This window comes from Cervus canadensis, chromosome 1 (genome assembly GCF_019320065.1).
Source record: "Cervus canadensis isolate Bull #8, Minnesota chromosome 1, ASM1932006v1, whole genome shotgun sequence".
NCBI lineage: Eukaryota > Metazoa > Chordata > Mammalia > Artiodactyla > Cervidae > Cervus > Cervus canadensis.
The window spans coordinates 4,300,240-4,371,346 of NC_057386.1; the positions used below are offsets into that span (position 1 = coordinate 4,300,240).

General features: G+C 49.4%; 1 protein-coding gene and 2 long non-coding RNA genes across 3 annotated transcripts; 2 read left to right on the forward strand and 1 right to left on the reverse strand.

Moving 5' to 3' along the window:
* Window positions 1–7,137: 7,137 nt before the first annotated feature.
* Window positions 7,138–42,675, reverse strand: LOC122430874. Its single transcript, XR_006266402.1, has 3 exons — window positions 42,603–42,675; window positions 27,660–27,801; window positions 7,138–8,352 (listed from the first exon to the last, which is right to left on the reverse strand). It is a non-coding gene; the product is annotated as an uncharacterized LOC122430874 (long non-coding RNA).
* Window positions 16,100–28,090, forward strand: LOC122430923. The gene is made up of 3 exons (XR_006266413.1): window positions 16,100–16,221; window positions 16,266–16,274; window positions 28,079–28,090. It is a non-coding gene; the product is annotated as an uncharacterized LOC122430923 (long non-coding RNA).
* A 138-nt stretch (window positions 42,676–42,813) lies between the features above and the next one.
* Window positions 42,814–48,398, forward strand: SOX9 (SRY-box transcription factor 9). The gene is made up of 3 exons (XM_043451713.1): window positions 42,814–43,640; window positions 44,580–44,833; window positions 45,410–48,398. Exons 1-3 carry the CDS (start codon window positions 43,210–43,212, stop codon window positions 46,291–46,293), a joined length of 1,569 nt encoding a protein of 522 aa, XP_043307648.1. The 5' UTR covers window positions 42,814–43,209; the 3' UTR covers window positions 46,294–48,398.
* Window positions 48,399–71,107: the final 22,709 nt, after the last annotated feature.

Sequence of the window (71,107 nt, forward strand, 5' to 3'; positions counted from 1 at the left end):
GTGACCAGCTCATAGTTTCAAGCAGAGCAGACCCAGCAGACTTGACCTCTTTCCTACTCAAGCTCATAAAGAGGCCAGAGATCTTCAGAGGGCTGGGCGTGTGTGCATTTCCCCGTGCAGAAGAGCAGATGAACCAGAGGTAATGTGCATTAGTGAAGTCTCTGGGCGCATTAGGAACTGGGACCATTCCGTTCCTGTGAGCAGGTTCTGACTTCTCTGCACCTGGAAGTTTCTGTGTGTAAAGCAGATTTAGCAAAGGCGACTTCTGAGCTGGGGAGGTGATGTGGCTAGAGGTGAACCCCAATAAGGATGAGCCTTGCACTCCCCCTGGTCATTTTTTACCCTAGCTGGTCGCAGTACCCCCTGCCTTCCTCCCCGTCCACTTACGCATCCCCCCTTATACACAGCATTGTGTGTGTGTGTGCATGCGTGCTCTGTTGTGTCCCGCTCTTTGTGACCTCATGGACTGTAGCCCGCCAGGCTCCTCTGTCCATCGGATTTCCCAGGGAAGAATACTGCAGTAAGTTGTCATTTCCTCCTCCAAGGGATCTCCCTGACCCAGGGATCGAACCCACGTCTCTTGCGTCTCCTGCATTGGCAGGCAGATTCTTACCACTGTGCCACCTGTGAAGCCCTCACACATAGCAAAATTTTGAAGTCACTCAGTCCTGTCTGACTCTTTGCGACCCCATGGACTGCACAGCCTACCAGGCTCCTCTGTCCATTGGATTTTCCAGGCAATGGTACTGGAGCGGGTTGCCATTTCCTTCTCCAGGGGAATCTTCCTGACCCAGGGATCGAACCCAGGTCTCCTGCATTGCACACAGATGCTTTACTAACTAACTAAATATTAGTTAGTATTATTTAGATGCTTTACTTTATGAACTAACTATTGGAGCAAGGAGCTGTACAGATCCTGGCTCTGGGCTATCCGGGATCCTTCATCAGTTTTTATTTATAAAACATGGTAAAACAGTCAATGCCTGGAAACTCCAGCATACCAACCTCAAGAAAGGGTCGTGTTTGCGTGGGCACACACACGTGCGTGTACACATGCTTTCCAAATTGCTTTCTTCTTAGGTGAGGGCTACTAGAGCTACAAGAAGTGCAGTCAGGACTTCTCTGGTAGTTCCGTGGTTAAGAATCCACCGGCCAGGACAGGAGACACAGGTTCCATCCCTGGTCCGGGGAGACCGCACATGACCAGCTAAGCCCGTCAGCACAGCCACTGCGCCTGTGCTCCAGAGCCCGTGAGCTGCAGCGGGAGGAGCCGCCACGGGAGAAGCTTGTGCCCGAGACTAGGGCGCCGTGCCCGCCGGCCGCCACAGGAGAAAGCGTCGCACAGCCGGGAAGCCCAGGGAGACCGAAAATAAATAAGTTTGTTTAAAAAGTGCAGTAAGTTTTCTGTCCACTACTTTACCTTTCACCAGTGACCAAAAAAAAAAAAAAGATATAAAGACTAAATCTCACCCATGTTTATTTTTCTTCTTACTTAATAGGGCACCATGTATCAATGGATTGGTTTTAGCTGCAAGGAACAAAACTCCTCATTAAAAGCAGTTTAAGTGGTAAGGACACATCAGAAGGTAATGGGGCAGGGTGTCTCCAGAAGGGGTTAATTTAAGTCAGTCACTCAATAACTGGTCTCTTTCAGAGGGTTTTGGCTTTCCCTAATAATTGCAACTGATAGCAGCTTCAAGCATTACTTTTTTAAAAAAATATATTTTTTATTATTTATTTACTTATTTAGGTCAAGACTTACACGACAACCTTTGCAGCAAAAAGAATGAATCTTCTGACGAATCTTTTCGTACACTGTTTTCCCAGAACCTCCAGCAGATTGCCGTCAGCTTTCATATGCCGAGTTTAGAATGCCCACCTCTAAGTCAATCACTAGCATAGGGAAATTTAAGAATCCCATGACTGGTTAAGATCCATGAAGCTGTCTCCCTTATCATCCTCCTAGTCCACCCTCCCTGACACATGGTTTCCCTAAACTTCAGCCAAATTGGGGTCCTATTGGGAAGATACAGCAGGAAATGGCTACCGACCCATTGTGGTAACCAACCGATGCCTAGACACAATATTTCTTTCATTGCTCAAATCTATTTGAACACAAGCCATAGAAACTTTCATAACTGAATCACAGATGACATAGTTATCTGTATTTGGAACAGAAATCAATTATCTACATGACAGGTATGTGGAAATCTTTTATTATAACTTCACACCACACAGCTCAGTGGTAAAGAATCTGCCTGTCAAAGCAGGAGATGCAAGAGATGCAGGTTTGATCCCTGGGTCAGGAAGATCCCCTGGAGAAGGAAATGGCAACTCGTTCCAATATTTTTCTTTGAAAAACTCCATGCACAGAGAAGCCTGGTGGGCTACAGTCCATGGGGGTCACGAAAGGGTCTGACTCGACTGAGCACAAACGTAACGCAATTAGTATCTCAACCTTCCTTCCTCCAAACTTATCCATCCAGCAGCTTGTTCCAAGGTGACCTGCTTGAGGAAGTGTGAGTTTCCCCTTAAAGATGAAATAAAACGATAGTGTGTGTTCATGGCAGGTGATGGCTTTGTTCTGCAGTGGGACAGCTGATGACACTTCATTCCTGAAACGGACAACTCTCCCAGCAGCTTGGAGGCATTTCAGCGTGGGAGGCAGGGAGCTCTATGTGGGACGGAAGACTGGACCAGGTGACGACCTCCCACCCAGCTGAGGCTTCTAGCCAGTGCCAGTCGTGAGGATGGAGGTCCGGTCACCGGGCAGTCCTGGGCCCATGGTCTCTCCACTTTTAAAATAGACCAGCGATCTGGCCCCGGAACCTGAAATGCGAAGGCTCAGAGTTAAACCCAGACTCTGCAATTCCCTCTTCCCCACAGGCCAAACAGGGACTAATTTTAAACAAACCACCATGACCGAGCCCGGGGGAAGAGCCCGCTTCGCGCAGCGATGGAGCGGCGCCGCAGCGCGCCCCACCCGGACTGTTTACTTCTGCGGAGCCTCTCGGGGACGGAACACCGGCCTGGGGTTTGGGACGTGTCCATCCCTCCCTGAAATTCCCTTTTCAGGTTAAGATTAGGAAATCCTTCCCCACACCGGTCCCCACCGAGCCAGAAGCTTCTGCCTTCCTCCCTTTGGCTGTTTTCATTAAGAACTCACGTCTGGATTCCTATAATAGACTAACCGGAAAAAGAGTCCTGCTAAAAACTGTCTACAGACTTGTTGAAGTCACAGGTTTTTATGTCAGTCAGTGTTCCAGAGAAATAGAAGGAATAGGACATTATATATACATGTGTGTGTGTTTATGTATATATCATCTGTATTTATTATAGATTATTCTATATAATGTAATATATGTGTAAATATATGTATGTGTTGTATATATTTATTATTATATTATATATTATATTCCTTATTTATGTTTACATATTTCTATACATACTTAATATATATTGTATATAGTTAAATATATGTTTTATGTATTATATATAAGAGATATTCAGGTGGCTCAATGCTAAAGAATCTGCCTGCGAGGCACAGGTTTGTTCCCTGGGTCAGGAAGATCCCCTGGAGATGGAAATGGCAACCCACTCCAGTATTCTTGCCTGGAAGATCCCATGGACAGAGGAGCCTGGCTGGCTACAGTCCATTGGGTTTACAAAAAGTCAGACATGACTGAAGTGACTCAGCGTATATATACATAGATATATAAAGTCATTCACTTGTGCCTGACTCTTTGTGACCCCATGAACGTACAGTCCATGGAGTTCTCCAGGCCAGAATCCTGGAGTGGGTAGCCTTTCCCTTCTCCAGGGTACCTTCCCAATGCAGGGATTGAACCCAGGTCTTCCCTCGTTGCTGGTGGTTCTTTACCAGCTGAGCCACAAGGGAAGCCCAAGTACATATACAGAAATATGTATTTATACACATTTACTGATATATATTGGAGTAGAAAATGACAGCCCACTCCAGTATTCTTGCCTGGAGAATCCCATGGACAGAGGAGCCTGGCGGGCTACAGTCCATGGGGTCACAAAGAGTTGGACACAACTGGATAACTCAGTACTTCAGATATATATGAAGACATTTGTTTCAGGGATTAGCTCATGTAATTATGAGGACTACAAAGCCCGGAATGCATAGGGCAGGGCAGCAAACTAGAAGCTCGGGTGTGGATGAATTCTGCCTTCTGGAAGCAGACTTTCTTCTCTAGGAGAGAATTTTCGCTCCAAAGTCCCCTTTGACGACCTGAATGAGATCCACCCACATTACTGAGGCAATCTCCCTTCCTTAAAGCCAACAGGTCGTGAGTGTTAAACACACCTACACGATACCTCCTCAGCAATATTTAGATGAGCGTCTGATTAAGCAGCTCAGCACTGCGGCTTCGCCAAGCCAACACGCAGAACTAACCATCACATCTTCTGGCGGCTTTGCTGGCCGCTGAACCTGTCTGAAGTTCTTGTATCGTAAGAAGCTTTGGGGATGTTCAAACCTCTTAGCTATGGAAAGACAAAGAATGTGTGGACCTGGGATTCACAGCTGTAATTCTATCCCTGGCCAGGCAGCGCCACCCCCTGAAGACGCCCCTGACACGGGGGGTCTCCACGTCTCAATCGAGTCATAATACAATAACTCTCAAGCTGCCTGTTTATTATGTGTTAGGCAGCTTGCTAAGTAGTTTAACAGCATCGTTTGGCTAAAGTTGTTCCACTGAAATGAATCCTCACATTTTCCTCTGCAAATGAGAAAAACCCAAAGCTCAGAGAGGGGCAGACACTTGTCTGAGGTCACACGGTGCTTACAGCGGAGGGTCGAGATTTGAACTGAACTCTTCTAACGCCTGCTCCTTGCGTGTCCCGTGGAGCAGGACCTAAAGACCAGAACCGGATGGATGGGGGGTTTCTTCTTTCTTCCTTCCCTTCTGTCTGTCCCTGCTTTCTCCCACCTTCCTACAATTGTCTGTTCCGGGCACCGCCCTCTTGGCAGTTTGCGGTTGTCAGGGAGGGTGGGAAGTCAAGGGAGGGGTAGGCAGAGCTGAGGTGCTGAGAGTTTTCAACTAGCAACAATCAGGGTAGAGCAGGAAGAGATGTTTTGAGATATGAAACATGTTTTTGCCAAAACTCAAAATCTGGCTCCGAACAGAGTTAAAATATTACCTCCGACCAAAGACGTCCCGGGAGCCTCCACCTTGGTCCAATCAGGCGTCCCCAGATCACGTGTGTTTGTAGTTGCTCCACAGTCTTGCAGAAGTGCCTTTTGTGCAGCGAGAGGAACCAGCCAGGCAGAGCCGGGCACCCCGTCCCTTTTGCCTCCCCTTCCCGCTCACGTCCCCACAGAGCAGAGGCCCCTGTGCTGCACGGCCTGCCCTCATGAGTCGTCTGTTCTACACACGGCATCAACAGTGTCTCTGGGTCAGTCCCAACCTCCCAGGTCCCGCCGTCCCTCCTTTCCCCCCTGTGGCACTTACATGTTGCTGTGGTTTAGTCATTAAGTCGTGTCTGCCTCTCTCGTGACCTCATGGACTGTAGCCTGCCAGGCTCCTCTGTTCACAGCGTTTTCCAGGTGAGAATACTGGAGTGGGTTGTCATTTCCCTCTCCGGGGGACCTTCCCAACTCAGGGACTGAACCCACACCTCCTACATTGACAGGCAGATTCTTTACTGCTAAGCCACCAGGGATGCCCTGGTACATATATACAGTGGAATATCACTCAGCCATAAAAAAGGAATGAAATTGGGTCATTTGTAGAGAAGTAGATGGGCCTAGAGAGTGTCATATAGAGTGAAATAAGGAAGAAAAAAACTGTCATAAATTAGCATATATATTTGGAATCTAGAAAAATGATACAAAGAAAGTGAAAGGATTCGTTGCTCAGTCATGCCGACTCTGCATCCCCATCAACTGTAGCCCACCGGGCTCCTCTGTCCATGGGATTGTCCAGGCAAGAATACTGGAGTGAGTAGCCACTCCCTCCTCCATTGGATCTTCCCAACCCAAGGATTGAACCCAGGTTTCCCACTTTGCAGGCAGATTCTTTACTGTCTGAGCCAGCAGGGAAGTCCAGAAAAATTATAAAGGTGATCCTATTTGCAAAGCAGAAATAGAGACACAAATGCAGAGCACAGACCACAATTTTGGTATCACCTTCCTCCTAGTCCCAGGCCAGAAGATGTCGAAAGATACTGCCCAAGCCAGCCTCTGTCTGCAAGCAAATGCAGTCATCCTGTTCAAGATCTTCATGGAGGAAGAGGCCAGGCCCTGCCTGACCTATTGTCCTGCCCCATAAGTTACATTTAAGATGATCTTTGCAACTTCTGTCCTCACCCAGCCGCAGCGGGGGTTACACATGCCCTATAGGAGCGCTGCTGTCTCCTGCGATGTTCAAAGTCAGAGACCGAAAAACATGGCCTCCAGGAAAGACAGATGGAAACCGAGCCTGCAGCAATCAACCAAGAACAGTTTCATTTCACACGCGACCGGCGGTTTCTGCCACAACTTTTTCCTTCGAGTGAATCAACACCAGTGAAAACTGGCTGATATTCTGGCTCACCAGAGACTGCAGAACAAAACCGCGAAATGGAGCCTGCCCGATTCTAATTCAGTTCAGAAGAACAGGCGGGGAATCACTCAGCAGTCAGAAAATGACGTCAGATCCCCAGTCAGAAAATGATGTCCATGGAGCCGGTCGTTTCATGAACCATCAACCCTGCCTACTCCCTGTTGCTAGGCAAGGAGATTAAAATAGTTCACCCAGCCTTGCTGCGGTGAGTGATGTTTTCGTCAGCCCATCGGCGACCCTCTCTGTGTTTTCATGTAAAGTCGAAGGTGCAGTAGGAAGAATTTATTTTACAAAACGACTTCAGCACTTCTACCGTGTGAGGCGTGTCTCTGCCTCTCTCCTACACGTCACTCAAGCTTCTGCTCAAATGCCACTTTCTGAGACAGAGAGGCCCTGGTGACCTTCTACCACCCAACCCTGGGATCCCCTGGAGGCTCAGCAGTAAAGAACCTGCCTGCAATGCAGGAGTCACAGGGGACACAGGTTCGATCCCTGGGTCAGGAAGATGCCCTGGAGGAGGGCATGGCAACCCACTCCAGTACTCTTGCCCGGAGAATCCCATGGACAGAGGAGCCCGGTGGCCGGTAGTCCATAGGTTGCAAAGAGTCGGACACGACTGAAGGGACTTATCCCCCCCCACACACACACCACCTAACACACCACACCCTCTAGGTCTAGATTTTAATTCCTGGCATCTTATCCATTATATATATCTGTTTCTTCATGATCTATCTGCCCTGCTAGAATGTATGCTCTATGAGCACTGAGTCATTGATTAATTTAATCATAGCTCTATTTTCGGCATCTAGAACTGCATTCAGCACACAAGAGATACAGGGGCTGGATAAATATCTGTGGAATGAATTGATCAATGAATCCGTCACTTAAAAGGCCTTGCTGAGGGTTTCCCTGCAGGTCCGGTGGTTAAGAGTCCACCTGCCAATGCAGAGAACACAGGTCCAATACCTGGGCCAGGGAGATGCCACATGCCCTAAGGCAGCTGAGCCCATGTGCCACAACCACTGACATCTGCTCTCTAGAGCCCATGCTCTGCTGCGAGAGAAGCCACTGTGAAGGGACGCCTGCGGCCGAAACAGACACCGCAGCTGGAGAAAGTCCTCACGGCAACCAAGACCCAGCAGGCCCAGCACGCAAATAACAACGTTTTAACTGCATGAAATTTTAAAAAGACCACTCTGAGAATGAGCAGTCTTGGAGCTTGATATTTGAAATTCTCCCGTTGGACAGCTACCCTGAAAATTCTTGACCTCTGCTGACTCATAGTTTCAGATTCCATGGGCTATGATTAGGCTGAAGCTAGGGAGTCTCTGATGTAGCTGGTAGGAAAACCAGCTGTGAACTTTTTTTATGAGTCATATGGACAGAATTGCCTTTGAAGAAGTATCCAATTGAAATGTAGACACCAATAGTTGAGAATCAGATCACCCCGGCAGGTCCAACTCCAGGATCTGGCATTTCCTAGATGAGACATCTTGGGATATTTATTTTAGCATCTCCATGTTTTTTGTTTCCTTGTATATAAAACAGGAATGATGATACTTCATAGGGTTTTGTGCAGGGAAAAATAAGCAAGTACATGTAAGTTATATTTCCTACACAGGGAACACTCAACAGGGACTAATCAACATTCATTTTGTTATTTGAAAAATTAATAGAAACAGTGTCATGTAGAGCCAGAGCTTGGGCGAGGCTGTGGAGCACCAGGGACATGGAATGTCAAGGAGACGTCGCTGTCAGATGTCAGCCGTGCATAGTCCTGGATCTGCAAGGAGTGGACAAGCAAGACATAAAACCAGCGTGAGAAGAATGGCAGATGCAGTGTGTCTCGTGGTATTATGATGCTTTATGACGGGCTTCCCTGATAGCTTAGGTGGTAAAGAGTCTGCCTGCAATGCAGGAGACCCTGGTTCGATTTCTGGGTTGGGAAGATCCCCTAGGGAAGGGATAGGCTACCCACTCCAGTATTCTTGGGCTTCCCTGGTGGCTCAGCTGGTAAAGAATCCGCCTGCAATGCGGGAGACCTGGGTACGATCCCTGGGTTGGGAAGATCCCCTGGAGAAGGGAAAGGCTACCCACTCCAGTCTTCTGGCCTGGAGAATCCCATGGACTGTATAGAACATAGGGTTGCAAAGAGTCGGACACGATTGAGCAACTTTCACTTTCATTGTGATGCTTACAGAACATGCATAACCTTCAAAGGAAATGCCATTCAAGAGAAGAACGAGATCCATACAACAGCAGGACCAAGACTCATGTTTTAGCAAATGTAGAGGTTCCCTGAGGATGCTGGACAAAATCCCCCTTGACAAGGAGACCAGTGGTTCTCAAGCTGATCTTCAGACTTCCTTGAGTTCCCGTGGGCTTCCACCTGGTAGAGCTACAGGCTTGCCCATACAAAAAAGAAGTCTTTTATTTTTTTACTTCTTTAATTTATGTTTTAGTTAGAGTGTAGTTGCTTTACTGCTGCTGTTATCGTTACTTTAGAGTTGCTATTGTCTTGGTCTCTGCTGCACAACGACGTGAATCAGCCATAAAGTGAAGTGACTCAGTCGTGTCCGACTCTTTGCAACCCCATGGACTGTAGCCTGCCAGGCTCCTCCCTCCATGGGCTCTTCTAGGCAAGAATACCGGAGTGGGTTGCCATTTCCTTCTCCAGTCAGCCATACACCCCCTCCTTCTTGACCCTGCTTCCCAGTCCCCCCATCACACCCCTCGAGGTGATCACAGAGCACTGGGCTGAGCGCCCTGTGTTATACCTCAGCTTCCCACTAGCTCTCTGCTTTACACACAGGATTGCACATATGCCAACGCTACTCAAAGAAAGGTCTTTTAGATATACCTGTAAAGATCAAATGTGACCATGAGAAGAAAATGCATTGGCAAACGGCATGCCATTGACTGGCAGTCCAAGACTGAGGACAAGATGAGAACTGTATGAGGGGTGATTTCAGGAGGAGCCCCGAGTCAGCAGATGTCCAAGCTACCTGTCATGATATGATGTAGGCCCTGCCATGTTCAGTTCAGTTCAGTTCAGTTGCTCAGTCCTGTCCGACCCTTTGCAACCCCATGAAATGCAGCACGCCAGGCCTCCCTGTCCGTCACCAACTCCCAGAGTTTACCCAAACTCATCTCCATTGAGTCAGTGATGCCATCCAACTATCTCATCCTCTGTTGTCCCCTTCTCCTCCTGCCCTCAATCTTTCCCAGCATCAAGGTCTTTTCAAACGAGTCAGCTCTTTGCATCAAGTGGCCAAAGTATTGGAGTTTCAGCTTCAACATCAGTCAGACCAATGAACACCCAGGACTGATTTCCTTTAGGATGGACTGGTTGGATCTCCTTGCAGTCCAAGGGACTCTCAAGAGTCTACTCCAACACAGTTCAAAAGCAACAGTTTCGGGGGGCGGAGGCACGGTTGTAGCCAGTGGTGAAGCAGAAGCCTCTGAGTCACTCACTTGTCAGGAAACATCAGGTTGGATGTGTCCAGTTTATTGAAAAACAGTGCCCAAAATTACCTGAGTCTTGTTTCTGATAAATAAACAGCCCCTGCTGAAAAAAAAAAAAAAAAAGCAACAGTTCTTCAGCGCTCAGCTTTCTTCACAGTCCAACTCTCACATCCATACATCACCACTGGAAAAACCATAGTCTCGACTAGATGGACCTTTATTGACAATGTAATGTCTCTGCTTTTCAATATGCTGTCTAGGTTGGTCATAACTTTCCTTCCAAGGAGTAAGTGTCTTTTAATTTCATGGCTGCAGTCACCATCCGCAGTGATTTTGGAGCCCAGAAAAATAAAGTCAGCCACTGTTTCCACTATTTCCCCATCTATTTCCCATGAAGTGATGGGACCAGATGCCATGATCTTAGTTTTCTGAATGTTGAGCTTTAAGCCAAGTTTTTCATTCTCCTCTTTCACTTTCATAAAGAGGCTCTTTAGTTCTTCTTCATTCTCTGCCATAATGGTGGTGTCATCTGCATATCTGAGGTTATTGATATTTCTCCCGGCAATCTTGATTCCATCTTGTGCTTCTTCCAGCCCAGCATTTCTCATGATGTCCTCTGCATATAAGTTAAATAAGCAGGGTGAAAATATACAGCGTTGACGTACTCCTTTTCCTATTTGGAACCAGTCTGTTGTTCCATGTCCAGTTCTAACTGTTGCTTCCTTCTATGCTGTGTGGGTAAACCAACTCTCCTCTCTAACCATATCTGATCACTCCAGGGAATGGTCAGTAAGTCAAAGGCAGCCACATAGGTCCTGGACATGAAGTCTAATTGTCTCTGGAGGACATTGTTTCCCAGTTCTGCCCCAAGAGATCGTCTAAGTAGGATGATGGCATATGAGCCCATGCAAATCCTTTCTCTCAGGAGGTATGACTATTAGACAAACTAAGAAAAGACTAGTCTCCTAAACACAGTTCTCTGGGAGAGTGGACATGCCTCACCGTTCTGTGTCTACTAAGATTCAGGCTGACACCATGATGGAAGACAGGTTATCTCTTTCTTGCAATTCATCCCCCTTCCTGGGGGTAACCACTGGGGCCCTCCCATACCTGGACACAGAGCCTCACACATAATATCCAAGTGTTTTCATAAATTTTAGTAATGATACAACTATCCAAGGGAAGGACGAAGAAGGCCAAAACACCAAGAATAAAAATATCTGTCTGCCTTCATGTCCTTCCAAACAGAGGACTGGCTTTTAAGACTTTGGTGTAAGTATATCATCCATGATATTCACAATGCCTCCATATTTTCAATTATTTCTCCATTATGTTTGTAAGAGAATTGGAGCTCAGAGTTATCTAGTAAATTTGTTGCTACAAAACTGGAACTTCATAAGTTTGCTTAACCACACTACATTCCTCTTACCCTATTTAGATCTTGAAATAAATTCAAAGTGAGAAAATTAAAGAGAAACCTGTAATTATGATCTATCTTTTAGTGAAACTGAATATTAGTCCCTCAGTCATGTTTAACTCTTTGTGACCCTATGGGCCGTAGCCAGCCAGACTCCTCTGTCCTTGAAATTCTCCAGGCAAGAATACTGCAGAGGGTTGCCATTCCCTTCTCTAGAAGATCTTCCCAGCTCAGGGATTGAACCCTGCTCTCTTGCATCGCAGGCGGATTCTTTACCAACTGAGCCATCCGGGAAGCCCCCATCTTTTAGTGACCAGCTTTCAAATATGCCGCTGGGACTGTGAAGCCATTTAATAAAATTAAAGGCAACACAACACATTCTGCCATCTTTATTCCTTCCTCCTCTTCATTTTGGGGGTTTCCCTGGTGGCTCATATGCTAAAGAATCCACTTGCAATGCAGGAGCCCAGGGTTCTATCCCGGGGTTGGGAAAATCCCCTGGAGAAGAGAATGGCAACCCACTCCCGTCTTCTTGCCTGGAGAATCCCATGGACAGAGGAGCCTGGTAGGCTGCAGTCCCTGGGGTCGCAAAGAGTCGGACACGACTGAGCAACTAACATTGTTCACTGTTCCTCTTCTTTTGGCCAGAAGGTGGTGGTGGGTAGTTATGAACTGTCCCCTCAAACAGGAATGTCAAAATAGTCACTCTCAGATTCCCGCTGTCCCAGACACACAGCTGACAGTGGACTCTGAGTCTCATGGGGAGGGTGTGGGACACAGTCTAGTCATTGGCCTCCACTGTTTGCTCTGACTTCTGACAGGCCAGCTCGAACTGGAGCTGTGAAGTTTCCCAAGCTCCATGCAGGTGACAAAGGTCCACCCTGCAAACAGGAGTCTTTCACCTTCTGAAGACCTGACCCCTGTGAAGCAGCAAGGAAGGAATTTTCTGGCTCCACTTCCTGGCACAGTCCTGACCTAGGATTGCTTATTCTGACTCGTGAGTCTTCACAGCTGAGCCTCTAGAAATTTGTAGTTAATGAGCTGAGTGAAATGGACAACTGAATCAGAGAATGGGAAAAGCACACCTCTCTTTCCGCCTCCACCCAGACCAGGCAAAGAGGAGCTGGTAAGACTGACCTCTGGGAAGAGCAAAGTCAAGACTTCACACAGGGCATTCTGCAGGGTCTGGCCAACTATATAACTAAAGACAGAGGCATCCCCCTTTTGCAGTTCCAAAAAAGTGTGTGGTTCAGTCGCTCAGTCGTGTCTGACTCTGTGACTTCACGGACTGCAGCACGCCAGTCTTCCCTGTCCTTCACCATCTCCCAGAGTTTGCTCAAACTCATGCCCATCAAATCGCTGATGCCATCCAGCCATCTCGTCCCCTGTTACCCCCTTCTCTTCCTGCCCTCAGTCTTTCCCAGCATCAGGGTCTTTTCCAACGAGTCGTGTTGCCTTTTCCTAAAGCTGCCCTCATTCCTATGTCCAAGCCAAGGGAGGCAGGACAGGTATCACTCTTCTCATAACTTCATTTTAATTTTTTAAAATCTTTTGGCCACACTGCTCAGCACGTGGGATCTCAGTTCCCCAGCCAGGGATCAAACCCACACCCCCTGCAGTGGAAGCTTGAAGTCTTAACTGCTTGATCTCCAGGGAAGCCCCTCTTCTCATGATGTGAAGTGAGCAAGCGGAGTCCTTTAAGGCGAGCTGCCCCAGCTCCCAGAAGTAATCTGTTCCCCATCCCATCCTCACGGCCACACGCCCCTGGGCAGCAGCCCCTAAACTCAACCTCCCCCGCCCTTCCCGGCGGCGCCACCGAGCTCCTTGCCACGGTTTCGCTTTCCTGCCCCTGACAACGGCCGTCTGTCAGAGGCCCTCGGCGCCTGGAATTCGAAATTGTTTTTCTTCCCTCCCTTCCTCAGGACCAGATTGTTCCTGAGCTCCGGGTGCGTGGCCAGCGCGGGCCTGACCGGCTGGCAGGAGTGCTGCGTGGAGCATCGGGGTTTGTTTGTTCAGGGTCGCTCATGAGCGATGGAGTGCTGGCCTTGGCTTCCCCGCGCGAGGGGCAAGGCAGCTAGGCATGTATTTGCAGGGAAGCAGACTTCAAGAGCAAACAGAAAACACACACGCTCCACATCCTGCCGGCCAAGCCCAGGTCTCCCAGCCCTGACAGGTGATCCATTCCGGCTTCCTCGCCGAGACGCACGCCGTGAAGCAGGGCGCAGGCTTGGGTTCCCCCACTTTCCAGCCGGGTGGGCCCGGGAAGGCGACCTCCTCTCCCCGCCACAGGCGCCGCCTCTGCAAGCTCCTCAGCGTTCTTTCAGCTCACCCGAGGCTTCCCCACCCCAGGGCCTTTGAGGGGACGCCTGTCCCGGCCTGGCGGGCTCCTCCTGCGGCCCCTGCTCTCAGGAACGGAGTCTCTAAGGCCGCAGGCTTCAGCTTAAACCCCGTCTTCTCAAAGAGCCCTTTTCCGGCTATACCGTGCAGGGAAGGGCATCGCCCACCCCCACCTCAATGATTCTCTGTCTCGGGCACCCGTTTGCTTCCCTCAGATATTTGTCCCAGTCTCTAATACGCCTTATTTGCTCTTTCTTCCTGTTCAAACTTGAAGGCCCTGGGGAGTTGCTCTCAGCCAGGTCGGTGCAGTACCTGGGCTCCGATGAGGACTCAATCAATATCTGTTTAAATCATAATAAATGTCCTTGCTTTGTCCAGGCTTAATGAGTTCAAGACAAAAATCAATAATGGCCACCAGAACCCAGAATCTCCGCTCCTGAGGGCCATTTTATCTCCCACTGAGCTCATGCGAATGATAAATATCAGTGACAGAAAGATATGTAGCCCAAAAGGTCAAGGGAACTAATGATTTTAATGCCAAACAAACAAACAAAGAAATGCCCAGCTCTTTGGTGTGCATTCTATCAGTTGGGCTCTATACCAGTTGTATAACATTTTCCCCCATGTCAGCCTGAAAACCTTCTCTACCTGCGTAAGTATGGAGTGTGTTTATAAAAATATCCCAATTTAATAGTCTGGATGAAGTAATATTATCAGTGATGAGCTAATACTCAGAATTTACAATTAATATATGTGTACTTACAGCTGACTCATGTTATTGTACAGCAAAAATAACACAACATTGTAAAGCAATTATCCTCCTCTTAAAATATACTGTGATAAACCATGATGGAAAAGAATATTTAAAAAAGAATGTATACATATGTATAGCCAAATCAACTTTGCTGTATAACAGGAATTACCAGCATTGTAAATCAACTATACTTCAATAAAATTAAATAGGGGGAAAATTCTATTTATATAATATAGTTTGTCAAGTACCTGAGATTATAAATAAATGAATAATGCAATTCTACACTCAAGAGCCAATAGTCTTGCTCAGAACCCAAAATATATACTTATTAAACTGCTCTAAGAGCCTATGAAAAACGCTTAAAATAGTATAATGAAATGATTTTAGATAAATGCTTTGATCTAGAATTCATTAGGAAAAAATTAAAAGAAAAGAGTTTTGGTTAAAGTCTTGAAGAGAGTGATGGAATAGAGATTAGCACAGAACAATTATAAAGTTTTAGAACTGGAAGAAGTTTATTATTAAATAGAATCCCCTTATTACAAGTGTGCTTTTGAGGGGGAGAAAAATTATCTCCATTTAGTTTCATATACATCCATAGTTGAATTTTAATACAAAAAGAAAAAAATAGAATCTGACAAATGTTTACAAACAAGATACTTTCAAATAGATTTTGCTCATGTTAGCCTGGAGCAGAGTATAAATGACAAATTGTACTGTTATATTCAAGGCTACAAAGTCTGTAGTACAGGACCACTTAGCCCAACCCTTATGCAAGTTTAATTTTTATCTACTAGGAACAATAAACTCATTGTTGATTCCCAGTTGTGTGTTTTAGAGTTTTAAAGTTAGTTGTGTGTATTAGAGTTTCACAGAAAACTTTCTATTGTATTTATTTATTTTTGCAAAAAAAGACGCTTTGGTATTGCTGCCCTCATTTGTCAGCTAATTATTTTTTTCTTATAAAATCCAGCCCTGGTTACATGTAATCCATTCTGTATCTTCTTATGTGTCCTGCAGGTAAGAATACAAGATGACCTCTAGATGTCTTTGTTCTGTGAAAGGAGCTGCTATGTACGCATGTGCACACAAGTGTTATTTAAGTGAAATATATCTGACAATAACACTGTGTAAATTTCAGAGGCAGAACATGCTGATCTGACACATTTATATGTGGTAACAGGACTGCCGTTGTAGCCATAGCACTTCTCTCACAGCACATAATTATCATTTCTTTTTCTTGTTGGGAATAATTAAGATCTGGTCTCAAGCCAGTCTGGTGCTTATAATACAATGTTGTCATGTATACTCACTATGCCCTGCATCACATCTCCAGGACTTAATTTATCTGCTACTTACAAATTGGCAACCTTAAAAACCATCTCTCTTATCACCCCACCTCCCAGGCTTCAGTAAACCACCCCTTTACTCTGCGTTTGCAAATTTGGCTTCTTTATTGTTTTTCAAAATTATTTCGTTTTAATTGGATGATTATTGCTTTCCAATATTCTGTTGGTTTCTGCCATATGTCAACATGAATCAATCACAGGTATATATATTTATGTCCCCTCCATCTTGAAACTCCCTCCCACCTCTCACCCCATCCCACCCATCTAGGTTATCACAGAGCACGTAATCTGAGCTCCCCGCATCACACAGCAAATTACCACTGGCTATCTGTTCTGCACATGGTAATGTATATATTTCAATATGGCTTCTTCAGATTTAACATGTAAGTGATATCAAACAGGATGGGTCCTTCTCTGCCTAGCTTATCTCACTTAGCATAATGTCTTTGAGGTCCAACCATGTAGCCACAAATGGCAGGGTTTTCTTCTTTCTCATGGCTGAATGATATTCCATTGTGTGTGTGTGTGTGTGTATATGTGCACGCGCGCTTAGTCGCTCAGTCGTGCCTGACTCTTAGCCCGCCAGGCTCCTCTGTCCATGGGATTCTCCAGGCAAGGATACTGGAGTGGGTTGCCATTTCCTTCTCCAGGGGATCTTCCCAACCCAGGAATCAAACCCAGGTCTCCTGCACTGCAGGCAGACTCTTTACCAACTGAGCTTCGAGACTGAAGCTCAGCTACAAGGGAAGCTCATATATTGTACACATCAATATATGGGTACCATTCTCTTCCCCAGGGGATCTTCCTGACCCAGGGACTGAACCCGGGTCTCCCGCATTGTACGCAGGTTATTTGCCATCTGAGCCACCAGGGAAGTATAATCGCACCTCTCCTGCATCTGTTCAGTTACCGACTTGATGGGTGACGGGCTCCGAGATTGGTTTCCTGTCTTGGCTGTTATGAATAAGGCTGCACATGTCCTTTCAACGTCCTATTTTCACTTCCTTTGGGGGAACCCCTCATTTACAAACGCTGAGCATGAGGTACATGTGATATTTTCCCCACCTGGTCCCTGTAGCAGAGGAGGGTGAGGGAGTGAGGAGCCCAGGTGCCAGTCTTTCCACTACATCATTCAGGCTGTTTTAGGAGGAGGTGGGGCACAACCTCGGCCATGGCACCAAGCTGAGTGAGCAGGATGTGGCCGTGGCCATGGCAACAGGACCAGGCTCGGAATGGAGAGACGTGACAGGAAAGGCTTGGAGGTGAACCATGGGGTGGCAAGTGGCTCCTTCCCTCATAGAACATCCTTATTTTGGGCATGTTGACTTGCTAAGTGGCTCCTGAGTCATCCCTCTCGAGGCTAGGAACCAACTCAAATAGAGGAGCTCACACATCACGCCTTTCACCCTGGGCATCGTGGGTACCCACCAAATATTTGTTGATTTGCTTTGACTATGATGCTAGACCTATGAGCGTGCCACGGAGGAGTCTGTGTGCACCATGACCATAGAGACTTCTATTTATGTTGGGAAGGTTCAGAGCAGGAAAAAAGTAAGTCATCTCATTTACAGATAGCAGGCATCACTCCTGTTGAATCAAAGTGCCCTTGTTGACTTGAAACAACAAACAGTTGAGCTGGAAGAATGTTGCAGAGAGTGGCAATGTAGCAGGAAGGTACCATTTTCACCTCCCTCTGCTGGTGAGAGCTACACCCAAGCTCGGTCCCACGGGTGTGGTCCCCTTTCTCCAGCTGCAGGAGGAACCTCCCCAGAGAACCGTGGACTCAAGCTTTCCTATTTAACAGCTCCTGTGAAATCTGGGGCATGACGGTCACCTCTTTGAGCCACAGTCCCCTCACTTGCTAACACAGGTGAGGCACACAGCATGATGCATGGCAAAGAGCAGGTGTCCAGGAGATATTAGTGCTTCTTTCCCTACCATCAAAGTGGTCCAGGAAGAGAGGGCGGGCTGCACAGGGAAAGAGAATAACCGCGTGTGACCTGGTGGAGAGACTACGGAGGGTCGCAGAAGCGGGGATACTGAGGACTTGTCAAATCACTAGGCAAGTCTTGAACCTTCCAGAAAAAAGGAAGGAAGAGAGACAAAACGTGGACTTCCCTGGTGGCCCAGTGGTCAAGAATCCGCCTGCCAACGCAGGAGTCACGAGTTCAATCCCTAGGTCAAGAAGATCCCCTTGAGAAGGGAATGGCTACCCACTCCAGGATTCTTGTCTGGGCAATACCATGGACAGAGGAGCCTGGCGGACTATAATCCATGGGGTCACAAGACAGTTGGACGTGACTTAGCAACTAAACAACAACAACAGAGAGACACGGTGTGAAACGGAGAGAAAGGTCCAGAATACGAGGATATGAAGTCCACTTAGAGGCACGAGAACCTTGGGCAAGTTTGACTCCCTCTTTGGAACTCAGCTTCTCAAGTTTTAAAAAAAAAAAAGAAGCTCTAATATTGATCTCTGAGGGTCCTTCAAGTTCTGTGGTTCAATGGTTTTAAACACTGAGATGGCAAAAAAAAAAAAAAAAAAGCAAGGGCCCGGGGAACAGAAACCTCCGTCCCATCACAGCATAGACGCTAAATAAACTAAGAAAAACATCAGGGCTCAGTGGGAAAGAATCCTCCTGCCAATGCAGGAGACGCAGGTTCGATCCCTGTTCCGGGAAGATCCCACATGCCCTGGCGCAACTAAACCTGTGGGCCAAAATCACTGAGCCTGTGCCCTGGAGCCTACGTTCCACGATAAGAGAAGGCACCGCAAGGAGAAACCGGCACATCCCGACTGGAGAGGAACCCCTGCGCGCCGCAGAGAGGGAAAAGCCTTTGCAACGACGAAGACGCAGCACGGTTTATTTTATACACACATAAATAAAATGATACATCTATAAAAGGAACACATCAGCGCCTTACGGATTCTCAGGATAGTAACCGGGAGATGAAAGTGAAATACACTCACTATTTTCTGCCTAGACAGTCTCCACTTCCCCCTGCATCCCAGTTAGCTTTGGGGGCAGCTGCAGAGCGGGAATGCGGAAGGGAACACTCTGCTCTATTTCAAAGGGTGGTACAACTGGCCTAGCAGGTGAAAAAAAGTCCATTAAAACCCTCTGCGTCTTTAACCACCCTTGATTAGAAAGTGAGCCCCGATGCTGAATGTTTTTCTCTTGGCTGTGCTTCCGGGGTGAAGGGAGTCACGAGGGTGAAGGAGAGATTCGGAGTGGAAGTCCATCCTTCCATACGGCGATCGCGACTGTATCCTGACCCCTGTTAGCAACGTGGCCTGAGGCTGGCTTTGAGTTGTTTCAGTTCCCTGAAACTCAAACATCCCCAAGATATGCCGGGCACTCCGGAGACGTCAGTCATCCCGGACCAAGAACCTCCCACTTCCCAAGCTGGAAAATCAAAGGATGTTCTTTGTTCTTTGCCTTGGGGAGGCTGACGCTGCCATTCCCGTCCAAGTATCTGGATCTGTAGAAGCTGGGTGCATCCGTTTCCTTGGCCTGCCCAAATGAAGTGCCACAAACTGGGTGGATTAAAACAACAGAAACGTACCGTCTCATAGTTCCAGAGGCTGAAAGTCCAAGTTCATGGTCTCAGTAGGGCCACGGCCCCTCTGAATACAACAAGAAAGGCCCTGCTAGTCTATGTCACTCTCCACGTCTGGAGCCTCCGGTGTTCCCTGGCTGACAGACTCACGGACCCAACCCTCTGCCTTCTCACGGTGCCCCCTGTAACTTACTTCCACATGCGTCCAGATCGTCCCTTTTTAAAAGGATTCCGATCCTATAGGACCTCAGGCCCCTCTTCATCATGACCTCGCCTTAACGAATTACATCTCAATGACCCTATTTCCAAATAAGGTCAGATTCTGGGGTACTTGGGATTAGTGGTGTCAGCATCTTTTAGGAGAAGCCAGTTCCGTTCTTACCACTACTAGCCTGCTGTCACTTATGATCAAGAGGTCAAGAATGGAAAGTAACGTTCCCCAAAGATTAAAGACCATGAACACTGACCCTTTGTCCCCCATACTCCTTCACGAGAAATGATACATTAAAATGGACACCGATGTAGGCAGTTCCAACGGATAACCGGCCCTAAGCTCTCTCCCTTCACCGAACCCACATCCTAAACCTCCATGAGCTTCCAGACACTTGTAGTAAGTACATTTCACTTTCTAAGTAATATATCCCTCAAATGATCCTACGCCAAAGCTGTTCACATCACACTGAAGAGTCCTGATGTTGAAGTAACCTATTCTATTCAGAGAAGAAGGCCACTTCCTGGAGGAAGAGGCCAGGAAAAGACAACTGTGAATAAATCGAACCCTGAAACAGTTTCACATCAAATGGTCACTCATTTCCCTGAATCCCCACAAAGAAACTCTGAAGCTAGAATAACCTCAGGCAGACACAAAGCACCTAAAAGAACATCCCTTTTACTTCTGCCTCGGCTTCAGATACAGAAAGTTGCGGGGGAAGGTCATTTAAAAACGCTGCCTTTCTTGGTGTCTACTAACGTATTACTTCAACTTGAGTATTATCAGGCTAGTTACCCAAAGACGGATGCAGAACAAGAAGCCGATCACATTTCCCAATCTTATTTGCAAACAAGCGTTCATTTCCTGCTTATCAAGGCATCGTGCGGGTACTTTGTCCGTTCAAATCATTGTCTTAAGCCAGTGATGCAAACCACTAAGCCAGGCCGGCCCCAGCCAGAGCCTGGACGCTCAACGTCATTGAACTCAAGGAGCAGATAATTAGTATTGAAAGGTGTGATTGCGGCCCAGTCAGCCAGGTAATCAGCCCCTGATTTCTCTTCAAGATTCGAGACCAGTTGGAAATCTTAGCCTGAGAGGAGGCTGGAGGGAATTATCCTGGAAGTGTGGTATCCCTTTTCAAATATAAACACGGGACAATTATCTCAGCCAGTCGGTCCCTCCTTGCTGGGCACGCAGCATCCCAGGCGGTGAGCCGAGGTCTGCCTCCCAGCCCCGGCTCCCACCACCCCTTCCAAGCCTGTCGCAACCCCGAGATGTCTCTGCAGACGGAGCATCTTCCTCCCGCTGCTTGTTTTGCAAACATGTGTCTGCCTTGTGGGAACCTGCCCTGACCTGAGGCTCCTTGAGCTCCCTCTGGGCTGGGATGGTTGAGGCTTCTTGAGAAGGCCTGCTCTCTTTTCCCACTCAGGTTTGATGGCCTGCAAGTGGGAGATGGGAATGCATCTTTCCGCTATTCCTTCAAGGACAGAGTTCCAGTTCCCCGTTCTCTGATGCCAATAGACAACTTAGGGGCATAAAACTCAGTTAAATATTTAAATGAGCATTGGCATAAAAAATAAAAATACTTCAGGCAGTGAGACAAAGCCTCAAAAGATATCCCTTATATGTGAACTCTAAAAAGAAATGATACAAAGGAACTTACGTACAAAACAGAAGGAGACTCTCAGAGTTCAAGAACCAACTTATGGTTGCCGGCAGAGGGAAGATGGAGCGGAAGGGACAGTTCGGGAGTCGGGGATGGACGTGTACACTCAGCTTTATTTAAAATGGAGAACCAGCAAGGACCTCTTTTTCCTTGTTCCTCAAGCTCCTCAGGGAGCGCTGCTCAGTGTTATGTGGCAGCCTGGACGGGAGGGGAGTTTGGGGGAGATCAGATACATGTGTATGTGTGGCTGGGTTCCTTTGCTGGTCATCTGAAATGATCACAACATCGTTTATCGGCTGTACTCCAATACAAAATTTAAAATTAAAAAAAAGAGTTCCAGTCTCCTTCCTCACCATGGGTGGATCCTCCTGCATGGACAAGGATTTCATCTGACAAGGGAGATACATAAGCGAACGCACTTGCACTCTATCAAAGGTTGCTTTCTCCATCTCTTTACAGGGCTCTGCTTTGCCCAAACCCACAATGGCCAATGTAGTTAGACAGCAAAATAAACAGGAACGTCCGTAAAATACCGACTCTCCCCTGCTCTGACAGAGACGGTGCAGCCAATTACTTGCTCCAGACTGAGGGCGGGGGGGTCCAGGATGGAGACAGCTGGCGTGCAAGACTCATGTATTATCAACACATCACATCCAGGCTCCTGCCAACCTCACAGCAGGCACATAACTCTGTATTACTTAACGCGGAGAGCAGCAAGCTTCTGGGAAAAGAGGTTTTTTTATTCCTTAGAACCTATCTTCCACCTCGGGCAGATGTCTTCTAAGTCACACCAAGTGACTCTCAGGAGCTGAATCCCCAGAAAACAGGCTCAGAGCTCCAGGCCACTGCTGGTCCTCCTTGCTGCTAGAAAACGCTGACTTTACAGTCTTACGCTGCCTTCTGCATAAACCACACCTTGCTTCCACTGTGCCTGATTTCTTCCCTACATTCCATTAGTGCCGGTGTTAATCGCTCAGTCATGTCAGACTCTTTGCGACCCCATGGGCTGTAGCCCACCAGGCTCCTCTGTGGGATTCTCCAGGCAAGAATACTGCATCAGGTTGCCATTTCCTTCTCTAGGAGATCTTCCTGACCCAGGGGTCAGAGCCAGGTCTCCTACATTGCAAGTGGATTTTTTATTGTCTGAGCCACCAGGAAACTACATTATGAACATTTCAAATGTCCAGAAAACTGGAAAGAGTGACCCAGTAACAACCCACGAGGAGCATTTTTAAATTATGACCCTTCTCCTATGCAGCTCTTATATTCCTGTTCTTTTCTCCAAGCCACTTTTTTCAAGAGACTTGTTATGGGAAGCCTATGATGTGGGCAACCAGTGCTCCATGGTTATTCAAGTTGTTCCCCAGGGTTTCTGGCCATCCTCTTTTAGGAAGGAGAAGAACCCAGGCTGCACACAGGTCTGGGTTTGGATCTCAGCACTTTCTCTTACCAGCTCTGTGAAGCTGTTGTTGTTCAGTCACTTAGCTGTGTCTGACTCTTTGCGACCCCATGGACTGCAGCACGCCAGGCTTCCTTGTCCATCACTATCTCCCTGAGTTTGCTCCAATTCATGCCCATCAAGTCAGTGATGCCATCCAGCCATCTCATCCTCTGTCATCCCCTTCTCCTCCCGCCTTCAATCTTTGCCAGCATCAGGATCTTTTCCAATGAGCCAGTTCTTCGCATCAGGTGGCCAAAGTATTGGAGCTTCAGCTTCAGCATCAGTCCTTCCAATGAATATTCAGGGTTGATTTCCTTTAGGATTGACTGGTTTGACCTCCTTACTGTCCAAGGGACTCTCAAAAGTTTCCTCAGATGTGTTATTTTGTTGCTCTGAACATCAGCTCACCTTCAATTTATGATAAGGAGGAAGCTCACCCAATTAACCTTGCCGAGCATTTATTAGACACCGGGAACTCCCCCAGATGACATCCGCTAGCTCAGATCCTCACAGTGGCCTCGTGAGGAGAGGAGGAGAGGAGTCCTAATGTTCCCCCCATAGTAGAGAAGGAGGCTGGACACTCAGGTCCTCCACCTCGGGGGGCCTGTGTGCAAGGAGCCGTCACGAGCATGGTGTGTTCAGTCCAGTGTGTTTACTCACTGTGGCTTTTCAATGAATAATTCAAGGATTAGTATGAGCAGTAGTCATCTTTTTAGAAAGGGTGTCCGATCAGTATCCAATTATGGTTCAGAACACTGCCAACAATAAGTGCTTCTCACTGCCCTGGATTCCTATTTATGGTTGTTATTTAGTTGCTCAGTTATGTCTGACTCTTTTTGACCCCATGGACTGTAGGCTCCGTGGACCCCAGACTCCTCTATCCATGGGATCTCCCAGACAAGAATACTGGAGGGAGTTGCCATTTTTTTCTCCAAGAGATCTTCCAGACCCAGGGGTCTAACTCAGATCTTCTGCATTGGCAGGCGGATTCTTTACCACTGAGCCACCTGGGAAGCCTCTGGATTCTTATATTCCTTTCGTTAAACAGCTAAGGCCATTACTAGAGCCTGAACATGAAGGATGCCACCCCCAAACGGAGGGCTCCTCCGAGAGCTGCTTTCTGTCTAGCGGCACAGACCTCTCTGCACAGCTCTGCCCTCAGTGCTCGGATGTTAAATTCAGAAAACTCGACAGTACAGTTGTGATAGGAACTGGAGGATGTTCAGACGCGGCAGTTAGGGGATGCCGCGCTGTATCAGACAAATAGAATTCAGACACCAGCGCTGGGGAAGGTATATCTTTTGTTGGCTGGATCATCTTTTTTCTTTTTTTTTAAATGATGGAAATCTATCAAGTCTAAACTTTGTCCATATGCCCTTCTGTAAACATGACTATTTACATCGTGGAAATATTTGCAGACCGGCTCATCCCTCATCTGTTCAGCCCAGAGATATTTTCCGTGGTGGTTGCCATATAAATTTGAAACCCTAAGAGTTCTGGGGCTCCTGCCCCAGAGATGATTAGTGAATCTCTGTTTCTAGGATGAGGTATGGGTTGCCTTAAGCATGGATTAATGGACTGCCATCTATCAGGCCAAAAAAGCTCTTGACAATTCCCAACCCTTCTCCTCCTTCTAAGCATCTTGGAACACAACCCTAACCCAACTCCCCCAATGAAGGAGCATGCCAGAGATCACTAAGGTCAGTCTTCTGGCCTTGGGAGAAGTAAAAGAAGAGTGAGTAGATGCTAACTTTTGATGAAGAACCACCTATGAGTGAGGGATACAACTGAAGCCCAGAGATGTGATACAGCTTTTCTAAAATCATGGAGCTGGGACTTCCCTGGGGCTTCCGATGCAGAGGATGAGGGTTCCATCCCAGTGGAGGAGCTAAGAGTCCCACATGCCTCATGGTCAATAAACCAAAACACAAAACAGAAGCAACAGCATAACAAATTCAATAGAGACTTTAAAAATGGTCCATATCAAAAAAATCTCTAAAGAAAAAAAGAGTCACAGAGCAAGTTGATCAAACAGAAAAACAGAATTTATGACTTCTGAGTCAAGAGTACTGCTGTGCAAGAGAAGGAGAAGTATGGCATCCCTCATAGGTGGGATCTAAAAAAAAAATGATACAGTGAACCTACAGAACAGAAACAGACTCACGGACTTAGAGAACAAGCATATGATTGTGTGTGCAGGGGTGAGGATGTAAGCAAGAGACAGGGCGTTTTGGATGGACATAAACAGATGACAGACGACAAGATGGTTGGACGGCATCACTGACTCATTGGACATGAGTCTGAGCAAGCTCTAGGAGATGGCAAAGGACAGGGAAGCCTGGCGTGCTGCAGTCCATGGGGTCACAAAGAGCCAGACATGACTGGGCAACTGATCAACAGTGACAGCTATTTAAAATGGATACCCAACAAGGACCTACCTACTGTATACTACAGGGAACTCTACTCAATGCTATGTGGCAGCCGGTAGGGGGGGCAATTGGGGGAAGAACGGATACATGTACATGTCCCGCTGAGTCCCTTTGCTGTTCACCTGAAACTATGAGGACATTGTTCATCAGCTGTACCCCAACACAAAATGAAAAGCTGTTGTTTTTTTTTTAAAGAGTACTGCAGTGGATTAGATAAGGAATAACGCCCATTTGCACAAGTCCAGAGACTCAAGAACTGAAACAAATCCTTGCAGAACAAGCTTTTCGTAAACAATTGAAAACACCCTCATGACACTGTCTTTCTCAAAGAGAAGCAGTTTCAGATATACCCAGACAGGACCCTGTGGATGAATCTGATACATTTCGCATCCAAAGAAAAATAAAAGGGTGGGGGACAGGAATCATCTTTTGAGTCTTTGCCATTCATAGTTGAAGAAGATAAGTTAGAGTTTGGATAAGAGATATCCAGCCCATGAGAGAGACCAAGAGCCTTGGGTCAGATGCACGCGTTCAGAGCAGAAAGGTCCACTAACCGACCCGATAGCGAAACGCTCCAAAAGCAGAGTCACAAGCAACTCCAGAAGTGCATGTGCACCCACTGGACTCCTGCAATGATCTAAAGAGAAGGGGAAGGAGTGGACGGGGGGAAGAGGAGGGATGAAGCTCAGTGGCAGTGTCCCTCCGGAGCCTGCATGCATTCATGGGAGCTCTGTTTCAGGACTTGCTTTGGGAAGGGACGCTCATGCCAAGACATCTGGTCACAGTCATCCTTCCTGGGGCCACGGACGCTCACCGCCAGCAGCTGACATGTCATCGCAGAGACGCAATCAAGGCTGGGCAAGAGGAAGAGATGATTTCAGGTGGGCTGGCAGGAGAGCCTTGTGGACGGCCGTGTTTTCTAACCTACCCACAGAACGACCTGGAGCCAAATGTTCTGCAGGCCGGGCCAGACTTTCCGACCCCACCTTGGGGGTCTGCCAGCGTCCGCTGGCTCTCTCCCCACCGTCAAGCCTTCTTGTGAAATGACTGGTGCTTCCTGCTTCCCGTCGCACCCCAGACCCAGACACGCCACCCCTGCCTGGGTCGCCGCCCTACGGTTTCATGAGAGGGAGCCAAGGGGCTCTTGAGGACACAGGAACCCCTGTTCAGATGAGGACGAAAAAAAAAGAGCCAGGTCATCTCCCTCCCTGCTTCCCAGTTTGCTTGGCGACCTTTTTCTGCTCCCCTTCTCCCCACCCCTCACTCGTGGTCTCTTCCCGCTGGCCGCAGTTCAGCACCACATTCCAGCTTCTGTGTGTCCCCAGCCTCCCAGCGACAAGGCCACGGGGATGTTCAGAGAGGCCTGGCTCTGAGAACGTCTCATCTCCATAGACCTGTCTACCCACCTCCCACCTGCCTCCAGAGAAGCAGCCAACATTCCTTGGGTCCCACAGAGAAAGGGTGTGACTTCGATTACTCAATGAAACCTCGGAGCCAGCCTCTTATGCCCCCAAAACAATAGCGTTGTATTTTTCTTGGACTTCCTTCGTTTTGTTTGGTTTCTCCCTTGATTAGCAGAAAGAGCTCTTCTCCCACCCCCTTTCGGTGTTGTTGTTTAAACACATCAGCATAGCCCTTCTGCCAGGATCCCAACCCCCCCCACCCCAGGCTCCAGAAGGTGAAGCCCTGGATGGTGAACTCGAGTGACGTCAACGAGCTTGAGAAATGCCGTCCGTCTCTCCCGGGCTTTCTCACACGTGGGAATGTCTCTCGGGAGCCTGCAGCCCATCTCGGATCTGTTTGTCTTGGATGCTAATCCCGGGACGCTGGGTGAGGTGTTAGTCAGACTGACCTTTCCGGTTTTCTGAGTCAGTGAAGTTAGATCACTAAGTCAGGCGCTAAGTGTTGAAAATGAAAATTGGTGTGTGGGGCAGGCCAAGGGAGTCAGGAAGGTGGGAACAAGGAGGTGAGCCGTGAGCCTGACCCTCTGGTTTGGGTTGAAACAAAAAAACACAACCTTCTATCTGCGATCAAACCCATCCTCATCAAAAGGGAGTCTGATCATTTGAGATGAAGCTCATGTTACAAAGAGTCTTGTATGGACTTGACCTCTCCACACACACACACACACAGACACACACACACAGACACACACACACACAGAGCCTCTGAAAAGGCTACCATAAGGCTTAAGTCTCAAGGGAGCTTCCATCCATTCCCAAACAACCCAATCTCCTGGTATTCCGGGAATTTTCTGCTTAGTTGCCCGCTGAGCTCCGGAGGTCTGTTGGGTTACAAGAGATATTTACAGAGCATCTTACCTCTCGCTAGGCTGGGGCATTTAGATCACCCACCAATTCCACCCCCAGCTCCTCTATAACGCAAACAGATCTAATGGGATAACAATGCTAATAATGCCAGCTGTTTGGTTTGGACCAGCTTTTTAAACCCAGCTCTTACCTCAGAGGTCAAAATCCCCAGTAAGCTCAAGTGGAAGCAGCTTACTCCCGTGTGTAAACAGGCAGCTGCTGAGAAGTCACCGTTTAACAAGGGGAGCTCAGCTCCGCGTGCTGAGATGACTTGGAAGGTGAGATGCAGGAGGCTAGAGAGAGAGGGGACAGGTGTACAGTCTGGTTGACTTGCGTTGTTGGACGGCAGAAACCAATACAACACGGTGACGCAAACCTCCTCCAATTAAAAACAAATAAAAAAAGAAATAAAAAATATCTATGGAAACTCAGACAAGCTCTCCTTTAACAGGAGAAAGCAGCCTCCTCGAGAAGCTAAGTGTTTCTCAGAAGGTCACGCCACGTATTTACAGAAACACAGTGGTCACTGTGGTCTTGGATCTAGGATTACTAACTGAAAGCTATACGGAGGTGGCATTGTGTTGGTAAAAATTAGGGTTTTTTTTTAATGTTTTTGGGTTGTTTGGCTGCAACGCATGTGGGATCCTAGCTTCCTGACCAGGGGTTGAACCCGCACACCCCGAGTTGGAAGGCGAAGTCTTAACCACTGGACCGCCAGGGAAGTCCCCAGACTTAGTTGTGAGGTGTAACCACCTGGGCTGACCACCTGATTAAGCGTTGTTGCCTCTGAATCTTCAGAACTCTCCTATTTCCCAAATCATCAACAAAATTTTCACTCCTCCCTCAGCAGTTCCAGTGCACAATCGGGACTGCTTTCACTTAAACGCATCAAGCAGAGCAGGTGCAACTCTTTTCAGTAAATATCTGTTGAGCAGCGATTACCCTCAAGGCATTTGCTCAAATCAGATTAAAAAAAAAAAAAAACTAAATTCGCTTGTGAAAGCAAACCATCCCTACCATTCTGTTTTCTAAAATTCAGCAACTCCTTACATTTTTTTCCTACAATTTAGTTCTCAAGAAGAGAAAACATGATCATAAAAGGAAAGAAATTACCCCCATTTTGTTTTCTCGAAGAACGCGCATGCACGGACACACAGACACACAGACACGCACACACATCCGTATGAAATAATGGTTTGTCCAGTAAGATCTCCTTAGATGTCATGGACAGAAATACACTGGGCCTGCTGAAGTCCAAGCTGCAAGTCTGCACATTTTTTTTAAGGCTCCACAGGAAAAAAAAAAAGAGAGAGAGAGAGAGAGAAGGGAAAACCCACCAGGAGCCTAAAGGAGTCAGACCTCTTTCTATACTGCCAGGTAATTGTTAGCAGAAATCTGCTATAATAACAAGCCATTTTGAAGGAATGCTAATTCCATTCTCTCCTGCTCAGAGAAGATCCAGGGTCCGCCTTTGTTCCTAACCTGGGCAGTGTGGGGAAAATAACAATACCTTCTTTCAGCAATGGCGGGCATCGGCAAGCTAGGGCTCCTGCCGCCCCAGGTAAGAGCTGGCAGCAGAAGTGAGTGCCATCAAGGGGAAGCTGGCGTCAGATCTCGGGGTGGGGGGGTCAGCCAGGAGACCCCAGGGAAGAGGGCCAGCCTCCTGGGAGGCAGTGAGGTTTGAGGGTGTTGCGGGGGGCGCGGTGGCAGGCAGGAAGAAGGTGCCTTGCTTTCAGAAACTTAGAAGAAGGCTCTCCATGCCTTGGTGTGGATGCCAAGCCTCCAGAGCGGCAGCACCTCCAGTATCCTCAGAAAGGGCTGCCTGCTGACGCTGTGTTTGCAGTCTGGGACTGTTTTATGTTTTATACCACTGGTTCCTTCCAAGAGTCTGAGGTTTCGGATTTGGGTGAGCTTGAGGGTTAGCTTTTCTTTCTTTTTTTTTTTTTGTAGTCCCTCTACCTTTTGATTCACAGTTTCCAATACACAAAGCACTTTATACCATCCATGGAAACCTTCGTGGCCACAGACTTAGAAAAAGACTCTGACGAGTGTCCGACCCAGGCAGAGAAAGGCAGAGGGCAGTGTCCAAGTATGTGGCACAGATGTGTTGCTTTAAAAAAAAAATCAGGTCCCCAAAGTGGCATTTCTTTGTGAAAAGCTGGACGGGCAAGGGCGTCAGCAGAGAAATCGGCACAGCCTCCACGATGGGTGAAGATGTGAAGCTGCCCTTGAGTGGGTCCATTTGGGAACCTCTGTAGCACTGAGCTAGACCTCTCTTTAGACACTTGGGAAGTGTTCGTGGACTGAACATGCACTGATTTTTTTAAACGGCTCTGTGTCGCTGTTAGAACATTGAGTTTGTCATTGTTCTTGTCCCCACTAAAGATTCCCTGGCTCCCCTGAGAATGATCTGAGCTCAGGAAACATCAATAAAATGTGCAACTAAACTAACTGAGCTTTGTTGTTCTCTCAAAGTCTTCTGCCCCCGTTCTGTATCCTCTCTGGAGACAGTCCTGGGCAATCACTTTACCCACCTTCTCATTTTTCCCCAACCAATCATACAGAAACAGTTGCCTATAATTGGTTAGATAGCATCACCAACTCAATGGACATGAATCTGAGCAAACTCTTGGAGATAGTGGAGGACAGAGGAGCCTGGCGTGCTGCAGTCCATGGGGTCGCAAAGAGTCATACACGACTTAGTGGCTAAACAATGACAAACTGCCAGAAATGAAGGCTGAGCCCAGTTGATTTCTAATCTGGCTGCTCAGGAGAACAGTTAGAGAACAGTGGGAAGGACAACAAGATGCTCAGGGAATCTCCGTTCCAAGTCTCTAAAGCATCTATCCACCTCACGCTTTTGAGAGTCAGCATCAGCTTCCTCCTTCCTTAAACCAGCATCACAACCTTTTCCCCACATGTTGTACACGACCAAGTCTTAAACACCAGTGTCTGCTGTTCAAATGAAACGTGTCTGCATACAGACCAAGTTTGAACCAGAGGATTCTAATCTTGATTCCCCCCCCCCAAAAGATGAGTTCTCCGCAGAGAAAGAGTACCAGAAGGAAGTGAGATAGACCAGCGGATTATCAAAGCAGCCATGTTTTATGCAAAACGCAAGAAAAGACAGTGACATGCAGAAATCCCAGCGGCCCCTCTTCGCTCCAAACCATTCTCCTCCACCGACAGCCTTGCTTCGGAACCTTCATTCCCAAATCTGGATTGCCTAGCAAAACACAGAGCCTAAAGGAAATAAGGCAAGTCTAAAAAGAAATGAGGCACTGGGTAAGATGTTCCCCACTGGAGAAGAGAGGCGATGATGGCATAGCCCACCTGGTCTTCGCAGTAAATGAGTTATTGAGAAAATTTATTTATTTTTATTATTTATTTTGACTGCACTGAGTCTCAGCTGACGGGATCCAGTTCCCTGACCAGGGATGGGACCCAGGCCGTGTGCATGGGAGCATGGAGTCCTAACCACTGGACTACCAGGGAAGTCACCATAAATGGTTTTTACATAGTAAGAATCCCAGGGTTGGTGTGTTTTTTTCTTTTCTTGTTTTACTGTTGCTGTAAGTATGGGTTTTTACCACTTGACCCTAGAGCTGTAAAAGTCTGGACAAGTGAATTAACCACTCTCAGCCTCAGCTTTCTCATCTGTTAAATGGGAGAAGGAAGAAACACCACAGAAGGTTTTCTTGGGGCGATACAGGTGATTTATCCATCCTGCCCGTAACAGATTGCCAAGCACACGGTAAGGGCTCTGTAACACCTCCTCTTATTAATAAATGACCTAATGGAGGGAACTCCTGGGCCATCCAGTGTTCGAGAATCCCTGTTTCTGCTGCAGGAGACAGAGGTTTGAGCCTCGGTGGTAGATCTAAGAGTCTACATGCCATATGGCCCAAAAAAACCATGACCCGATGGAGCAAAAAGGAAAGAAAGGGGACAGGACGATGCCACGGGCCCTGCTCCTCCAGAACGATGAGGACTGCTCTGGGATGAGAGGAACGGTGCCCCCCGCGTCTGCTCAGTGGAATAAGACGATTCTGAAAACCTGGACAGGCCTGAGTCAAGGTGTAAAATGGCCGCCACCCAACCCAGAGAAGAAAGAAACCCCAACACACGTCAGAGTGAAAAGGACGGCTGTGAAATGAAGTCAGCCAAGGCGCCGCTGCTGCCAACCCAGAGACGTTCTCACGCGAAGGAGACAAAGGGGAGGGAAGGCCCACCAGAGGTGCCTGGCTCAAGTCACGCTGTGTTCTCTGCTCCTCGGAGACAAAGGCAGCCGAGCCCCGATTAGGGGACAAGGGGGAAGATAAGAGCAGAGATGCGCTTCTCAGAAGAGCGGACGCCCAGTTCTTCCCCGCGTGACCCGAGAAGAGAGCCAGGGCCCAGGGAGAGCTCCCAGAGAACAGGGAGAACGCGGGGGAGTGGGCTGCCTGGGCCAGCCTGCCCGTCGACCTTGGAGCCGCAGTTCCGTGGAGACAGCAGTGTGTGGGGTTCTGCGTGTGCCCGGCGTGCCGGGGAGGCACACGGGGAGCTGGCAAGGCAGGATCCAGCGATCTGCCTCTCCCGTTTACCGTGAGGCCTTAAGCGAGGCACAGGCTCTTTGCGGGGCTTCTGTTTCTGCCCATGAAAGAGCAGAGAGGGTAATTTCTCCCCCTCCCCGCCTCCCAGACACATCCAGGGAATAGAGCTGATGAGTGGATGTAAGGGGCACTTCAAAAGCAGAAGCAGGAAGCAGCGGCAGGGAATATTCATTAGTGGTGCAATTATTTTTTCAGTAATAGGTGAGAAGGCACAAGAGCATCTGCTTCAGAATAATGTGTGTGTGTGCCCGTGTGCGTGTGTGCATGTATGTGTGCGTGTGTGTGCGTGTGTGTGAGCATGTGTGTGTGTGTGTATGCATGTGTGTGTACGCCTGGAAGAAACAGAGACAGAGAGGATAAAGCGTGTACCCCCAGGATTCCTGTACACAGTGATTCTGTGTTTGTGAACAGGCTTCTGGAGGGAACCTGTGAAGCTGGGCTGGGTGAGTCCGCAGAGTTGCTGGTTTGGCGGGGCGGGTGAAAGAGACCCCTGTGAGGATGGAAGTGGACACTTGTCATGGACTGAGCAGGGACTATCCAGGCCCCAAACACACTTGGCCCATCTCCCATCAGGGTCCCCCTATGTTCTACACGGGGTGGCCTCCCACTGGCCGGAAGAGACTGTCCATCCTCTGACCCCTGACTGCATCGCCCTGCCCACCTAGCAACAAGTTTCACCCAGGGGAAGCAAAAAGTTGTGGCACTTTGACATTTACTAACTAAATAAATACCTGCTGGAATTAACTCCGCCCACCCCACCCAGGAGCCAGGGCCTGAGTTCCCCGAAGCTCAGGTTTCTCTCCTCCTCCTGTTGCTCCTTGTCCTCTCTCTCTCTCCTTCTTCCTCCAAAGAAATCACAGTTTGGAATTAGGGGCAGGGGTGGAGATGGGAGATTCTGTTTTTCAAGTGCCTTTGTTTGGGGAGAAAGTAGGGTGTTGGGTCCAAACATCACTGCAAGAGAAACCCAAGTTCCTAGACACCATACATCTATGTACACACACTTGCATTCTCTCTTGCCCTTTAAATTCCCCCCACCCCCAAAGAGGAGTAGGGGAAAGATTTGTGCTGCTGGGGCTCTGGGGACTGCAGTCCCCAGGGCGTCTGGGAGTGATTAGCTTACAGATTTCAGGTAGCTCCAGCCACACGTGCAACCCACATGACACCCCTAATTCCAGATCCTCAGCTCTCCTTCTCCAAACAAACAGCAGCGACGTTTGCAGAGGAAAGAAAATGCCTTTCTTAGGAGACCTACAGAGGAAAGCCAGGTCATAATTGTCTGCTCTGCTATGGACAAGCTCCCTGCCCGGCAGCCACACTGAGGCTCATCCGTGAAAAGGCTGTGCCTTGAGCTTAGAAATGCAAGCAAGAAAACCAGGAAGAGAAAAATATTTATTATCCTTGTATATTTGGGTAGCAAAGTTCAGGGGGGGTTAGAGGCTTCTGATCTGTTAATAATGATTTCAGTTTGTGGTTTGATTGTTTTCTCAGAACCTGTAAATCCAGGCCTGAAATGTATAAAGATTGCAATCTAAAAGTTTTACATCCATCACTCCAAAAATTCTCCAAAGGCATGTCTCCAACACCCTTTCCTAAGTCAGAGGGTAGGAAATTTAAGAGAGGATTCCAGAACAAGAATAGACTTCCTTGAAAGTGACACAGACAGATGTCTAGGGGACATGTTTTGACACACATAAAGATATCTCACCCAGGAAACCAAGGTGTCCTGCCATGGCCCGAGCTGGAATCTACCATTAGACATTCATTGCTGTGGCTATATTTTGGTCCTTCATTCTCTAAATGAAGGTTTATTCGGCAGAGTCTTTATGGCATACAGACCGAAGATCCAAAGAGGATTACGCTGTGTACTTGTCCTCAAGGAGATCCTAGTTTAATGGTTCACATATCCACACAAAGGACAAATGAGAACACCAAGAGACAGGAACAAGATATTATTAAAACAGAGATAAGAGCAAATATCCATTCCTGGGAAGACATCAAGTCTTCACCGAGGGGTTAGTATGTAGCCTGGATCTCTATCTCCTATTAAAGTCTGGCTACCTCTGAGACTAAGAATATGCTAAGTGTACATTCACTAAGTGTCATTCACTCCATACTCTGAATAAGGCTCACATTTTCCCAAAGACAGCAGTAGATGAGGGCAGCTTTCATCTGAGAGAGATACCCTTCCCTGAAAAGGCAGAGGCGTGCTGCCAGAAAGGGCTGGAAGGAAGGCTCCCCTTCCCTGAGAAGAGAAACTCATGAAGATAACGAATAAGCCGATACATCAACCCAGGAAGGCTGGGTCAGTTCAACACACGAGTCACTGAGAAACAGCCAAACAACATGGACGAGACTTGAGGAGTCAGGACCACTCTCAAGAATCAGCAAGTGAAGACACATGAACAATCCTTTCTAAGGAAATTCCTAGGAAGTATTGTTTGGATTTGTTTCAGAATCAAAAGAGAATCTAGGGACTTGCCTAGAGGGCCAGTGGTCGAGACTTCACCCGCCAGGGCAGGGGCTGTGGGTTCAACCCCTGGTTGGGGAGCTAAGATCTGCATGTGCGTGCTTGTTCAATCATGTGACTCTTTGCAACTCCACTGACTGTATAGCCCTCCAGGCTCCTCTGTCCACAGAACCTTCCAAGCAAGAATGCTGGAGTGGGTTGCTATTTCCTCCCCCAGGGAATCTTCCCGACCCAGGAATCAAACCCGAGTCTCTTGCACCTCCTGCCTTGGCAAGCCACCACCTGGGAAGCCCCAGATCCTACACGCCGTGCAGCCAATAAAAAAACCAAAACAAAACATAAAAAAAAACCCAGAAGCAATACTGTAACAAATTCAATAAAGACTTTAAAAATGGTCAACATAAAAAAAAAAAATCTTTTTTAAAAAAGAGAGAGAATCTAGTCTTTCCTCTGAACCCATTCTTAAGCCTCAGAAGCAACCTCGCCATCACTTCCTGGTTTGTTTGACTGAAAATCAAAGTGCCCTTTGCAGGAGTGGGCCAGGGCCACCTGAGAACAAAGGGAGATGCAGGCGACAGTTCATGTCACCCTCTGCCTAACCCGTCTGGTCCTCTTGACTGATACCAGCCTGAGACTTGGCTGCTGTGGTTCTCAGGCCTCACAGGGCTGAGGGAATGAGCTTGGAGACAGATCCCACCCCCCACACATATTGCTCTGAAACCCTGCTTTCCCCAGACCTCAGTTCCTGGAGGGGAGTCAGAATCAAGAGAGCCTCCTCGGTGCCAGGAAAATAGAAAGCAATTAGTGACTTTTGCTTTAGGCAGAATCTAAAGGGGAAAAAGAAAACTTGGAGCCTCACTGAACTCCACCTCCCTGGGCCTCTCCGGAACCACAACATTCAGCCCACTCAGCGTTTGGCCCATGCCACCCTCTCCTCCCCCAGAAGATTTCTCTGCTCCTGGAAAATCATCTGGAAATTGTCATCACCACTGTGCTGGCTGGCAGATGTCCCCCAAAGAGAGAGTGAAGTGTACCACACACTACAAGGCATTTCTGGGCTTGGACCAAGAAAGTGGGTGGGGTGGGGGTGGCCCAGGCGCAGAAGACCACAGCATTGGTGGGGACAGGAGCTGGAGGTGGGCTCTGCGGGAAGAGACGGGAGCTCGGGACACTTCTCCCTTCTCCCTTGTCTTCCCCTCGGCACATGGATGGAGCAGCAAGGAGGGGACTCAGTTCCCTGTGCCCCATGTGTTCTTTCAGGACAAGAAGAAGGGAATCCAGGGCAGAGGCTGAGAGAGAAGGTCTCAGAAGGTAGCGAACCCAGAGGGCAAAGCAGCAGGGAATGGATAGAATTGAGAGGCTGATCCTGATGGAAGCCAGAACAAGAGACGCTAACAGCCAGGGTCTCAGTCTTGTCCCCTTTGGACGATCAGGCACACAGTAGGAACTTCAAGCCACATCTGCTGAACTGATGGATGCGGGTAGCTGAAGATGGTTAAAGGTGGGCTGGCTGGGACTGAGATGACAGGTGGGAGGACAGGGAATGAAGGGTGACGGAGGGGACAGGCTGTCCCCCACCCCATGCTGTGCGTCCTGCCCCCAGAACTGCGCCCCACCTGCTGTAGGCCTGGAGACAACACTCAGGTCTGTGGACCTCATCCCTGCACAGCCTCCCAGAATCACCCACACCTCAGCCACATGTGGAACGAGCAGCACCTGGTCAGCTGCCCAGGACCCCTTACGCGTGTAGTACGGCTGGGTGGGGGTGCGTGCAAAGTCGCTTCTGTCGTGTTCGACTCTGTGTGACCCCGTGGACCGTAGCCCACCAGGCTCCTCTGCCCATGGGATGCTCCAGGCAAGGACACTGGAGTGGGGTGCCATTTCCTCCTCCATTAGTACAGTTGAGGTTCAGACAAAAGCTGGGTTCAGGGCTTCCTCACAGGCCAGGCCTCTGGGGGCAGCAAGGCTGGGCAGGAGAGCAGACCCTGGAGGCAGAGGTTGAATGCCAGTGTAGAGCATCTGAGCCAAGCCCACCCGCCCAGCCTCCCTCTCCTCTCGGAGCCAGAATCTTCCCGCGATCAGACCCCACTTTTCTTCTAGCTCCTGAGGACAAACTGCCGGGCAGGGGATGCCTCCTCCACTCCCAGAAAGTGAGCATGTAAGGAAAAGGCCCCTTCAGGTAGGGCTTTCTGAGTCTACTGGTCCCTTTTGAAGAATAGTAAGTACCTCGATGTTCGCATCTCTAGCGAGCCTGCCCCTAAGTTATCCGGGAAACTGCTGTATGTCGCTGCCTTGCATGTGGATGTGGAAGGGGATGAGGCCAAAAAGACAGCCCTCTTCTGCCAACGAAGCCGACAGCTTTGTGAGCTTTAGGGGCACCAGCAGGAAACTAGTTTCTGCAACCACTCCTGCCTTGTCCAGGCCGTCGGGCCTTCTCTCATGTTTCCTCCGACCTGGAACTTTGGGGAGCAGCAGGTTCCAGCCCGAGGACTCACTGTGACAGAAACAACCTGCACTTGCCCATTATATGTAAACACATGTTGTCCTAAAGACAGAGTCACTGACACCGTGAGATTTTTCTGGGTCTCAATAATGTAAAGGAGGGGCAGACACACAAAAAAGAAAGAAAACAACAAAAACAAAAAGAAAACCTGTTCCTCTCATCTAAGGCAGGTCAAATTTCACATTCATTAAAAAAAAGTGGGGGGGGATTTAAGAGTTTATTTATTCCTTTTACATGAGTGAGAGGGCCTTGGGAGAAAAATGTCGTAGAGAGAAGTAGGGGGGAAAGAATGAAAGTGCTTTCTCAAAATGCCTCATCTGCCTATTGGAAGCTGGGAAAGAGAGGACAGAGAGACAGCCCTTGCCTCTCCCTTGAACCAAACCCCCAGAGGCAATGTGGTCATAACGCTGCCGGCCTCCTCTGCCTGCTTGCAGACAGCGCGCGAACCAAGAAATTAATCTGAAATAAACAGTGACAAGGCAGGAAGCCGAGAGCATCTCCGGGTTCCCTGTGGCCCCCACTTGACGACACCCCGGGGCTGTTCAAGCAGGGGGCTCTCGGTCCGCCCACCCTCTGCAGTTTTCGCGACGTCACAGCGCCCACCGAGAACTGCCAGCGTCAAGATGTCACTCCAGGATAATCCGAAAGCTGGGGACTGACTTCATGGCTTTGGCCTTCCCGGGGCCCTGGGGTGGAAGGCGCTCCGGCAGCCGCCTGAGCTAGACCAGAGGGCTGGCGACCCAGCTTGATCATCTGCCAGAGAGCCCGGCTCACGCCACTCTGCATCAGCATCGCATCAGAGGAAGCCTGGGCCCCCTCGAACCTACAGGTTCCAGAAACCAGGGCGATGTGATGTGCCCCGGGCATCCGGTCCTGCTGAGATAGAAAAGGATTGCGAGAAAGACACAAGATCATTTGTCTTAAATTCTGGCAGTCACCTTCAGAATTGTGTAATAATACCATTTCGCCCTTTTCCTAGGTTGGATGGAGATAGCCCCCCTCCCCTTGCCCCATTCATGCAGATCTGAACTAATCTGATGTCCCAGCTACTACGAGGACATCTCGGAGGGAGCAGCTGGGTAGAGGCCCTGCAGAGTGAGATGAAGCCCTCATTCTAGAGCTCCAGTTCCCTTTGGGAAATTGTTCAAAACTCCTAAGAATCTCAGCTGTTTTCTGTCAGTTCTCTCCCCGGAACTAAAGACACCTTAAACTGAAAGGGGACCCCGGGGGAGGCAGGTGGGACTCTGTGACCTACAGGGGAAATGCTTGGAGTGAAGGGAGCGCCCTGACCCCTGCGGAGTCCAGGGCAAAGGAGGAACCGCTTCCTCCAGCGGTGGTTTTATTTGTATTTTTAAATCAGCAAGGCAAAAGCACTTTCAGCTGAAAATGCCCGAGAGATTTTTTTTTTAAGAGGGAAATTATGGAGGGACGAACACACACACACAGTCCTACGAAGTTTCCCGTGGGCCATCCTAGAGAAGCCTGGAAGGAATCCACACAATGCCCTTCTCCCTGGTACCTTGACTAAAAACAGATATTTTCGAAAAAGGAAGGTTAAAAAAAGCGAGCTAGCACACTCCCTTTGGAAGCAAAGTCCCTCTGGGGCCGCGGCCCGGACGTCCCCACTGCCAGCTCTCCCCTCCTCTCCCCCTCGGACTCTCAGCCAGCCCCGGACTAGCCAGCTCGCCCAGTCTGTCTCGCTTTGGCTCGGTCCCCGCGCCCCCGGGGCGCCGAGCGCGTTTGCAGCCGCCGCTGCCCCCAGGGCGGGTCGCGTCACCCGGAGCAGGGGGACGGGTTCCTCCCTTCCCGCGACACTTCCCGTTCACCGCACCCCGCTTTCTTTGGGAAAAGGGGGGGACTGAAAAGCCCCCTTCTCGGCCTGCAGTTTTAGGGGCTCCGGGATGCTCCAATCTTGGCGACACAGATCGGATCACCTCCCCGAGCAGGGCGCCCGTTTGGGGAGAAACGCACAGCGACTAACACACAAGCGCGGGCGTTTTGGGACGTGCGGCCGGTAGCTCTGGAGGCCTGCGAGGTGCAAAGGTCACTTTCTCTGGCCGGCCCACAGATATTCATTGCGCCCCGACGAAACCGTCTGGGACTTCCCTTTTCCCTCCTGCTGGGGCCGCGCAGCCCGGCGCTTGTCCTGAGACAAGCTTACCTGCGGCTCCTTTGCAAAGAGAACTGGTGTCCCTCGCGAACTGGGGAGACCGGCAAGCCGGCTTGGGCCCCAGTGAAACAGTGCTAAAAACGAGAATCCGCAGGCCGCCCAGGGAGGGCGCCAGGGCCTGAGGGTCCCGCCAGGGGCTGGGCTCTTTCACCTCAAGGGAACCCGGCCAGGGATGTTGGCGGAGGGCAGGGGCATCCCTCGTCCCCGGCACTTCTGCAGAAAACACTGCCCTGGGCAGAGAGACGCGGGAGAAGCTGCCGCTCGCATCCCCACCAGTTAGTTTTATTTTCCCCCCACCCAGGACCTGCCTGCCTGCAGAAAACGGTTTGGACTCCACTTTGGCCAAGGAATTTTAGAGAGGGAGGTCGCGGTCCTTAGTCCCCACTCCCCCACCGCGCAGGCAAAAGGTAGCCCCCTCCGTCCACACGGCCCACCCCCACCGGAGACAGAGCCCCCCCTCCCCGCGCCCAGGCGCACGGAATGCGCTCCACGCCAGCTACGCTGGGCTCCTGCCTGGCTCCCGCGTAGACGCGGAGGGGGAACGGCCGCCCGGGCTGGGGAAATTGAGCCCGGCGCCGGCCACGGACGCCGAGAGAGCGGGAGGTGGGGCGTATCCCAGACCTCGGTTTCCCGAGGGATCCGCTCGCACCGGGAGTGTCGGCTCCCGGCCGCAGACCTCGCGGCGTTGCCTCCCTCGCGGGCGGGACCCGAATGCGCGCCTCGTATTGGGGGCAGTGCGGCCCAGCGCTCGCCCCTTCTGCTCCGTCTGCGCCCCCCGGTCTCCTTCAGCCCCCCACCCCCACCCCCAGGCAGAGCGCTCTAGCTCAAACTGGATCGACAGCCTCAGTTTCTCCATCTGCAACCGGAATATTGTGAACGGGTTTCTTTCCCTCGGGTTCCCTCTGACTCAGGGGCTCTGGTGGGGGCTGCGAGCCTTCTTCCTTGGGCAGCTCAGAAAGGTCAGCCTGCGAGCCGGAGAGAGTCACCCCCCCACCCCCAGCGAACCAAGTCCCCGCATGGAGGCGCGTGGGGTGGGGGGTGGGCACCCACCGGAGCCTCCTGCAGAGATGCGAAACCGCCCTCCCCACTAACTGATCCATGATGCCCACGCGCCAGAATCGGCCTGGTCCTGGCACTCCGAGACGCTTGGCACCTTGGAGCTGGGGGTCCTTGCGGTCTCAGTGTTCCCATTCTGGGCAGAACAGAAACGTCAGGCATCTCAAATGCCTGACTATAGAAGACACATCTCCCAGTTCTCCTCGCTGGGCTGCCCAGAGGTGGACCTGCATGGGAGGACATATCGGATAGGAATTCCTGCGGAGAGAAATCTCTGCAGCGGGGCAGCCTTGACTGAGTGAAACACACCACCCCCTACCACCACTATCTCAGTTTCCCTGCAGTTTCTGAGAGTTAAGACAGTTTCTGGGCTTTTGGCGCCCTCTCTGGATGCAGCTAAAAATTGCAGCCCGTTTTTAAAACCGTTTATCCTAAGCTTTCAAAAAGATACAAAAATATTGGTATGGAACAAACAGAAGGGGATACAGATCTATAGCTTACAATTTTAAATTCTATGCATTACATAACTCCTGTTACATTATCACATTAAAATATATATTTAAATGTACGTATTTATCTTGACAAATATTTAGTGAAATATTACCCAAAAAAAGTCACAGTCGTCTTCACTGCCTTCATGCCAGTAAACATGGCAATTACAATACAATGCAATTAAATACAGACGGCCCGGCCAAAGCTTCTACCCAAAGTTCTGGTCTCTGAGTCCCCTCTTGGGTCAGGTGTCTTGAGATTGTACTAACAACTCCCCCCTCCCTAGGACCCAGATATCAGTCCCGACTAAGCGGGACTTTTTCTCCTAAGAAAGGACTGAGTTGTTCTTATACTTTCCCAGCGTATTCACGCGGCCAGGAATACAAGGCTGTTGTACCTTGTCTCTTAAAGGGGTAAACAAGCTATAGAGTACCAGACATGTCCACTTGTAAGTTACATTCGTTTAAAAAGTAAATACTGTTTCACAGTTTCGTAACTGGCTACCTTCTGAAGAGTTCCATTTCCTGTAACAAATGTCCAGTTCTTCAGAAGAAATGGAAATGTCAGGGGAAAAAAAAAATTCTCCAAGGAAAACATTCTTTGAAATCTTGTACTAGTGTCCGCAGTTTGCAAATTAGAAATAAGAAGTCTTTGCTATGAAGAGGGATGATTCACCGTAACAATAATTTAATTCGGAGGCGAACACTGGCGAGAGCCAGAAGGAGAAGGGGGCAGGTATTTAGAAGTGAGTTTTCCGCCGTTGTGTTGTGCGTTTGTGATTCTCAACACACTGAACCTGCAGGCGACTAAGATTTTTCTTCCCTCTCAAAACACAAAGCCAGCTAAGCAGTTCGTGTAAACACAAAAGTTGTGCTCAAATCACACTTGAAACACATCAGCGACACCCCCACAGCCCTGACCAGGACTTCCGAATGTCTGCAAGTCAGAGGATCCGACTAAAGTCAGGACCACAGGCGCTTCGCCTCTCCAGGTGTTTTTGTAGGGGGTGGGGGGGAAGGTGAAAGCAGGCAAGAAGCAGGACTCCACCAAAATGGAGTGTTTTGTCTGCGGTGGAACCCATTTGTTTTGGCTTTTTCAAACCCAGTGACGGGCCTCGGCCTCCAGGCCCAGCACAACCACGTTCGCCAAGTTCGGTTTCTGAAAGCCAGAGCAGTAAGCGAACTCTCTCCACGGGTAACTCTGCTCAAGTTCTGATTCGGCCAGAAGTGAAAGGCAGAACCTCGGGACGGTCGCCCTGTCACTGAGCCGCGCGGCGGGGTGCGGGCTGGGGGGACAGGGGGGCTGGAGAAGAACTAAGTCAGAGTTCAAGGTCTGAGAGGCGCGGGCCGGCTCCCGCGACTGCGCGGGGCTCCGGCGTCGCCGCGGCCGCCGGCGCGCGCGGGGCACTTCGCTGTGGTTTTTCATTGATTCTCTTTGCACCGAGCGCAGCCGAGTCCCGACCAGCCGCACGGGCCCCGGCGAACCAGAGCATGTTCGTCTATTTATACGGATTATTACAGAGGAACGGCGGACGTTGAGTCACCAAAACATTTGCTTCAAAAGACAATTTCTAAGCACTTTCGGAGGAGGCAGGCTCCAGGCGCGGAAACTGGGCTAGGAGTTAAGGAAGGAGCAGGAACGATAGCTTTTCGAATACTGCAAACCCAGTTAAGTCCCCGGGACCGCGGAGAAAACTGAACAGAAATGCTTGTGGGTGGGGACAAATCCTAGTCCACACACACACACACACACACACACAGATTCGCGCAGAGACGGCACCGAATTCTGATATTAAGAGAGGACGGCAAACTTACACACTTGGAAGTCCCGGGTCCCCCGCCTTCCCCGGTGCACCCCCCCCAAACCCCCGCGGGACCAGAGGCTGCGATCGCCTCCCCGCTCCTCCCCTCTCCTCTCGTCACCCTGCCCAGCGCCACAGTCCTCCCCCCCCCCAAAAAATCGGGCCCAATCAGCTGCCTGCCAACCCCTCAAATGCCGCGCTGTGATTGGCCCTTGTATTTATTAAAGAGCCGCTGGACTGGGAGTTGGAGAGCGCAGAGCGGAGATTGAAACTGACCTGGAACTTCAGTGGCGCCGAGACTTGCCAGTTTCACTCCAGGAACTTTTCTTTGCCGGAGGGAGGAGAGAAGGGGTGCAATCGCCCCCGCTTTCTGCTCTCTCTTCCCCTCCTCCTCCTCCTCTCCAGTTCGCCTTCCCCCACTTGGAGCGGGCAGCTGCGGGCTGGCCCCCGCGCGCCTTCCTAAACGCTCGTCCCTGCGGCCGAGTGACGCGCCAGGCTCCCCGGGAGCTGCTCGCCCCGCGCCCGGGCCGCCGAGGGGAGAGGAGCCCGCGCCTCGAGTGCCCGAGCCGCCGCGGCTTCTCGCCTTTCCCGGCCACCCGCCCCCTGCCCCGGGCCTGCGTATGAATCTCCTGGACCCCTTCATGAAGATGACCGACGAGCAGGAGAAGGGCCTGTCCGCCGCCCCTAGCCCCACCATGTCCGAGGACTCGGCGGGCTCGCCCTGCCCTTCGGGCTCCGGCTCCGACACCGAGAACACGCGGCCCCAGGAGAACACGTTCCCCAAGGGCGAGCCGGACCTGAAGAAGGAGAGCGAGGAGGACAAGTTCCCCGTGTGCATCCGCGAGGCCGTCAGCCAGGTGCTCAAGGGCTACGACTGGACGCTGGTGCCCATGCCGGTGCGCGTCAACGGCTCGAGCAAGAACAAGCCGCACGTCAAGCGGCCCATGAACGCCTTCATGGTGTGGGCGCAGGCGGCGCGCAGGAAGCTGGCCGACCAGTACCCGCACCTGCACAACGCCGAGCTCAGCAAGACGCTGGGCAAGCTCTGGAGGTAGGGCGGGCGGGCGCGGCGGGGTGGGCTCCGCGGCGGCGGGGGGCGCTGGCCCGGACGGTCTCTCCGCGCCCCGCCTCCCCGCAGGAGGGGGTCGCCGGTCCCTCCGCGGGCTTGGGGCGGGGGCGGGGGGGCGAGAGGCGGGGAGGGTTGGCGGAGTGGGGTGCGGGGACGAGGTGTCACTTGGCTGAGAGTTTGACCGAGTTCTTGGATTGCTCTTGGGGAAATGGGGGAGGGGTAGGTGGGGCGGGGTGGGGGGGCAGGTCGCAGAGGAGGGGAGGACACTCGCAGGGGACGCGGTGGGACCGGCTGCCAGCCTCATCTCCTGCCGCCCACTGTGAAGGCCAATCCCAAGTGGGGGCTGCGGTGGCAATAGAAGTGCGCCGCCCCCTCCCTCGACCTGCGCTCGCCCTTCGCCCACCGGGATGGTATGCGGGGGGGACGGGGGGTGGCAAACCAAGGCCTGAGGGTCCCCTGGCAGGAAGCGGACGGGGTGGGGGATGGGGTTGGAAGCTGCTGGAAATAGGTGGGTGCCCTGTGTGTGTTAGCGGGCGGGGGCGGGGTGGGGTTCGGCAGGAGCAGCTTCTTGCAGATTAAGTGGTTTTTTAGAAAATGTTCAGAGGGTGTTGCGGACGGAAGCGGGGCGGGTAAATATCCAGTAGCAAAGGCCCGGAGAGCGGGAGCTATTTTCATCCGCAGGGTTTCCAAAATAGAAGAGAAGGGGAGAGGGCGGGGCGGGGAGGGACCGCTCAGGTCGCACCAAGAGGACGAAGTTTTGCGGTTCTTGTTTTTTCAAAGAAAAGCGGTGAGCTGCAGTCTCGGCTGGCAGGCAGGGAGGCGAGGGTCACTGTTAGGATGCCGCGGGGTGGGGGTCGCCTCCGGGTCTCGCCGACCTGCTAGCTCAGCCCCCCCCCCTCTTTCTCCCCGCGCCGCCCCCAGACTGCTGAACGAGAGCGAGAAGCGGCCGTTCGTGGAGGAGGCGGAGCGGCTGCGCGTGCAGCACAAGAAGGATCACCCGGATTACAAGTACCAGCCGCGCCGGAGGAAGTCGGTGAAGAACGGCCAGGCGGAGGCCGAGGAGGCCCCGGAGCAGACGCACATCTCGCCCAACGCCATCTTCAAGGCGCTGCAGGCCGACTCGCCGCACTCCTCCTCCGGCATGAGTGAGGTGCACTCCCCCGGCGAGCACTCGGGTGAGCCTCCCCCCGCCCCCGGGCCGAGCCGCCAGACCCCCACCCAGGAAGCCCGCCCCCGCCCCCCAGACACCGGGAGGCTCTGCTTAGGGACCAGGCGCTCCCCGAGGAGGGAGACAAACTAAGCCCTGCGCCCATTCGCCCAATTCTCCTCCCCTCCCTGCCCAGGACCCCAGGGCCCCACGAAGTCCCTGGACACACACAACACACCCCCTAATCCTTGCATCCTAACAGATTAATTTTTATTGCAAGGCAAAATGCCTTTACAGCTTTACCGGCCTTCTCCCCTTTTTCTCTTTGCTCCCCCGCCCCAAAAGCACACACAGGGCTTTTCTACAAGTAGCAATGTGGTCTTCCGGACCCTCCGGGGCCTTGGACCCTCCCCTGATAAAAGGGGGCTGCCGAGTGTGTACCGGCGGGTTAATCATTCTACGCCTTATCTCGGGCGCAGCGCGCCTACCTCGCGGATGCGGGGAGGGAGGGTGGGTAGGTGCGCCCCCCACCCCCACCCCGGGACCAGAGCCTCCGCGCAGCCGTGGTTGATGGCCCTGTGCTTCCTCTTTCTCCGCCCCGCAGGGCAATCCCAGGGTCCACCGACGCCCCCCACTACCCCCAAAACTGACGTGCAGCCAGGCAAGGCCGACCTGAAGCGGGAGGGGCGCCCCCTGCCAGAGGGGGGCAGGCAGCCCCCCATCGACTTCCGCGATGTGGACATCGGCGAGCTGAGCAGCGACGTCATCTCCAACATGGAGACCTTCGACGTCCACGAGTTCGACCAGTACCTGCCGCCCAACGGGCACCCGGGGGTGCCGGCCACGCACGGCCAGGTCAGCTACACGGGCAGCTACGGCGTGAGCAGCACGGCGGCCAGCCCGGCGGGCGCGGGCCACGTGTGGATGTCCAAGCAGCAGGCGCCGCCGCCGCCGCCGCAGCCGGCCCCGCCGCCCCCGCCGCAGCCGGCCCCGCCGCAGGCGGCCCCGCAGCCGCCGCCGCCGCCGCAGGCCGCCCCGCCGCCGCCCGCCGCGCCCCAGGCGCCCCCGCAGCCGCCGCCGCCGCCGCCGCCGGCGCACGCGCTGGGCGCGCTGGGCAGCGAGCCGGGCCCCGCGCAGCGAACGCACATCAAGACGGAGCAGCTGAGCCCGAGCCACTACAGCGAGGCGCAGCAGCACTCGCCGCAGCAGGTCGCCTACAGCCCCTTCAGCCTCCCGCACTACGGCCCCGCCTACCCGCCCATCACGCGCGCGCAGTACGACTACAGCGACCCCCAGAACTCGGGCGCCTACTACAGCCACGCGGCGGGCCAGGGCTCCGGCCTCTACTCCACCTTCAGCTACATGAGCCCGGCGCAGCGGCCCATGTACACGCCCATCGCCGACACCTCGGGGGTGCCCTCCATCCCGCAGACCCACAGCCCGCAGCACTGGGAACAGCCGGTGTACACACAGCTCACCAGACCCTGAGAAGAGCTCGCCCGGGGCGGGGGCCGCGAGGCTGGCCGTGATGATCGCAGAAAGAACCGAAGAAACAAACGCGCGACCCTTTGGACATTTTTTTTTCCCTTCTCTCTCTCTCTCTCTCTCTTTTTTTTTTTTTTTAAAGACACGTTAACGCTGAAGGCGACTCGGACGCAGATCCCAAGACACTAAACGTTGAGCTATCCAGACGCATCACCGCCTTGTCGTTAGACCGGTGGCCAGCTCACTCTTGGCTAGAATGGACCGGCGGAACCGACGCCGGAACTGGACTGGAAACCTTCAAAGCGAGCGTGGAGGACGATGGAGATTCTCTCGTGTGACCAACTTGCTCAGTTCTCTCTGCCTGTTTGGACTTCGTAATTATTTTTTAGCAGTAATTAAAGAAAAAGAAAGTCCTCTGTGAGGAATATTCTCTATTTTAAATATTTTTTAGTATGTACTGTGTATGATTCATTACCATTTTGAGGGGATTTATACATATTTTTAGATAAAAAGAATTAAATGCTCTTATTTTTCCAACAGCTAAAACTAGTTTGAACAGCGTGCCCTAGCTTTTCTTGCAGCCAGAGTATTTTTGTACAGATTTGCTTTCTCTTACAAACAAACAAAGGAACGAAAAAACAGCAAAAAAAAAAAAAAAGAAAAAAAGAAAGGATGTGTGTTATATTAACCTGCAGAAGCCGCAGATTTGTGTTACTGGGCAGTTTGGGGAGGGTGAGCTTTGCTTAACTCCTCAGGCTTTCCAATTCAAGGAGAAGTTGCCTTAGAAAGAAAAATCAAGGCCTTATTTTGCAAAGACAGAAGTAAACAATAGTCTAGAGACTATTGCGTGAGCATCTGGTAAGCTTTATCATATATATGTTTTTTAAGCAGGAAAAAAAAAAGCCACCTTAAAGCCTTAAAACCATGCTGCTGGAAAATTCTTGCCCCCTCTTTGAGTGCATTTCTTCCTGTATTTGCTTGTTCGCCACAATCTTAAGCAGCAGAAGGCAAGCAAAGGAGACGAAGTCTGTCTGGGGACTGCTTCAGCAGCCAATAAGTGCCCCAGCACACTGCCCCCAGGTCGCCTGCCCCGGCCCCATGTGGAATACAGATGCTAGAATCCTCTCACTAACACTATCACCTGTGCCTCTCTGAACACCAGCAGTTAACCTTCAAGACATTCCACGTGCTAAAATTATTTATTTCGTAAGGAGAGGTTTTAATGAAAAACAACAGCAAAAAAAATCTCCCTCTTTTTTTTTATTTTTTAAATTTACCTTCTTTAAAATAGGTTATTGCAGCCGTCCTCAAAGGGTATGGTCATCTGTTGTTAAATTATGTCCTTAACTGTAACCAGTTTTTTTTTTATTTATCTCTTTAATCTTTTTTTTTATTAAAAGTTTCTTTGGATTCCTTGTCCTAGATTTGTAGAAATGCCTTTTTTGTCCTTTTTTTTTTCCTTTCCTCTTTGTTGTTTTGTTGAAAACAAACTGGAAACGTGTTTCTCTTTTTGTACACATGAGAGTTTGCAGATGTAGTGTATCACTGAGTCATTCGCAGTGTTTTCTGCCACAGATCTCGGGGCTGTCTAAACTGCGTCTGTGTGTGTGCTGACACCAACAATACAAACGTGTGTCATCAGCGTCCCCTGCATGTCTCTTGGAGAGAGAGAGGATCAGGGGAGGAGGCTCAGCCCACTGACAAATCTTAATTCCTAATTACTTCTGTGGCTGGAGAGTTTGAGGATTGCTTTTTAAAAAAGACAGCAAACTTTTTTTTTTATTTAAAAAAAGATATATTAACAGTTTTAGAAGTCAGTAGAATAAAATCTTAAAGCACTCTTATAATATGGCATCTTTCCATTTCTGTATAAAAGCAGATCTTTTTTTAAAAAAAATATTTCTGTAACTTAAGAAACCTGGCATTTAAATCATATTTTGTCTTTAGGTAAGGTTTGGTTTGTGTTTGTGTTTTGTTTGTTCCGCTTGTCCCCCCACCCAAACCTTTTGTTTTCTCTGTGAAACTTACCTTTCCTTTTTCTCTTCCTTCCTTTTTTTTTTTTTGTATATTATTGTTTACAATAAATATACATTGCATTAAAAAGAAAATGGCCTGTGGACTTATTCATTTGGTTGTCCTGTTAAAAGGATGATTTGAAGAATTGGGGCACCAAAGAAATGGTGGCATCCTGTTCATTGTAATGTTTGGGGGGGGGTATGTATACTTTTAGAAGTCCTAAAAATCTGCTAAAGACTGTGTCCCCAAAAATCAAAGCAGAAAAATCTTGAAAAGTGTCACCCTACAAGGTCACCTAGGACTTCCCAGGTGGCTCAGTGGTAAAGAATCCACCTTCCAAAAAAAAAAGAATCCACCTTCCAATATAGGAAACATATTGGCTGAAGACATGGGAAAGATGGGGTTCCCTGGATTGGAAAGATCCCTTGGAAAATGACAACCCACCCCAGTGCTCTTGCCTGGGAAATCCCATGGGCAGAGGAGACAGGCAGGCTATAGCCCATGGGGTTGCAAAAGAGTCAGACACGACTTAGCGAATAAACAACCACCTTAGGTCACGTAAGTTTAAGATTTAAAAGTTGAGTCGCTCAGTCGTGTCCGACTCTTTGCGACCCCATGGATTATAGACTACCAGGCTCCTCCGTCCATGGGATTTTCCAGGCAAGAGTACTGGAGTGGGCTGCATAGAAAATCGCGTATCAGTCGTTTGCCCTCCTGGCAAAACGTTGGTTGTGGTTTTAACACCCTCATGGCTTCAGAGCAAACGCTGCTTCCTTGCAGAAGTCAGAGGGGGAGTATTAACCCTGAAGTCAGTGGCTTGTGAGAAAACAATGCCAAAGGAGGTGACTTGCTTGTCTGAATTCAATAGTGCAAACCCCCTGTGATTATGAACACAGCGAAGAAACAGGGTGTCCATTCAAAAGGCAAAAGAAGCCAAGATAAAACTGTCCGAAGGAGACCAGGGGAAACTGTCTCCTTCAGTCTCCGGCTGTATCTGTTGGCACAACGAAATGAGATTCCCTTCTTTCTCTGTTCCCTCCAGTTTAACTCCTTCTGAGAAGACGCAAAGCCATCGTAGAAGTAATAAGACCTAATCCTGTTTTCCTTGGCCTCCGTTACATGGGAGTTTCCAAGATCAGAGAAACGTTCAGGTCATTTTTCATTAAACAGATGAAATCACTCCTTCCCTCCCACCCCCACACGGAGACACTCCCCCACCCCTCCCCCCTCCCCCCTCCAGCACACAGCCCAGCTGATTGGGGAAGTGACTCTGAGCAGGCAAGTCTGCCTTCTCATCTCAAACTGGGTTTGCTTCTGGGCTGGTATCTCTTGACACTCTTCACCAGCGTTCAGAATTGGGGATAACCTCACATTGTCTGCTTTTGCTTACTGGAGTCCTGGCTTGCGTACTGAGCGAGGATCGTGACAACCAGGAAAATGGTAGTTATCAAATCGAGGCAACATAATACTCTCCTCCTTTGCAAATACCTTCAACAAACACTGATCCTTGTTTGTGCCAGAGCGTCATCACGTTCGCTCGGGCCCAGCTTCTCTCCTCTGCGGGCACAAAAATCTCTATTTTCCCCTTGCCAACACTCACGGAATCTCTCCAAAAGTCTCTGTGGTGTTCATTAGTTCCCGTGCACCCAGACGTGCCCTAATCCTGTTGTCAATTAAAATCAACACCTTCCACCCCATCTCGACCACCTCTTTTCCCCAAACTTCCCCAAACTTCCCTTATTTGTCAGATTGGGGCTTCTCTAATGGCTAAGATGGTAAAAGAATCTGCCTGTAAGGCAGGAGACCCGGGTTCAGTCCCTGGGTTGGGAAGATCCCCTGGAGGAAGGCATGGCAACCCACTCCAGTATTCTTGCCTGGAGAATCCCATGGACAGAGGAGGCTGGTGGGGTCGCAAAGAGGCAGACACCGCTGAGTGACTAACACCTTCATACTTTCTCCCTCCTAGAAATGTGCTCATCTGTATGTGACCTTCAGCAGACCTCCTCAGAGCCAGATATTCTGTTGGGACATCGATACCCCAGGTGGACCAAGCGCAGGTGGCTTACTGCCTCGTGCCTCAGTTTCCCTTTTTGTTAAGAATGTTTCTAATCCCTCCCTTGTGAATCGGGGCTGTTTTTAGAGTGGTTGTTAGCCTGGGAGCCTCCTGAGACTTGATTGTCTCAGAATGAACCAGTCTGTACAGGATTCCTACTGCCTTAGAAGAGGGGAAGGGCAGAAGGGTTTTCAGAAATCCCCAAGCAGGTCTGATACCCAGCAAATACAGCAGATGCTGGCCTGCAGAGAATTCTTCTAAATCGCCTCACCCCCATCCTCCAGACAGAGTCAGAACCCCAGATCACCAGATCACAGAATAGGTTAAAGGAATTTTTATTCTAAAGCCAGAAATGCAGAGCTTATCACCTTGACAACAAGAACTTGATTGGAAAGTAACAGAGTCCTCCAGATCAGAAAAAAGGCTCCTGTGTAGACCCAGAGTTATTTGTTTATTTGTACTCAAAATCTCTCTCAACTCTTTTAACAAAAAGAGATTTTTTTTAGCAAAATGGGATAAACAAGAGATTTTGAAAAAACTCATTTTGAATCATTCTTTTGCACTGTTACTAAAGTGGAACTTACGGGTTAGTTTCAGCTGTGTGTTTACTTTCTCACCTCACTGCCATCCCATCCCCTTCTTCCCTTGATTTCCAAAGTGAACATTTTTGAGGCACCCCAGTGGCACTTTTTAAATTAAATTAACTGATGAACAATTGCTGTAACCAGAGGCGGGCTTCCTACTATACTAAAGAAACTTAAACCTCAGGGCTCATCACTTGCACAGGCTCCTTTGAAGGCCCTATACTTAAACTTGTATTTTTAAAGTTTATATTCTTTTTTTTTTTTTCTGGTCTCACTCCTTGGCATATTGGGATCCTTGTTCCTAGACTAGGGATTGAACTCTTTGCCCCTACAGCGGAAGCACAGAGTTTTAACCACTGAACCACCAGGGAAGTCCCTATAGTCTTTTCTTAAAGAGCTCTCCCCTCAAAAAAAAAAAAAAAAACTGTAAAAGCTTAAGGCCTTATAAAAACTAGGTCTGCCTGTAACTAAAGCTGTTGACAGTAAACCGTGACATCGAAGGCTACAAAAAAGAGGCTTTTCTTTCTGTTCTTGGCAGCACCTGATACACAGTAGGTGCTTAATAAAATACCAGCCTTTAATCCTATCCATAAACTGATGGCAATATCACAGAACTTGTTATTGGGAATCTCTACCCTAACATCCTGGGGCTTCCCTGGTGGCTCAGTGGTAAAGAATCTGCCTGCAATGCAGGAGACATAGGTTCAATCCCTGGGTCGGGAAGATCTGCTGAAGAAGGGCATGGCAACGCACTCCAGTATTCTTGCCTGGAGAATCCCATGGACAGAGGAGCCTGGAGGGCTGCAGACTATGGGGCTGTCAAGAGTCAGACACGACTGAGCGTACATACTGAACGTAATCCAGTTACCGTAATTTCATGCTGCCGTATTCCACTTTAGGGAGATTTATACTCCTCATTCTTCCCATAAACATTTTTGGAGCATCTCCTGGAGGGCTATGATTTAAAAAAATGCAACTGACTAGGCCAGTTGGGAGGTGACTGTAGCCGTCGGGGGAGAGATGAAGGACGCCTCGTCTAGGATGGCAGAAGGTCAAGGTATAGATAGGTGATAGATTTGGGAAGGATTTTGGTGAGAACTTCCTGAACTCTTCCCCCCCGCCCCTTGATCTCCATCCATTTTTCAGTGGTGTGAAATTTACTCTGACACAGTTTGCATAGAGGTGACCCACTCTATCTTAGCCATCCCCTCCTGCCCACCAAGAATAACCCTGTATTCATCTCTCTACTGGATGAAACACAGATTCATGTATCTCACAATCCTCTTTTTCACCAGAAACGTCAAGAGAAGAATATGGTGTCTGGAATCCAAGAGGGTCTATTGCCCTCCAGAAACGGTTACTGCACCCCTCAGGTTTATGGAATTGGAAATTTGGAAAGCATGATAAGAAGCTTCTTGGTTTGGCTGGACTCTGATTGCAAAGTCCTTTATCAGCATCTCAGCCAAGGAACTGACTCCTCCATCTTTCCCAGAAGGCTTGCATTGATTGGCAGCTCATTTCTCCTATCAGGGAGCTCTTTCAAGCTGGAAAATCTTATCTCTTCACTTTCCATTCAGTGGTCCAGGGTGACCCACCTCTACACCAACGTGATGCAAATCTTGTCTTTCTTCCAAATGACAGACCTTTAACTATTTGTACAGCTTTCAAGCTTTCTTTTCATTTTTTTTAAACCATGTTAAATTTTCCAAAACATTTTATATACAATGTGGTTCCCAAGCCTTTTCATATCGTGCCATTTTTCTTTGAATGTACTTCACTTACTAACATTTCTCTCAACTTAGCACTCCCAGAGTGATTTCCAGGACTCCAAATATGGTTTGACTAAGACGGACCACAAATAGATTCACCCCTCTTGCCATCAGAAATTGTGCTTCTATTAATTTAAAGCCGTGTGTGTTATTGTGGCAGCCAAGCCGCTCCGTTGTTTATGGAGGACACCTGTCCTGCTGTCATGCAATTGATTTTTTGAACTTAGTTGCCAGGTTTTACATTTACCTCTATTTGGACAGGAGTGTGACATACACAGATTCAACGGTTGGAAAAAGAGGAAAAGGAATTTACATCATTGAGCCCCGACTTTGCCAGGCACTGTGACAGATGTTTTATAAACATGATCTCATTTAATCCGCTTAATAACCCTGAGAGACAGGTGTTATTATTACTGTTTTATTAACAAGGAAACTGAGGCTCAGAGAGATTAATCAATTAACCTAAGGTCACGTAACTAGTAAACATTATCAACAACGACTGTTGACTCCCCCACTCCACAGCCTGCCTTCCCTGTCCCCCAACCAAGACTTCAGCTTTCAAAACAGAATTTGAACTAGAGTTTTTAACGAGGAAGGGAGAGTGCATTCTTTTGTTGTACATTATGTTACAGGGAATGTCTTTTTTTTAAACTTCTACTTATTAATTTTTTTTCTTTAGTTGCAGTGACTGGGGCTGTTCTCCGTTGCCCTGTGCAGGCTTCTTATCACACTGCGCTTACTGCAAGCTTCTCTCATTGCGGAGCTGGGGCTCTAGGCTTGCGGGCCCGGTGCATGTGGTGCACGGGCTCAGTTGCTCCGAGACACGTGGAAGCTTCCCAGACCAGGGATCGAAGCCATATCCCCTGCATTAGCAGGCAGAGTCTCATCCACTGGACCACCAGGGAAGTCCCTGGGAATACCTTTAAAGCAAAATCTGACCTATGACCCACCCCACCCCTAGTTCAAAACCTTCTGATAGCTACCTATTCGCTTGGAATAAAATCCAAATTCCTTATTACTGGATATTATGCTGTGTTCAAGGATAACCTCTGCACTGTGTCTCCAGGGACAAGGTAAGAGATGGTACCATTTAACCAACCTCAGAATACAGTAACACGCTCAGAGATACCCACTGGGCACTCGGACAGACACGCCATCTATAATACTGAGCAACCACTGTGTGTGGGTTGTGGATCTACCTGCAACTTTTTTTTTTTTTTTTTTTCCTCTACTGTCTCTTTGGACTTCACTTTGGAGCAGGGATCTTTCCGTGGCCCTGAGTAATCCCTGTGGATGGAATTGGGGAGATGAGAGCAGGACTTTTCCCAATATTCTCAGAACATAAAAAGTCCTCTGGTTGTGCAGTGAAAAAATAGTCTCATTACAGTCATTGAAATGTCACATCCTGAAAAATACCTAAACTGGCTTAATACTCAATCTTCTTGCCTCCTCAACTCATGATTGTTTCAGGATGGAAACCTGGAGTAGGGACGTGGGTCCTACCCATCCTCCCCTTCTCTGCACAGGCCATCTGCCCAGCAGGTTCGAAGGGGATTGGACCAGCAGAGGAGGAGAGGAAAAGAAAGGGGACTTTTCTCTGGGTGACATCACAGTCTTGGGTCCTTGTCAATGGTTAAAGCTGCTACCCTTGGTGGACCATGCACTCAGTAAGAGCTGGTTCTTTATCTCCTGGGTCTCTTTTATGACTCCTTATTCATGCAGTTGTCTTAACTCAGAAAGTTACACTGCTATTCCAACTGGCAGCTTTCACCCCTTACCTCACTTATGAGTATGCAAAAAAAAAAAAAAAACAAAATTAAATTACATGCTATCAAAGCCATGGATTGTAGGTATATAGCTCAACAATGTTTGATAAGTGTAGGACAGTGACCACCCTGATCAAATTATGCAACATAACCATCACCCCAGAAATTTCTTCCATTTTCTCTTTCAGTCAATCCTCATGTCCCATAGGCAACAACTGGTCTGATTTCTATCACCACACACTAGATTTGCCTGGTCTTGAACTTCATATAAATGGAATTATATGGTATGTACCCATTTATATCTGGCTTCTTTGACTCACCAAAATTTCTGTGAATTTCATCAATGTTTTCTGCATGTAGTCAGTAATTCATTCTTTTATCTTGCTGAGTAGTATTCCATTGTATAAATACACAACTGTGTGTTTAGCCATTTTTCTGCTGATGGACATTTGGATTTTTTTTTTTTTTTAAGTTTGGGACTATTGTGAATAAAACTGACATAAATCTCTCTTGGGCAAATTCCCAGAAATGTCACTGCTGGATCATAGGATAGATAAATGCTCAGCTTTATAAGAGACTTCCAAACCATTTTCCAAAATGCATAAATCATTTTACACTCCCACAACAGTGTATGAGCGGTCCTGTTCCTCTGCACTAACACTAACATTTGTTGTCAGATTTTAAATTTTTGACGACTCTTTTTGGGAGTGTGAAATGGTATCTCAAGCTTTTAATGTGCGTTCCCAGTGACCTTTCTTCCTGCACGCCCTGTAATTCCCCTGCACGGTGTTTTGCATTACAGGATTCATGTGACATCAAATCTGACGACCCCCTACACTCTTTTGGAACCCAGATGTTTATTTCCTTTCTCTGGATGGGAAGAATTTGAATATCCATTTTTCTTATGACTTTTCACTTTTGCAGCTGCCTCGGCACCGTATGAATTCAGCTAGACCCATAATAGGGCGTGCCAAGCGCTGGAGGGGGAGGGTGGGGGACCGATTGTCCTGAGTTTCCAGGTCTGGCTGGAGACAAATGGGGCTGAGAATCCAGGAGCATCTGTTTGAGACTCTCAGCTCCCTTACAGGCAACTTGGGAGGTGGATGAATTCGGGATAAGGGAGGGAAATGTGAAAACCCAAATAAACATCTGAACCTGTAGGTGGTGCTTATTCAGATTACCCCAAATTCTCTGGCCTGGGGAGAGTTGATGCACACTGATGCAGATAAGGGATCTTACAGCAAGGCCGTGTTTATGGGGCTTTCGTTCTTTATAGCTTAAAGCGCATAGAAAGGGTGAGGTTTGCTCTTTTTCTGAAAATCCCTAGTCTCTGTAAATTCATGAAGCAAGAGACACTCCTTTCTTAGGGTTCTCTGAAACAGAGACCGAGGAAGGAGCCCGAAACCTCATTTCCCCTTAAGCTATGGGGCCCCTGAGTCCCAGAATGGTCAGGTCTCTATCCCCATCTCCCAGTCAACAGACCCGCCTCTCTGCAGAGCCAATTTTGAAAGTCCCTGAAATTTCTGAAGCCATCACTGAACATGAACACACATCTGACCTCTGAGTTGATTTCATCACCCAGCTGGCCCCTGTCTGAACCCCTGCCTCCATGGAGAATTCTTGAAATCCATCCTATTCTCCACCTGCAGCTGTTTTCTGGGATTTGAAAAAAAAAAAAGAAAAAATGATATGGCATTTTTAAAGTCTCCCCAGTGGCCCTGCTCCTTGATCTCCTATTCCCACCAAGACTCTTTCGACTCCGGTTTTTTAACTGTGTTATCTGGTCATTTCAATTCAACCTCAGTGCACGTGTCTAACCCTTGAAACCAAGCGTGCCCCCTCATGCCAGACAGCAGAATGAAGGTGGCAGGAGAGAAAACTGACTCAACACAGCATCAGAAACCAGCCATGAGCTGTTGTGGATCAAGGAACCAGAGGAAACTCAGCTGTCCAGCCGGGGGCCAGCACCCAGAGTGATTAATCTGAGCGGTCCTCCTGGGCACAGAGTGTGGAAAGCGCTGTCTTTCCCTGGTCTCCGCAGCCACGCTGCTCTAGAGGTCATAATCACTGAGACAACAAATGTCTCCTGCTCACTTAACCACCTGACAGGCTCGCTGCTGAAGCCAGTTGCACAAAGGGACCCCACACCTAGTAGGGAGAGCTCCCCATTCAACAAGTAAATTTAATAAATGATGGCGAGTTACATTCCTGGATTAAATTTAGTCCTGGGAGTTCAGTGAAGGAAAAAAAAAAGAGAGAGAGAGAGAGCTAGAGTCAGGAGTTCTCTAACTTCTAAAGTCTTCGTCCGAACATGTATTGCCTTTAAATACCAAACAAAAAATAAAAGATTCTTTAATAAATAAATTGATTACCAGAAAAATGAAATCAATAGCCTGATTGGTAGTACCATCTTCCATTTCGATCATCCAACGTGGCCAACGTGGTAACACATATTGTATGTGTCACAACTTTAGTGACTTAACTGAAAATATAATTCCCATTCATGACCCACGGTGGGGGCCGGTGAGGGTGGCAAATTCCTCACTTTCCCAGAAACTCTGTCTGGGCTGATATGATAGCTACCCTCTCCCCACCACGGTGCCACTTTTTCCCTCCTGATTTCTGCCCGAAAGTCCCTCTGGAGAAAGAACCCAGTAGCTTTTGACAAGCAGCCAGTGATTATGACTAAATGTCTTTTCTGCTTATCCAGTGCATCTCCTGATCAATCCTGGACAAAAATGAGACGGTGTGCCAACCTGCGGTTGACCCAATATGCCAAGACCCGGACAAAAGACAGGTTTCCACAAAATCGAGAGAATTTATACGAGATGGAAGAAGGAGCAGCCACCCTGCACAGGGAACTACCAGCCTGGGTGAGGAGCTTCTTTACAGACCTTCTCCTCTGATACACTGAAAGCTCATTCCAGCTCTGTCTTCCCGGCTGGCTTGGAAGAAGAGGCAGAGGGTCCCACCATCTGATGACGCTGGGTGGGCAGCGATTTGGGGTGATGCCCGCCCCTCCTGGGAGCAGAGTCTTAACAGACTGCGAGCCCCTCAGGCCAGGACCCGCCCCCCAAGCTGCTGCGGTCCCGCCACAGCTGTTTCCGTTTTTTATGACGATTTTCTCCGCCTTTCATTTTTCCAGGCCAACGAGAAGCTCAGGGGCCCATCTGTTTTTCTCTTGTGTGTTTTCCCGTTCCCAGAAGCGAAGCAGAGACAGGCACACGTGCATATACACACAGAGCATGCCTGGCCCCACAAAGCCCGCTCGGCCCATGAGGAACCGGAACCAGCGGTGCACAGGCCCCGCCGACCACCCCCTGGGGGCCTGAGATGACAGGCAGCCGTGGGACAGGAGGAGGTGTCCGCAGACGGCTTTAAGAGAACAGTGAGGCGCACACGTCACCATCTGTAAACTAGACAGCCGTTGGGCTGACATATGACGCAGGGCACTCAAAGCCGGTGCTCTGACAACCTGGCCTGATGGGGTGAGGAGGGAGGCGGAGCGGGGTTCAGGGGGGAGGCACTCGTGCATACCTGTGGCCAGTTCGTGTTGCTATATGGAAAAAACCATTGCAATGTTGCAAAGTAATTATCCTCCAATTAAAATAATTTTTTTTAAAAAGGATGACAGCAGCCTTGGATATAGGAACAAAATCTTCCCCTGAAAACCACTGCTTTTTCTTCCTAGGAAGACTTGCAGTTTTGTTTTTAACTTTTCCATCAAAAACAGAAAGAGACAAACAAAACCAGGCCTCGTGCTTTAAGCCCGAAGTGCAGATTCACTCAAATTCCAGAAAAGTCTAAGAGGAATGGCACCAGCAGGTTTAAGAAGAGTTAGAAATGAATTGAAAGACCAACCTGCTCCTTAAGAGAGAAAGAAGTGGTGTCATTCCTGCAAAGGAGGACACCATGCAAGCCAGCCAGTGTCCCCAAGGCCCCGAGGACAAAGCTAGGGTTTGAGGACGTGGTCACGTTGAAGCACCCAAACGAGACTTGATATTTTAAAAACATCCGGCTGTGCTGGGTCTGTGCTACTGCTCCGGCTTTTTCTAGTTGCAGCAAGTGGGGCTCCTCTCTGGTTGCGGTGCCGGGCCGTCTCACTGCAGTGGCTTCTCTTGGTGCAGAGCACGGGCTCTGGGGCCCGCAGGCTCAGTAGCTGCTTCTCCCAGACTCAGGGGTTGCGGCTCCTGGGCTCGAGAGCGCACACTCGATGGTTGTGGTACATGGGTTTCGTTGCTCCGCAGCATGTGGGATCTTCCCGGATTGGGGATAGAACCTGTCTCCTGCACTGGCAGTCAGATTCTTAACCTTAGCCACCAGGGATGTCCCAGACAGGGCTTTTGTGACTATTTTTCCTTCTCTCTGTGGCGGGAGGACCAACAGTTCTCTCCGAAGCTTTGCCACCAGGGAAGCCCAGGTCCCCTTTGTCCTTCAGTCATTCAGTCGTGTCCAGCTCTTTGCAACCCCATGGACTGTGGCACACCAGGCTCCCCTGTCCATCATTGTTTCCCAGATTTTGCCCAAATTCATGTCCATTGAATCGGTGATGCCATCCAACCATCTCATCCTCTGTTGTCCCCTTCTCCCACTTTCAATCTTTCCCATCATCAGCGTCTTTTCCAGTGATTTGGCTTTTTGCATCAGGTGGCCAAAGTATTGGAGCTTCAGCTTCAGCATCAGTCCTTCCAGTGAATATTCAGGGTTGATTTCCTTTAGGATTGACTGGTTTAATCTCCTTGCAGTCCAAGGGACTCTCAAGAGTCTTCTCCAGCACCACAATCTGAAGGCATCAATTCTTCATGCCCAGCCTGCTTTGTGGTCCAGCTCTCACATCCACACATGACTACTGGAAATAGCTTTGACTGTATGGACCTTTGTCTGCAAAGTGATGTCTTTGCTTTTGAATACACTATGAAGGTGCGTCATAGTTTTGTCGTTCACCAATAGTCACTAGGTATCGGCAAATACCCCCTGGGGTGGGAGAACAGTTGCCTTGGTCTGGAGCCATTGCTGTGGATCTATGTCCCTGTGGTTCTTGGTCTCGAACATACTCCTACCACTTCCCCTTATTTAAGTCTTTGAAGACCTGAATCATGTGCTCCAAAGACGTTGAGCTGGTATAGCCTATGCCTTTCCCAGTCTACCTAGATAGCACCCAAGTTATTTGATTGCATTTTTCTTTGTCGTTGCTTTCTTTCCAACTGTTTTATGTGGATTTGTCTTTTTTACAGCAATTGTTTTCAAGCATAGATGAGAGTTGTGCCTTTTTTTTTTGGTAATCACCTGTGGCATTTAGCAATTAATAAATTGTTCCACTCACCACAAAGTACATGGCACACAGTAAGCCCTCAATAAATAACCGTGAAAGGAAAGAAGGAAGAAAGGAATGAAAGAAAGAAAGAAGGAAGGATAGGAGAGAGAGGGAGGGCAGGAGCAAGGAGGGGAAAGGAGGGGGAGGAGGAATACGTCGCGCCTTCTGGTAGAATGAGAGAATGAAGAGTATTTCCTAATTATTCTGTCTTTGCGGAGATATTCCTTTATCCTCTCACTACTAACTGCTTCCCCAAATCACTGAAATCCTCATTAGAAAGCCGAAGTCTAAAGTGCTCGGGCCGGCGCACTGGGAAGACCCAGAGGGAGCGGGTGGAGAGGGAGGAGGGAGCGGGGATCGGGATGGGGAATACGTGTAAATCCATGGCTGATTCATGTCAATGTATGACAAAAACCACTACAATACCGTAAAGTAATTAGCCTCCAACTAATAAAAATAAATGAAAAAAAAAAAGAAAGCTGAAGTCTAGGTAGCCCTGACTTTGGGCTTGGATGAAAAAATCAGTAGTCCCGCTTTCTGATAACATCTGATTTGAAACCTCCCAAAAAGCAACCATCTTAAACCAGAAGCAATAGCATGTGTAGCTTGTTTTGTTTTTCCATCAGTGAGGGCACTTAGCAGCTGCTGCAGCGAGTGTGGTCCAGGCCTTGGGTCTCATCAGTATAAACTCGGAAGAACCTCCAGGTCGCCTGTGAAGGTGGGTCAGCGGTGAAGATAAAGGAGACACGAAGACACCTGAAACCCGAGCCACTGAAACGGACACACACGGGCCGCACCTCTTACAAGGCACGTGTGTGCGGAGCTGAAGCGAGAAGCGGAGCCGGAGGGTGAAAACCAGAGCCGTCTCACAGAACTGTCCCCAGGTCGGCACCCTGGAGGTTGCGGATAGGAAAACAGAAGCAAATAACCAAAAACCCAAGGTGTGTGAGCCTGAGTCTTCCGAGACGCAGATGCCGAGATGGGTTTACGCGTAAGGACATTATCAGAGGACACGCCTGTGAGAGGCCACACGGGGAGGGCGTTGGACGAGGTGGAAGGGCCGGCAGGCCCCAAGGCGCGATCCCCTTGGGTTGGATATCTTCCTTTCATCTTATCTGTCAGTCGTTAGAATAAAACACCGTATCAGAGAAAACGTGATTATTGAAAATGATGCAGCGTTCTCACCAATATAGCATACGAACAGACCATTCCATAACCTCCACATCTTACACCCACTCTCCACTGGCTGTACATATTTTTGAACAAGCAGATGCTACCCCTGAACTGAAGAAAATAATACCCCGCAGGGATGCTGAATTTGGACCATGTTTACATTTGATCTTCTCTGTTTACAGGACTCTGAGAAGTGCCCACTTGTTTTTCTTTTCCACCTAAGGGATGATTGTGCTGAGTTGCCGGGGCTCTGAGTTCCTTATCACCCCCAGTGGTCTCAAGCCATAAATTTCAAGTCACTGTTAACGTGGCCAGACAGATTTTTAAGACTCCTATAGACAGCAGACAATTAACCATCTCCTGTCAGCTGGAAAATCAGCTCAACGGCTATTCAAGTTCATGTCCAAACTCCTTTATATTAAGGAAGGCTTAGCAAGATTCCTTCAGTCTCAAACTAGAATCCCTCTGAGGCTATGGACACAAGAAGAAGTCCAAAGTGGGGAGCCAGCCATGAGGAGGAAGGGCTATGCAAAGTCCTACATGCACGGGTTGAAAGTCAGTTACCATAGTTACTAGTTAATTTCTTTTTATACCCAAATCACTTTATGGGAGTCATTGTGCAAGTTAAGTCCTACAAGTTACCAGCCCATACATTATTTTCCAGTTTACTCTGTTCCTGGACATTTGTGTACAAGTGTGTACTAACCTGGGACAAGTCACAAAATGGCCAGATGGAGATGCCTGACAGTGGCTGGGGCCCCAGCCTGCATCACAGTTCATTCCTGTAGTGAAGAGGAAGGAAATATTGGTGCGTGGAGCAAGCGTTCCACCCTAGGTATTGGGGTCCTGGCCACCGACTCAGAAGGCAGGCACCATAAGCAAGCACCCCCTGGAGAGATGCTGAGAGCAGATTCTTGTGCTCCATCCCAGGGAGCAAGGCAGGCAGGACTGACCGTTGCTCGGAAGGCCTCATGCGTGAAGATGGCGGGGAACTGACGCAAATCAAAGGCCAGCAAGCAAGCCTGCCATCGTGTGACACAGTCTCTGTTGTTGATTTGGGGTCTCACCAGTCTCCTCTTCAATCGTTCTATGCTCCCTTCACACTGAATGACCCATTTCCCCTCCCCAAGGCCCCTCCCTGTCTCTGTATATTCAAATTGCATCTGTAGTTGGAGACCCATCTCAAATGTTATGTCCTCCACGGAGGTTTCTGTTAGCCCTCTTTCATTCCACTTTGATGCTTTCAAACTCTGGGGCCAGAGAAGACTCTTGAGAGTCCCCTGGACTGCAAGGAGATCAAACCAATCTGAAGGTCGGTCCTAAAGGAAATCATGTATGGATGTGAGAGTTGGGCTATAAAGAAAGCTGAGCACCGAAGAATTGATGCTTTTGAACTATGGTGTTGGAGAATACTCTTGAGAGTCCCTTGGACTGCAAGGAGATCCAACCAGTCCATCCTAAAGGAAATCAACCCTGAATATTCATTGGAAGGACTGATGCTGAAGCTGAAACTCCAATACTTTGGCCACCTGATGCAAAAAGCCGACTCATTGGAAAAGACCCTGATGCTGGGAAAGATTGAAGGCGGGAGGAGAAGGGGATGACAGAGGATGAGATGGTTGGATGGCATCACCGACTCAATGGACATGGGTTTGAGTAAACTCTGGGAGTTGGTGATGGACAGGGAGGCCTGGCGTGCTGCAGTCCACGGGGTCACAAGGAGTCGGACACGACTTGGCAACTGAACAACAGCAATCCCCTTCATGAGGGCACCACTCTTGTGATTGAATCACCTCCCACAGGCCCCGCCTCCTGATACCATCACACGGGGCTTAGGATTTTAACATATAATTTTGTAGGAACACAAACATTCATTCTATTCAGAAATATATCAACTTTCATGGACCCAGGTCAGGAAAATCTTATTATGAGACAACCTCATCAGTGAGGCTTCATTTTTTTGTTTTCCTGCAACAAGTGACATGTGGAATCTTAGTTCCTCAACCAGGGATCAAACCCACATCCCCTGCATTGAAAGTGTGGAGTCTTAGCCACTGGACCAACAAGGAATTCCAGTGACAGATAGTTATGTTAGCCATATTAAAAACTTAGGTGTCTCAAGAATTAGAAAGGAAAAAAGAAAACGCTATAAAATATTAATAGAGCTATCCATACTGAAATCTCCTCTCATTAAGAAAGAATTTGAACCCTCTAAAAACTAAAACCCAGGGTGAGATTGCTATGATTTCTGCCCCCTTGCCTGGAAATGACAACGTTAACAGTGAGATCTAACAATTCAAAGATCCATGAAGGAAAAATAAAATACTATTAAGTCTTGAAATTCCAGTAGAACATAGTCTGGGCCTTGAACGTGTACCTTTTATAGGAAACCTATTTAAATGCAGATTATAACTTTCTACCTGGAGTTACTAATCTGTTTTGTAGCCAAAGAAAACAAGAGAGGCTTTTTCCAACATGGAGCCTGGGCAAGCTTTCAATTTGTCCTCTGCCTCCTTCTCTAGGTCTTTCTTCATGGCAGCTGCTCGAGGGGTCACCTTTCCTCCTGCCTGTAGAGCCCAGCTGTTCGGGAACAAAGCAAGTGGGATGTATTGCATGACAGGAGAGCGGGGAAAGGAAGAGCAAGCTCTGGGGCAAAACAAGTGTCAGGTCTGGAAGGAGTTAGCCCGGGGTTGTCTTCCTGTCTGCAAAGGGGAATCAAGGTTATTATTTATACTCTTGCTCAGCTAGCTTTTAACTGAATCTGCATCAAAGCCTGGTGAACTGACGAGAGTGCTTCTAGGGGGAAAACACATTGTGAATTCCAAGCAAGGTTATTAATGAAGGTTTGGACAGTGGTCTGTTCTTCCGCTGGAAATGGCATGTGTTTTTATCCACAGACATCAAGACGCAAGTCAATATTTTTAGGTGCTTTCTCAAAACTTTTCGTACTTAACTGAGCTTGTCGTTCACCCAAATGTCTTGTTTTAGTCCCATGAGAGGCAATCCCAGTTGATGGTTGAAACGAACATTTCAGGACTTTACTTCTGACCCCATGGAATTTTGTTGGGTTTATTTGGATCCATTCCTGCTAAATCTCAGCTCATCCTGAATTTTGACTGGTGAAGCTGTGAACATTAGTTATGCCCTTCAATTACTGACCATAAACACATATCACAAGCATTTTTTTTATGGCTTCATTTAATTTTTCTTGATTAAAATGTGGAATGGGACTGAGGCAAAATAGAAACTAAATGATCCTCTTCTGGAGATTTTTCTGTCACGTCAATTCCTCTTCCGTATTAAACATCTCTGCTTAGTAGCTGTTGATGGCAAGTGGCCATCTGAAGCACAAGAATACACGGCTTTTATACCTGTCTCAAGTCAATTTTCTGTTTTATTATTTTATTTTTTAATTGAAGTATAGTTGATTTACGATGGGTGTTAATTTCTGATGTACAGCAAAGTAATTCAGATCTGGGATTCTTGCCTGGAGAATCCCACGGACGGAGGAGCCTGGGGGGATACAGCCCATGGAGTCACAAAGAGTTGGACATGACTGAAGTGACTTAGCATGCATATTTTATATATATATAATATATATGTATATATATATATATACATATGTTATTTTCAAGTCCATTTCCTGATATCAGTTATGATGCTAGAGCTTCATGAGACCAGACAGTGGTCTGGTCCTCCTATCATACCCCTTAATAAAGAACTCAAAAATAGTATATTTAAAATTACTATCTCTTGGCTGCACATTTAGTGAAAATGTTTATCCTAAGCTATTAAAGGACAGTAATGGCAGTCAAATACTGATATTTTTCAAAACTGAGCCTGAGGTTTTTTTTTGTTGATTTTTTTAACTTTGAGAAATGCCGCTCAAGTAGCCTAGAGGCGTCCTGTAAGCCCCGGGGGTAAGCCGTTGCTCAGTCCAGAAATGCCCTATTTCTTCTCTTCAGGGACACTGTGGGGGCAAAGCCAAGCCATTCAAAATGACGATGAGATACGGTCATTCCAGCTCTGACACCCAAACCGTGTCCTGGGGAGGAGAGAACACGCCGTTCCTTGAGACACGTTGTAGATAAGCCTTCTAGAACTTGCAGCAACCACAGAAAAGTGAGTCCATTGGCCTCCTCAGCTACCCTATTCGATACAATGTGACCAAGCAGGGGGCCATTCCCTCCCCGGGAGCACCCTTGGCTCCTGATCGGCCAGTCTCACCAGACCTGCCTCCCCCACGGTGGTGACGGTGGTGGGGGACCGCAGTGGAGAGGTCGGGGTAGGGCTGTCCACGTAATCAGACATCTCACAGTCTAAGGGCCCACCCGAGTGATTCTCTAAAGGGTCATGGAGGCAGAGCAGGCCCCTGGGTGGAAGAACTAATGAAGGAAGAAAGGAAGGATGCTGATACCTGATGCTTATGGTCCTTAAAATACGTCGATAAGGAATAGTACGGTATTACAATATGGGCAGGCTGCTCAGTCGCTCAGTCGTGTCCGACTCTTTGAGACCCCATGGACCGTAGCCCTCCAGGCTCCTCTGTCCATGGGATTTCCCGGGCAAAGAACACAGGAGTGGGTTGCCATTTCCTCCTCCAGGGGATCTTCCGGACTCAGGATAGAACCTGAGTCTCCTGTGTCTCCTGCATTGGCAGGTGGATCCTTTTTACCACTGAGCTACCTGGGGTCCCTAATGGGAAGAGGCATTAGGGTACCAATTTTACCTGTGAGGATCCTGGGGGGCTACAAAGAGTTAAGTCCCAGGGCCAAAGTCAGATGGCTGGGAAAAGAAGAGACAGGATTTGAACCTAGATATTCTGACTCCAAAGCCTTCCCTTGAATTCCACAGCCTCCTAGCACACCAATGAGGGAAGGGAGAGCAAAGAGCTGCATTGTGCTACATTTTAAGTCCTTCTTCACGGGAGCGCTGATGACAAAGCCACAAGAGTGAAGCTTGCTCCGAAACAGGCTTCCAGGTGCTTGAACCAAGTCCAGGCCCCTGGTCTCCATCTCCCCATCCTTCTCCCTGGGCCCCGAGCCCACCCCAAGCCTTGGCACCTTCCACCCTATCTGCTTCCGCAGCGGCTTGTCCTCTGGTTGGCAGTTTCTTTCGAGGATCCATTTGGTTTTAATTAAACTGTGGCACACTCACACCTCCTTCTTGTTCCTTTCGTAAGAGGTGGGAGGGCGCACAAGGCTCTGGGGAGGTTCTGAAAAGGATTTCTTCCACCTCATCGGACCCTCTCCTTCCCACTAGGAGCCCTGGCCCCCAGGGGATGGTTGGGGTGGGGGGTGGCGGGGGTCCCACTGTGAGAAGGAGGAGGGGAGGAGGAGAAAGGGGGAAGGAGAAGAGAAGGGAGGAGGGAGGGGGAGGAGGGGGAGGGGAGGAGGAAGAGCTGGCCTCGTCAAAGGAAGACCCTTTTCCCATGGAACTGTGCTGGGGCTGGTACCATTAGCAACCCTATGCATAATAAGGGTTTGGCCTATTGTCATGCAAATTAATTCAGATGACAACACTCTCTCCTGGACAACACGCCCCAGCACGAGGAAGTTTCTCACACTGCCTGGGCCAATGCTAACCGGTGGCCTCTACACCATCTTTCATTAATTATTTTATCCCCCCCACCACCACCACAAGATTTGTTTCCAGCGACAACCCCCTTCACCTCCCAGCTGCAGCTGCCTGCTTCTCATTCTGGGGCCGTCCACAACCTCCCCATAAACAAAGTAACACCTAAGAACAAGAAATAAAAATCAGAGAGGGAGATCTGCCTTTCATATCAATGCTGGAAAAGAAGGGCTTGACCAAACAGACGGAGTTCTTGCCAGGCATCCACGGAGCAGTTGTTGTTCAGTCGCTCAGTCGTGTCCAACTCTTGCGACCCCATGGGCTGCAGCACGCCAGGCCTCCCTGTCCTTCTCCATGGAGCACAGGCTCCTTTTTTTTTCCCCCTCTCCGCTTCCACTGTGGTGAGTTTATCTGAGCAACATCTCTTCTCCCCAGCGAGCCTGGTTCTCTTCTTGGCCATCCAGGGATCCTGATAAGATGGATCCCTGGAGTTTGACTATAGAGGGGCTGACTCATCCCTGCCATTGTTTGGCCTGCCAACCTCTTTCTCCAGGCCACTGACCAAGTATTTCCCACTTGTCCACATCAGCAGACTTCAGCTCGGGCACTGCCACAGGCTGAGACCAGTTCCTGCCCTGGAGGGAGTTCACTGTCAAAAGAAAGAGTAAACCCCAGAGGCTTCTGACAAAGCCAGTGGAGAAGAGAGTGAAAGCAGAGCCCCATGTGTTCACGCTGCCCCGGGCCCGGCAGCGTCTCTTCCTCCCCACCCTCCCGTGTCCCGATGTCTTGTCCCCAGTCCTCTCTCCCTGCCCGAAGGCCTAACCCCCGCGGTGAGCTCAGAGCTGGTCCTCTCTCTCACTTCCTGGACTCTGCTTTCTTGCTCAGTACACAGTGCAGGAGATTCGTTCCTGACTCTGGCTTCTCAAGCTGCAGGATCTCACGCGCGTTACTTATTTTCTGTGCGCCTCAGTTTACTCATCCAAAAAATGGGGGAAAGAGTTGTACTCACCTTGTAGGAATATTATTGTGATCAAACGCATAATCCATGCAAAGCAGGGGTCCCCAGCCTCTGGGATAATTTGAGGCAGAGCTGATGTCTTAAGAATAGAAATAGGGACTTCCCTGCCAGTCCAGTGCTTGGGACTTCACCTTCCAACGCAGGGGGCGTGGGTTTGATCCCTGGTCTGGGAGGTAAGATCCCAAAGGCCTTGTGGCCAAGAAACTGAGACACAAAACAAGAAGCAATATTGTAACTAATTCAATAGAGATTTTAAAAATGGTCCACCTGAGAAAAAAATCTTTAAATAATAGTAATAAGAATAAAATGCACAATAAATGTAATGCCTTTGAGTCAGCCTGAAACCCTGCCCTTCCTCCCAGTCTGTGGAAAAATTGTTTTCCATGAAACCAGTGTCTGGTGCCCAAAAGGTGCGGAGCTTCTGAGGCGGGGTGCGGAAAACAATGTGAGGTACGCGGTACACACTCTGCAGGCGTCCTCTACTGTCATTAATTTCCCCAGACTTCACCTCTTGTTGGCTTGTCTGGCTAACTCTCCGCTAATTCTGCTGAGTGTTCTCCTCTACATCTTGCTTGCAACCCTCCAGGCAGCCCTGCCCCAATTTCGTCTGCTGTCCAGGATGTTTCTTGACAACAAAATGCGTCGTTGACATGCAGCATGGCTGACCCAGAAAGTGTGTGATCCGAGGACTGTGCTTGTCCGCTGAAAGTCCGGGCATTTCCACCATGTATCTGAGTGGACCGGGGTGGAGGATGGACAGGGGAGAGTGGGACTTTCTAGAAATCAACTTTAGCTTCAACATCATCTGAGCAACAGAAGGGCTTTGTAACCAGACCCAAATTATATGCAAATCACATGCAAATCTGAATGTAAATACTTAGGTCTTGGGGAGAAAATCCTCGAGGAGACATTCCCGTCTCTGCTTCCCAAGCTGCGCACTGTTTTCTGATTGGCTTATTTGGAACTCATTGTGAAGATTCAAAGGTGCATACCTTTTCTCCAAAGGACTTCTATGTACCTGCCGATGAGCGGTCAGAGGCTGAAGAGACCTTGGGAAGCAGACAGGAATTGAAGGGAGCTCTGTGTCCACTCAGGGCCACTCCAACCTGAGCCGAGAGAGACTGAGCATCCACCTCATGGACCAGGAGCCAAGGCAACTAGGGACATCTCAGGGGCCCGGCAGGGCTGGGGGACCACTTTCCAGCACCACCGGACGGCCCCCTGCTGACCTTTGGTCACCAAAGACACCTCTCACTTGATGCTCCGTCTACTCAGAGCTTTTTCACAGTGTTTCTTTAACCAGATTTGAAAGGGAACATAAACCAGCTGGGGGCTTCCCTGATGGATCAGACGGTAAAGACTCTGTCTGCGATGCGGGAAGACCTGGTTTGATCCCTGGGTTGGGAAGATCCCCTGGAGAAGGACATGGCAACACACTCCAGTATTCTTGCTGGGAAATCCCATGGACAGAGGCGCCTGGCGGGCTGCAGTCCGTGGGGTTGGACATGACTGAGTGACTAACACAGGCCCCCACATAACCCAGCTGAGTCGGGCATGGGGACAGGAGGCAGGGAGGGAAAGAAAGCACACAGGACTACTTCATTCGTTCATTCACTAAAATCACACTAGGTCTCTCCTGGGCTCCCGGCGGTGCCCCGGCCCTTACACAGAGGATGCCACTTAAATTCTCAGAAGTAGACATTCCACCACGTGAAGACTTGGATTTGCAGAGCATCTCTGGCTCCCGCGTTCTCATCAGCACAGCTTCAGGGAGAAAATCGTGTAAGCAGAATGTGGTCCTTACACGTTCACACTGCGTGTGTGCGTGCTCTGTGGCTCAGCCGCGTTCGACTCCCTGCGACCCCATGACTGTAGCCCGCCAGGCTCCTCTGTCCATGGGATTCTCCAGGCGAGAATACTGGAGTGGGTTGCCGTTCCCTCCTCCAGGGGAACCTTCCAGATCCAGGGATGGAACCCACGTCTCCTTCACCAGCAGGTGTAATCTTTACCACTGAGCCACCGGGGAAGCCCCTCAAAGCACTTTTGATGGTCACAACTGGGAGAGAGTGTGCGTTACCGGCCTCTAGTTAGTAGAGGGCAGGGAGGTTGACTTCCCACCTTCTCTCCGCTCCTCCTAGCGTCTCAGGGGGAAATAAGTTGGAATTATGAGAGGCCGCCAGGCTTGGTCTACAGACTGGCCTCATTCAGCGGGCATAAACAACCTGGACCTCTCTCAGTGAGGGTCTCCCAGCTTTGAGAATTCCCCTGGCTTCTATGGGCCTAGTAACGGACTTCAACTTGCTCGTCCTTCTGTCTCCTCCTTGAATGAGATTGCCGGTGGTTGGAAATTTAGGTTCTGGAATGCTTTCCAAAAGCCATTTCCTTACCAAGGCAGCCTTCCACTTCCCCCTTCTTTCTTCTCCTTCCCCTTCTTCCTCTCTTCCTTCTTCTCCACCACCATTTCGCAGGTAGGGGATACACGCGTGTGCCTGCATCCCTGGCCCGCTTCTGGCTCCACCAGAAGGACCTTCAGTCCTGTGAAAACCTAACACAGAGGGGAAGAAAGGAATAGTGGAATCTAGCCCACTTTTTCCCAGTCTCAGATTTCCAATGGCCATTTTGCTGGCTTTCTCTGACAACCTGAGTTTTCTGAATAGTGTCCATTTCCAGCGATGTTCCCATGTGCCATCAACAAAGACCAATGGTTGGAGCCACTGGCCGCCTTCCATGGGACTTCATTTGCAAAATCCAGGGGACAGAACTGGGCATCGCTTCGCATCCTCTTATCAGTGGGGGTGGGTGGGCGGGGAAGACTTCCTAGGCAGAGCGAGGCAACAGAACCCTGAAGGCAGTGCTTCCATCCAACACCTCCTCATTCTGATCCTGCAGCTCGCACAACACATCTCACCACGCCTGCTGATCTGCGCCAGGGGCGTGGGGGTGGGGTGGAGAAGGGAGAGAAGCACCATGGCCTCGTGGTCCCAGCGGCCTGTCCCCAGCCCGCCATCCCCCGTCCGTGCGTGGACAGCGCGCCTCTGTCCTCATAAGTCACTTCCCCGAGGTGTCACGACGTGAAGGGCCGAGGCAGTCTTCTTCCTGGTTTCCCGAATCCTCCGGTGTCAAATAGCATATGCATCACACCCTTACCCTCAACATGGTTTTGGCATCTTCTCCAGCAACATCTGTTGCCCAAGGTCTGCCCCACACAAGCTTCCCCTTCATCGGATGACAAGGGCCAGGAGGTAAAGCTTGCCTCTTCCTTCCGCTCCTGCCAGCTCGCAGCTTGGGGTCCCAGGGTCTGGCACTTCAGCCGTCAGACAAGCAGGGAACCGTCCCGGAGGCAGAGCCGGCTCTGGGATGGATCAGCAGAGACATCTTCCCCTCCATCCCCCAGCAGAACGACGCCCGGGTGACCTCCTCAACAGCATCGGTAATTTGTCTTGGAGAACGGCCATACCTACAGCAAACACAGGAAGGATTAGGACACCGCATATGCCGGACAGCAGCAGCCACGAGTGAAGGTCCTTCCTGAGCCTGACGGGTTACGGAG

Excerpts from the sequence above, each read along its gene's own strand:
- SOX9 (XM_043451713.1), top strand. The coding sequence starts at position 43,210 with ATGAATCTCCTGGACCCCTTCATGAAGATGACCGACGAGCAGGAGAAG. Across the intron at positions 43,641-44,579 it reads ACGCTGGGCAAGCTCTGGAG|ACTGCTGAACGAGAGCGAGA; the intron begins GTAGGGCGGGCG and ends CGCCGCCCCCAG. Across the intron at positions 44,834-45,409 it reads CTCCCCCGGCGAGCACTCGG|GGCAATCCCAGGGTCCACCG; the intron begins GTGAGCCTCCCC and ends TCCGCCCCGCAG.